The following is a 72,089-nucleotide window of genomic DNA, read 5'->3' on the forward strand; positions in this document are numbered from 1 at the left end:
GATGAAAAAGGAAAACAACCAGAAGATAGTACTTGGGTTTGCAAAGCCGCGGAAAAAGAGGCCAAGTTTGATTCCAAGCGTGCTCGAGAAACCTTCATGGAAACTAAGAAGAGATTCACTAATGCCTCCACTTCAGGAAGCAACGATAAACTAGAGCTGGAAATGGACCCATCTATGCTCACCACTTTCCTAGAAACCTGTATGAAGTTACTACGTGACAGTAAGGCTGTGAAAGGGTTACAGGAACTTATCAATAGATGTGTTGGGACCACACCAGGAGAACTGTGTGTAGTCCGGAATATCGAAAAACATAAGACAAGAACGGGACGAGAAATGAGACTTACTGTGTAGATCAAAGAATACGAAATGGATCAAGTCATCATGGATTTAGGATCAGATGCGAATGTTCTGCTGAAGCAGACATGGGAGCGAATGGGCAGGTTTGCACTGCAATGGTCTCCAATTCAGCTAAGGATGGTGAACCAATAGAAAATAATACCCATGGGGCGATTACAGTGAATAACTGTGGATATTGAGGAAGCGAGCGCGCTAGCAGATTTTGAAGTAATAGAGATTGTTGATGACAGTAATCCCTACCCTACGCTCTTGGGAATTGACTGGGCCACTGATATGAACAGGGTAATTAATCTGAAGAAGCGAAAAATGATCTTTGAAAATAAATCACTGCGCGTAATTATACCCCTGCACCCTGCTAAAGGATCACGCTATACGAAACCAGTCCGTGACTATGAGAGCGATGATGATTTGGACTGCATCTATAAGATAATCGCGCGAGACCAAGATTGGGTGAATCTCACCACGGATGGACAGATTACATGGGAGCACAAGAACTCCCGCACTTTGGATTCTGACGAAGAAAAAGAACGATGGCAAAATTGGTTACATGAAGTAACTACGTTAAATTGCAATATGATGACCAGGTCGTTGCGCTACGTGTCGAAAGAAGTAAGAGATCTGCCTACTTATGATGGTCTAAATGAGATAGATACCTTCTTTGATGCATTTGAAAGGGAGGTGCCAAAAAAGAAATGCTTGCAGGCCTTGGACTGGGTACTGCGCGCTACGCCCGTGAGATGGTGGGGTACACACAAAGGAAGATTTGATGACTAGTGCAAATGTAGGAAAATGATGCGAGTATGATTTGGGAAGCCTAAGATGTGACTGAAAGACAAGAATGATGGACAAGATGACCCACGCGGGCATCGAGCCAAGTGGACGCAAGCATATGGAGAAAAGCCACAACCTGAGTGGGTGCACCTGTTCTGTCATACCCTAGATGTTATATCGATGAACTGGTATATAGAAATAGAGCTCTGCCATGGGACATGTGAATGGGATATCCTACGTGAAGGGTTCATGATGACATTTAGTTTTGAATATGGGTTTGACGGTATTGAAGAAGTGCTACAAGAAGTAAAAGAAGCCATCTTTAGGATTCGGCAAGATCCCTTAGACCTGGCATAGCCTGAATGGGCTACTCAACTAAGGTGCACGCTGGAATGTTATAATGTAATTTTTGAAGAATAGGATGAAGATCCATAAAAAATTAACATTCCAGAGACGGAAGGCCACCGCGAGGTTCAAGGACCACAGATTGAGAACCCTGACATAAATGCGTCGGTGAAGCCTAAGCAGGTGAATATTGGTACGGAGGTAGAGCACAAATTCGCAAAGATCGGAAACTAATAGGATGACATGACAGTGGATAAGGTCGCTGAAATACTCAGCGAATATCAGGACTTATTCCCGACCAAGTTTACGGGTTTGAAAGGAATAATCGGAGATTTAGGGGTAATGAATATCATGTTAAAACCTTATGCGAAGCGAGTTAAGTAGAGGTCGTACCTCTTAAATCTGATATACAAGGAGAAGGTCTGCATAGAACTAGACAAAATGCTTGCAGTAGCCATCATTGAGCCTATGGAAGAATCCGATTGGGTAAGCCCAATGGTGGTGCAAGAGAAGAAGTAGAAGGACTGTTGGTACTATTTTATTGCCATTCTTTTCTTCTAAAAATCCATCATTCATCTATCATTTTCTCCCATAAACCCCTCATAGTCCATTGAAATTGATCAATTAAGAATTATAATTGTTATTTTACATTAAATTTAATTTGTGGATTTTTATGTTAAAAATTAGAAATTTTCAACAAAATTACGGGATGTCATGACTTCCTGTAGTTGGTTTATGTTGTGACACGTGGCATGGCAGGAAAATCAAAACAGAGGATAGGGACGTGATCACGGATGTACATACATGGTGAAAGATATATTTAGCATCGCATCTGGAGCTCCTGGATACATGGTCAATGCTGGTCAAACCCAGCCTTTTGGTCATAAAAGCAGCAAAAAGCCAAAGTTACCTAAACTGATTTCGTTTTGTTTTAGAAATCAATTAAGATTAGAAAAAACAAAAATCGCCTTTTTTACTGTAAAAGCATAAACATCTGCATGATAATGTATGTACATTCAATTGTAAACCTTAAGGAATGTTAGTGAATGAAGGATAAGAGACATTGAGCAGACTTAAGACTGTGTATTGTATTGTATTGTTACCAGAACTTTGTTCTTGCATGTAATTGATTTCCAGACTTTAATCAAAGGCAACGTTTCGTCATTCTAGAGTTTTATGTGTTAACGGTTTCAACATCTGAAGTTTTCTAAGTGTACCATCAACGCGTGGACGGGCCCTACGTGGGGACTGGTATACTTCCATTTCATTTTCATAGCATTTAGACTTCAGATCTGAATAGCGTTTGATGCCATTTCTTTGCTTGTGAATTAATTAATTCGATTAGAAGTTCTTGCATTATTGTATGATTCATGGTGATAGCTTGAAACTTTAATTGCTAAATTATTGAACAACATCTTGTAAAAGATTTAATTGAGCACTGAATTCAGAAGTATCTCTGTGGACTCTGTTTTCATGCATTTGAGTTTTAGTATGCTTAAAAGAGTTTTTGGTTTTCATGAATGCTTAGTGTGTTAGCTGGAAAGAGTTTTTGTGAACTATATCCTTGTAAGAGGATTGAAGACTCAAACTAGTAACACTCTGTTTTATAACAGTTAATTAAATTAGAAGATATAGGTGTTTAAATTGTGAAAGGAAACATATTCCAATCTCTTGTAAAAGAGTGTTGTAGCCTGTCACAGTAGACACTTATCTAGGTAGATGAGATCCTTTTAGGTCTATAGATTGTAGACACGTGCCTCTAAGTTTACCTACCTTGGTTGACATTAAATTTAGTCTAATCTAGACCCCTGGATTGGTCACTACATTTTGGCGTCGTTGCCGGGGAGGCGCAGCTAGAGGATTTCTAAAAACAAAATATAAAAAAAAAAAAAAACAAAAACAAACAAAAACATAGATTTAATTTTAATTCATCATTTTAGAAGTCATGTTTACTTATGTCTAGATCTAGAGATGATAAAGGTAGATTCATAAAAACCCCCCATCCAAAAACTAATTCACCACTAGGAGCAGACCCTTTAGGAAAAGTTGAACACACAACACCAGTTGGGAAAGTCACCATACAAACATTAGAGGATAAACAGAAATCAGGGCAAAGACTCACACTCATTGAGAGAAAAATTCTATTGGCACACGAATCACAGAAGAAACATATCCCTGAATCCTCTATAAAAAGAGAAAGTAGCACAATAACTCAACAATCTCTCCGTGAATCTACTGACTTTGAAAATTCTCAAGAAGGAGAAAAATCACTAGAACAACTTCTCTTTGAAACAAGTGACACTGAACAAGAAATTAAATCAACAGAGGAACCTATCAAAATGGCTGAGGAAGGAGATGGATCAGCAAGAGGACCACAAAATCAAGGTCGAAGAGAGGAGGAAGAGTCAACCTTTAAATTTCCTATTCCAAAACCAGGAGAAGATGACGAGATAAAAATGAAAAACATACCTCCATCTGTGCTACCAAACTTTTATGGCATGGCTTCAGAAGACCCAGATTCATTCTTGTTTGAGTTTGACATAGTATGTCGAACATATGGTTACACAAATGATGCCCATAGGCTTAGACTCTTCCCAGCAACATTAAAAGAATCAGCATTAAGATGGTTCATGGGACTTGGTGAACATGAAATAACTGATTGGGATGGCATGAGAAGAGTATTCCTAAAGAAATACCAACCTTATTGCAGATCGAAAGATTCTAAAGATGATATCTTTAGGATGAATCAACAAGAGGATGAAAATTTACAGGAGTATTTGGAACGATTTGTTTACAATTTGCAAAAATCAAAACATAGGACCATGTCTCTTGATCTGATTCGAACAATATTTTTGAAGGGCATTCGAGAGGAATACTTAGATGATCTTAATTTGATGGGAAAAGGTGATATTTCCACTTTACCTTTCGAAGAAATCGCTGATTTATGTGAAAAGTATTCAAGGAGCAAATCCAGATATGGAAAAAGAGCTCTATCATCTAAAGCCACAAAATCTGCTTCAGCAAGTGTCGCAAGGGCTGAAATAGGAAACCTATTAGAAGAATTCAAAACAGATCTATTAAGTACCTTAGGAACTCAAATTGACACTCTGAAAGCCAAGAAAAGACAAGAAGAGGAAGATCAAATAATGGTTGTCTTTTGTCCAAAATGCCGGAAGAAACATGCCTTGAAAGACTGCCCATTAGAAAACATTCAAGTTTGTGCCTTTTGTACTAAAAATCATGATGTATTTCATTGCTCTAAAGTCAAGATTTTGCAGAATTGTAATGTGGAAGCAGCTAACACAGATATGGAGAATGTGTATTTCATGGGCGCTAAGAGACCGTGGCAACCTAGACCTCCACCTTCAGGTATGTTTCCAAACCAAAATTTGCAATTTCCTGCACAAGATCAGATTTATGCTCAGAATTCTTGGGATGTGCCCATGCCATGGCAACACCAAAATTACCCACAGCAACAATGGAGACCATTTCAGCAGTACTCTCAACAATATCAACCATATCCTCAACCATACCAACAGTATTCTCATCCATATCAACATTATCATCAGCCACATTCACAATATCCTCAAACATATCAGCAATATCCTCAGCAACAAGTTGTTTATCAACCCCAAAACACTCAATAAGCATTGCCTGCTCCTCCACCAATAAATCCACCTCACTTACAACTCCCATCTAACCAACAACCTCCTAGACCCACTCAGATTCTTGCTCAGCCTGTACCAAATCCAAATAACAGAGTAGAGAGACCAGCCTACAATGTAGATGAGGACCATCATATCCCACATTACCTTTACAAAATATCAATTTGAGGTCTGGTAAGGTACTTCAAAAAGAACCTCCAATAGCTAAAAAACAAGAAGAAAACGAAGAAAATGAAAATGAAACTCCAACTCAAAAGAAACAAAATGATGACATCAAAAATAAACAAATGCAACCGTTGCATCCACCACCTTTTCCAAAACGATTGGTCCAAGCAAAACTTCCCATGTCTATACCACAGTTTGATGTTTTAGATGAGCTAAAGAATGTCTATATAAAAATTCCACTATTGCAAGCCATAAAAGACATTCCCATATATACTAAAGCAATCAAAGAACTGTGCCTCAAGAAGCCTACTAGGAAAAGAATTGATCCACAAACTATTCATGTTATTGGACATTTAGCTGGCCTTATGACAAACACCATTTCAATGGAAAAGTATGTTGATCCTGGTATTCCCAGAGTCACTACAATCATTAACAACATACATATTCCAAACACCTTAATTGAACTTGGGGCCGCAATAAATGTGATGACTCTTGAAACAACGAAAACACTGCAGCTCACAAACTTGCAACACACAACAATTGTTCTAGAACTAGCTGATAGGTCTAAAGTGATTCCTGAAGGGATTTTGGAGGACATAATTGTCTCACTGGACTCCTGGGAGTATCCAGTGGACTTTTTAGTTCTTCAGCCAAAGTCTAATTTAGGAGGACAACCCATCATCCTTGGTAGACCATGGTTAGCAACTGTTGATGCATTCATAGGATGTAGATCGGGTAATATGATTATTTCACGAGGAACTGAAAGAAAACAACTCACTCTTTACCCATCAGCACAATCACCAGTAGTAGAACACAATTTATGGCTTGACGATAAATACAATGACAAGGAAGAAGTTCAATATGTTTTCAGCATCAATCAAATCTATGATTTTCAAGAACATAATAATGATGATTTGGTAGAATTGTTCCTTTCTCAACCTGATATTTCTGAAGAATTAAGAAATGAACAATACCATGTTGCAGATGAACTTTTGGCACAGAATTTTCAAGAAACATGCACCATTCAATCTTTGCAAACAACATTTCAGAACATTTTTCCCATTCAATCTATCACAAACACACAGAGCAAGACCATAGAGATTAGTCCAGGAAAAAATTTGAATATTAGCACTCACCTAGACTCATCTCAGGAGGAAAAATTGATTCAATTATTGAGAAGATATCAGAAATCATTTGCTTGGTACTACACTGATATGCACAGAATTCACCCTGAAACATGCACTCACCATATTTACACGGATAGTAATATCAAACCAGTGAGGCAACCGCAGAGAAGAATGAATCCTATGCTTCACGATGTTGTTAGAGATGAATTACAAAAACTATTGAAAGTCAATTTTATCTATCCTATCTCTGACAGTCAGTGGGTATCCCCATTGGTAGTAGTGCCCAAGAAAAATGGCAAGTGGAGAATTTGTGTTGATTACAAACAATTGAACAAAGCAACCCTCAAAGATTATTTCCCACTACCATTTATTGACCAAGTACTAGACACATTAGCTAGGAAATCATCATTCTCTTTTCTTGATGGTTTCAGTGGCTATAATCAGATTAGGATAGCCTTAGAGGACCAGGACAAAACCACTTTTACTTGTCCCTGGGGCACTTATGCCTATAATGTTTTAACATTTGGACTTTGCAATGCTCGAGCTACATTTCAGAGAGCTGTATTAGCTATTTTTGCTGATTTAGTTCATGACTGTGTTGAAGTTTATATGGACGATTTTTCAGTGTATGGTAATTCATTTGAGCATGCATTAGAGAATCTTGAAAAAGTTTTGAAGAGATGTATTGAAGCTAATCTATCCCTGAGCAATGAAAAGTGTTTTATGATGTTAAATGAAGGGATAGTATTAGGACACTATATTTCTTCTCAAGGTATTAAAGTTGATCCATCAAAAATCCAGATCATTGTCAATTTGCCAATTCCGAAGACTCAAAAAGAGGTAAGAAGTTTTCTTGGGTATGCAAGCTATTACAGAAGGTTTATTGAACATTTTAGTAAAATAGCTTCACCTCTGATTAAGCTTTTAGAAAAACATACACCTTTCAACTGGAATGAGAATTGTTAGTAAGCTTTTGAAACACTCAAAGAAAAGTTATCAACCACACCAGTCTTAAAAGGACCTAACTGGACCCTACCATTTCACATCTTTACAGATGCATCTGATACTGCAGTAGGTGCCTCATTAGGCCAAAAATAAGAGTCTTTCAATTATGCCATCTATTTCATTAGAAAAAATCTAACACCTGCAGAATTAAACTACACAGTCAATGAAAAAGAAATGCTTGCAATCATACATGCTATGAATAAATTCCGACATTATATCACTGGTTATGAGGTTTTTGTACATAATGATCACTCTGCCATTAAGTATTTAATGAATAAACCAATCACTAATGGTAGAGTTACCAGATGGTTGTTATTATTACAGGAATTTAATATTATAGTGTTAGATAGACCAGGTAAGGAGAATCAAGTGGCAGATTTTCTTTCTAGACTGCAAAATTCAGGTGAGGTTGTTCCAGTTGAAGATTCTTTTCCAGATGAAAATTTATTTGCAATTTCAATAAGGAATCCTTGGTATGCTGACTTAGCCAATTATTTATCCACAGGAAGAACACCTCCATATTTTACTCCAAAGGAAAAGAAGAGGCTGATCAAACAAAGTGCTAGATACTCATGGATTAATGGAGATTTATTTTACACCGGTTATGATATGATTATTAGACAATGTGTAAGAAATGATGAAATAATTGATAATTTAAAATCTTGCCATGATGAACCGTGTGGTGGGAATTTTGTAGCCAAAAGAACAACATTCAAGATTCTCAGTCTTGGATACTATTGGCCATATATTTTTAAGGATTCCAAGAAGTATGTGAAAAGTTGTGATAGCTGTCAAAGAATGGGCAGACCAACAGCTACAGATGAAATGCCACTTCAGCCTCAAGTACATTTAGAGCCATTTAAAAAATGGGCTCTAGATTTTATAGGACCCATCAATCCAACTTCAAAAGGTAAAAAGTACATCCTAGTATGTACTGATTACGTGACAAAATGGGCTGAAGCCAAAGCACTAGTCCGGGAAACTGAACAAACAGTGGTAAACTTCCTTTTTTAGGAAATTTTTGTAAGGTATGGAGTACCAAGGGAGATAGTCACGGATCAAGGTACTCAGTTTACCTCAAAGCTGGTCAAAGACATCACATAAAATATAAAATCAAGCACAGGAAAAGTACACCTTACCATCCACAGGCCAATGGCCAGGTGGAATCTACCAATAAAACATTGGAAGGAATTATCACTAAGACAGTAGCAATGAACAGAAAGAATTGGGAAGAGAATCTCAAAGATGCACTCTGGGCTTACAGAATCACGTGGAAAAACACTACAGGATTTACAGCATATCAATTGGTGTATGGAAAAGAGGTAATGCTTCCTATTTAATTTCAAATACATACTTATAAGATGGCTGCAGATTTAGGAATTGATCTCAATGAAGCACAAAAAGAGAGAATTATGCAATTGAACCAGTTAGATGAAATGAGGCAGCAAGCAGAGGAGACAGTAATCCTAATGCAGAAACAAAGGAAGCAGTGGCATGATGCACACATCAAAAAGAAACAGTTCAAAGAAGGAGACTGGGCTTTACTTTTTGACTCTAAATTCAGAGATCATAAAGCCAAATTTACCACACATTGGATGGGCCCATATGAAATAGTTCAAGTATATGAAAATGGATCAATCAAGCTTACTACCATTGATGGAGAAGGCAACACCTTTCTTGTCAATGGCCATCGGTTGAAACTCTATCATAAGCCCATCAGCAAGGAGGATTTTATTCACACTGTATCTCAGCAAAGGGAGGTTGAGATATTGCAGCCTTCAGCTGTAATATCTCTTCCTTAGTTCATTCAACTTCATTTTTTTAACAAAAAAAAAACACATAAAAAAATATAAAATATAAAATATAAAATATAAATATAAAAATAAGAAAAAAAAAAAAATTAAATTAAATTAAAAAAAAAAAAAAAAAAAAAAAACAATAATGGTTTAGATGTGAAAACCAGACTCTGGCACACTCTAACCCAGAATTCTTACTAGAAAACCAATCATTTGGCTAGTAAGAATTCCTTGTTCTACTTGTTTCCTGTTTTTCATCACTTCAATAATGAATTCAGGACAAGTCACAGCTTTAGTGGGGGAGAAGAATCAGAAGAATCAACATTTTTTTTTCCCTATCTCATCTCCTCATTTGTAAATCTTCAAAGAATTTGTTTCAGTACTTCAGTATTTCAATAAAAGAGTTGTTTTTTTTTTTTGTTCTAATCAGAGGGACCTGTTCAAGCAATATGCAGTGGGACCTGTTCAAAAGACTATGTTACCAGTACCAATATTAGAGGGACCTGTTCAACAAATATTAGAGGGACCTATTAAAGACTGCATTCAAGATACATCAGGATACTTCAACAAAGTTTTCAAAGGTTGCTTATCATCAAGGCTACATCAACAACAAGGATAAAAGAAGCTGCACAAACATAGTTCTTCAGAGTTCTTCAGATTTTAAAGGGACCTGTTATATTCAATTTCATTTCAAAGGGACCTGTTTTGGACAGTGAAGACCAGTCATATTTGGACAGTGAAGATCAGTCTTACCTGTGCACGCCAAATCAGCCATTGTCAACCAACAAGTGTAATGTATTGGTGAAATTTTTATTTTTTTAACATTTAAAATTCTTGAATTATTTTAGTGTTAAAAATGATGATTATGATTGCTTGTTATCAATTTCAAAAACCCCTATACCCATCACCCTTGTAACATTCCTAACTACTCAACTCTGCTATCACTCTGCTATCATTTCCCATCACACTTTAGCCTATTGCCATATTCCTACTATGATTTTCAAACCTTTTCCTACACCACTCTTCAAACCCTATCATCAACTCCTCATTTTTAAATCGGCCATCAAACCTTGTCATCGATCCATCATTTTTCAATCGGCCAAGTACCAAGACGTAGTAGACAAGTGGTAAACCATTGGAAAGACAAGTGGTAAATCATTGGAAAGACAAGTGTTAAATGATTTCGTTCAATTTGAATGTGGGAGTTATAAAATAGTCTTTTGACCCAAGTCGGCTCATGAAACATATATCCGTTATCATCACTACAGCATTCTTTATATGTATATTGTGTTCTCATGATTGTACCTATGCAAATCAGTACCACTCCTCTGTCTTTATGATGTGAATGCGCCTTCAACTCTGCATTATCATTATAGCAATTGGGTGAAGGTCGGCTGTTAAGTTTTCACTTTATAAAACTCTCAGCTGATAAAGTTCGTTACCATGTGAGTGTTCAAACTTTGAGTTTTCAAAGAGGGCCGAGACAGCAGGCGCTACAAAGGGAGAGCATAGAAAATAGGCTTACCACAAGTTCTACCGCCGCCCAAGAAATTAAAGGAGGAAACCCTGAGAATCGAGGGTGTTACCAGGTTGGCTAAGTGGAACACAGGAAAAGAGGTAACACATTAAAAAAACCCTGATTGAATTGTTAAGCATAAACAAAAGGGTTAGAATAGAGATTTTTTTTTTAAATGACCAATAGAGCAGAGCCTGAAACATTTGATAGTTCACAATATCATGATGACTGTGTCACGATTTTAAGTGAAAAACACTGGTTAGCCTTTCTAGAGAAATTCAATGGAAACAATGAAGAAGTGACAAAGTAGTTTGCATTCACATTCAATGGAGAGAAAGCATTAATAGGAAACTTCTCTTTTAGAATTTCAGAGGATACCATAGCACACACATTGGGAATCAGTCTAGAAGGGGAAAAGTATTTCAAAACCAAACAATTTAAGGAAAAATCATGGACTCAGTTTATGTCTAGGTCAAGGGTTTCCTCTGTCAATTGGAAAAAAGGGTGTTCCCAGAAGTTGGCTAATTCACCCTTGGGACGAAATGGTATACATTATTCAAAAATTTGTTACATGTGAAGGACGTTATAGTATAGTATACCTATATCACATCAAAATTATGTTGCACTTAAAAGGTCAATGCACCATCATTTTGCCCTACTTCCTCTTACAGAGTTTGACTAAAATGTCTAAGACCATTCAGAAATGAAAAGGTAATGAAGATAAGAGTTTGTGTCATTTTGGGTTGATCAAAATTATAATTGAATTTGAGTTGCAGAGGAGGGGAAAAGCATGGAAAGAATTTTTAATTGCCAATCAAATTAAAGAAGATGAACAGGGACAACAGCAAGAATGCACAGAGTTTATGCTTGATATTGATGAAGAAATCCCTGAGCGTAAGTCAAGCAATGTTCCTCAACCCAGCAGTGGTGTAAAAACAAGAAGGATGAGGCAAGAAACTACCAAGAAAATTGAACAAGACAAAATCTTCACTACTTATACGAGAAGATCAAGGAGAATACAAAATAACCAAACACAAGATGATCAACCAGAGTCAAATGCAAATGCACAAATGGACATTGAAAGCAGTGCTCATTCACAGCCAGAACAGGAAGCAGAAATGGAAATCGAGAGTAACAAGGGAGAAAGGAAAGAGCCAGCACCTACAAACAAGAAACAGAGAAGGTTAGAGAAACAAATTGAAGAGCTAAAAGAGGAATTGATGGAAGAAAACATGTTGGAGAAGGTCATAAAGAAGGAAAATGAAATTTTGAGAGCTCAGAGCAAGAAGATTCAGCAGAAAAATGAGAAACTGAAGAAGCAAATCAAAGAACTTAAGATTGATCAAACTGAAACGTGCAAATGGGCGACAAAATGGTACACTCAGAAAAAAGCTCTCAAAGAAAAATATAAGAATCTGAAACATGAGTTCCAAGTTCAGAAGGATGCCCAAGTTCAGAAGAGTATAGATGTCTTGTTACAAGCGGCAGAGGCACAAGCAGGAACAGAATATAGAGAGAGCACATCAGGAGCACATCAGGATCAGCATGAGGACATGCTAAATCATTGAGCTTGGGGGAGATGTTGGTACTATTTTATTGCCATTCTTTTCTTCTAAAAATCCATCATTCATCTATCATTTTCTCCCATAAACCCCTCATAGTCCATTGAAATTGATCAATTAAGAATTATAATTGTTATTTTACATTAAATTTAATTTGTGGATTTTTATGTTAAAAAATAGAAATTTTCAACAAAATTATGGGATGTCATGACTTCTTGTAATTGGTTTATGTTGTGACACGTGGCATGGCAGGAAAATCAAAACAGAGGATAGGGACGTGATCACGGATGTACATACATGGTGAAAGATCTATTCAGCATCGCATCTGGAGCTCCTGGATACATGGTCAATGCTGGTCAAACCTAGCCTTTTGGTCATAAAAGCAGCAAAAATCCAAAGTTACCTAAACTGATTTCGTTTTGTTTTAGAAATCAGTTAAGATTAGAAAAAACAAAATTCGCCTTTTTGACTGTAAAAGCAAAAGCATCTGCGTGATAATGTATGTACATTCAATTGTAAACCTTAAGGAATGTTAGTGAATGAAGGATAAGAGACATTGAGCAGACTTAAGACTGCGTATTGTAATGTATTGTTACCAGAACTCTGTTCTTGCATGTAATTAATTTCCAAACTTTAATCACAGGTAGCGTTTCATCATTCTATTGTTTTATGTGTTAACAGTTTCAACATCTGAAGTTTTCTAAGTGTACCATCAACGCGTGGACAGGCCCTATGTGGGGACTGGTATACTTCCATTTCATTTTCATAGCATTTAGACTTCAGATTTGAATAGCGTTTGATGCCATTTCTTTGCTTGTGAATTAATTAATTCGATTAGAAGTTCTTGCATTATTGTATGATTCATGGTGATAGCTTGAAACTTCAACTGCTAAATTATTGAACAACATCTTGTAAAAGATTTAATTGAGCACTGAATTCCGAAGTATCTCTGTGGACTCTGTTTTCATGCATTTGAGTTTTAGTATGCTTAAAAGAGTTTTTGGTTTTCATGAATGCTTAGTGTGTTAGCTAGAAAGAGTTTTTGTGAACTATATCCTTGTAAGAGGATTGAAGACTCAGACTAGTAACACTCTGTTTTAGAACAATTAATTAAATTAGAAGATATAGGTGTTTAAATTGTAAAAGGAAACATATTCCAATCTCTTGTAAAAGAGTGTTGTAGCCTATCACAGTAGACACTTATCTAAGTAGATGAGATCCTTTTAGGTCTATAGATTGTAGACACGTGCCTCTAAGTTTACCTACCTTGGTTGACATTAAATTTAGTCTAATCTAGACCCCTGGATTGGTCACTACAAGGACGAGAAAAGGATATGTGTGGATCTCAGAAAATTGAATGATGTTTGTGTGAATGATCCATTTCCAACTCCCTTCACGGATGAAGTGTTGGACAATGTAGGTGGTTAGGAAGCATATTCTTTCACTGATGGGTTCTCAGGGTACCACCAGATCAAAATCGCGTTGGAGGATAGGAGCAAGACAACCTTCGTGACTAAGTGGGATTGCTTTCAATATACTATCATGCCGTTTGGATTGAAGAATGTATCGGCCATCTTTTCACACGTGGTTGTTGCAGCATTTAAGGAATATATTCATAAGTTCTTTGAGGTCTATTTTGATGATTGGACTATATTTGGGTTCATTAAGTGCCATGTAGCGAGCTTGTGCTTGATGCCGGATACCTGCCGAATATATAAAATCATGCTCAACCTCAAGAAGTGTGTGTTTCTCATTCCTTTTGGGAACCTATTGGGGCACGTGGTTTGCAGACAAGGGTTGATGGTAGACCTCGCGAAGATCACAGTGATTCTGAACTTGGAAGTGCCAAGAAGTGTGAAACAGTTGCATGCTACTCTGGGACATACAGGATATTACAGAAAATTTATCAAAGGCTATTCCCAGATCACTGCACCAATAGAAAAATTGTCGAAGAAGGATGTCACGTTTTGCTGGAAAGATGACTATAATAAAATCTTGGATATATTGAAAGAAAAGATGGTTACTGTGTCGATTCTTGTCTTCCCGAACTGGAAGAAAGAGTTTCATGTCCATGTTAATGCGTTGTGTATAGAGCTAGGGGTAGTATTAACATAGGATGGCAGAGAAGGTTTGGATCACCCTATTGCATTCACAAGTCGCAGATTATCTAAAGCAAAGAAAAACTATTCCACTACTGAGCGCGAGGGACTAACTATGGTATGTGCGCTCGAGAAGTATCGACACTACTTACTAGGAGGTCACCTTAAGATGTATACAGATCACTCCACGCTAAAGTACCTGGTCAATAAGCCCTTGTTGGGGGGACGCATCTATAAATGTCTTTTATTATTCCAATAATATGATTTTGAAGTTGTTGTGAAGCCTGGACGATTGAATGCAGGACCAGATCACCTGTCGCACACCGAGACCAGGGAAGAACCTACTAGTTTGGAGGAAGGATTACCTGACGCGCAGCTCTTTGCTGTGCACATATCGAATGGACATTTTGAAGATATAATTCACTTTCTAACAACTGGAACTGCGCCGGAAGGATACTCTGTCCAGCAAAAGAAGGAATTAGTGCTGCGCGCGACAGATTTCTCTGTCATTGTTGGGAATCTATACAAGATGGGGAATGATAAAATAATACGAAGGTATGTACCTAAATTTGAACGAAGCAGCATCCTCACAGATGCAAATGGGGTTGCCGCGAGAGGACATTATGCAGGGAGAGCAACCACGCAAAAGATTCTACGCTTAGGGTTGTGGTGGCCAACCCTTCATCAGGATTCAAAATCATATTGCAAAGTGTGCAACGTATGTTAGAGAACAAGAAGGCCATTGCAAAGGGATGAGATGCCTTTGAATCCACAAATGGCATTGTAACCTTTCAAAAAATGGGCAATAGATTTTGTAGGACCCATCAAACCTCAAGGAAAGACAGGTGCGAGGTATATTATCGTTGTGACAAAGCATCTGACTTGTTGGGAAAAATCACAACTGGTGAAGGATTTCACAAGCGCGACTATCGCGAAGTTTTTGTTTGAACATGTACTAACGCTATTTGGATGTCCAAAGATCTTGATAAGCGATTGTGGTACACACTTCCTGAACAAAACGATTAGCGCGTTGATGGAAGAGTTTCAGGTGTATCATAAAAAGAGCACACCGTATCACCCATAGGCTAACGGGACAGTAGAAGCATTCAACAAAGTACTGGAAACTACGTTGACCAAGGTATGCAATGTGTAGCGAAGTGATTGGGACCTATGCATACCTGCAGTGTTATGGGGTTATCAAACGTAATGCAAGAAATTGACGGGACAGACAACTTTTAGGCTTGTCTATGGAGTGGAATTTGTAATTGCTATGGAATACATCGTGCCTAGACTGCGCATAGTAGTGCTCACAAGTGTGATGGATCGCAGAGCCCTAGAGGAGAGGCTCGCATAGTTGGATGAGCTCGAAGAAGAACGATTCTTGGCTGGATTTCACCAGCAGGTCCAAAAGCAGCATGAAAAGGCATGGCACTACCAACACATCATGCTGCGCACATTCAAGGTAAACGATATGGTTTTATTATATGATAGGAAGTTTGATAAATTCCCTAGAAAGTTCAGAATGCATTGGTTTGGGCCATATGTTATTAAGGAGATTACCAACAGAGGTGCGGTGCAGTTGGTAAAGTTAAATGGAGAAACCTTCCCAGGAAAAGTGAATGGTAGTCATTTGAAGCCATACACAGGTGGCTCGACCATCTGACTAGCTGACAGAAGCATACTCTTAGCACTCCAAGAAGCTAAAAGGAGGCACGAGACTATAAACTACTATGCCCGAGAACTACGCAATGTCAGGACAGCGCGCAGTAGCGAAGTGTCACAAGGTCCGCAACATTGCGAGGACAGCTACGCTGCTGCGCAGGTCAGCCGGCAAGTGACCGTTAAAGTCACTATTCATGATGTGATGCTTGGTTTGAGGCCAAATGGAGTAGGTGGTAGGCATTTAAGGCGAACTTTATGGGCTAGATTCTTGAAAATTTGCTGCCAATCTAGCATTAATGGACCAAATGTGGGGGGAACGGTCAAATTCAAATTCGAAAGGCGCTATAAGTTACAAGTGGCTATCTAGAAAACAACACTTGGCAATTTGAGAACTGAGTTGTTGTGCACTCAGGTATTCATGAATCGAGACTTATTCAATATTCTGAAAGCGAATTCGTTGTTTGAGCAATTACCAAAGACACCGAGATAACTATGGAATAGCACTATGTCAACACCCGAAGAAACCATGGACACAGGAGTAGTGACAGTCGAGGCAGCCGCGCAAGAAATTGTGGAAGCATAAGCCCTAGAGAGCGTCAGAATAATCGTTGAGGTCCCTAAATCATCGCACATTCCGAGACCTAAGAAGGATAAGCAGGCCATGATACCGGTGCGCATCTCGCCCCGAAATCGACTGAGGACCAAGCTCACGTTGGAGGAAGAAGGGAAGACCATTAATCTGGAGGCCAATGAGGAGGAAGAGTTTGCCTAGTTGAGGAGGAGGATGTAGAGATGGAAGTCAAAACCCAGGGTGTAGACCCTCTCACCAGGCTGCCTACATATGTTCCTCCGCAGAAGGGTGAAGACAAGGTGCCCAAGGATATAGATGAGAGCAAGAGCTCTCTATAAACCCTACTGCTCCCAACTGATATTGTGTTTGAGGGAGCGTACTTGGGATGGATCCCTGTGTTAAAATTTGAATATTGGGACTTCGTAGACCATGAGAAATTACCGCATTTAGAGAATGCGAAGCTAAGGCGCCAGAAGATGGACGCGCCAGTCAGAATGATTGAATTAGAGCGACGCAAATGGCTTAGAGGTGTTGAGAAAGCAGGGTTGTTAAACCTACTCTGGGTGCTGCATTACCAACACACCCCAGTGACCGTTTTTGTCATCAAGCAGCTGCTCTTTGGTGCATGATGGTTGCTTGTGGCTGGAGGATCCCATCCCCATCATAGACCATCTGATTCATTGGATTAAATGGCTGCCTTGCGCAGGGGAGGACCCAGCAAACATTTCAGAGGGAAGAAGTGACGAGTTGGCCATCGCGGAGGTAATGAAAAACAAGTTTAAGTTGGAGAAGAAGAGGTGAGGGTATGCCATCTCTAGCATCACCAATCCTATAGTCAAGGTCGTGACACAAATATTGGCAAGGAAGGTGATGCAGAAGTGCCACAGGGATGAGGTGCCCGCGCCAGTGGTTGCACTAGCAGCACAATGTGCAGAAGGGGTCTAGTTCAACTGAGCAAACTATCTATGTTGTGAGTTCCTTGCAAATTCTCAGGAGGCACAGGAGCAGGGCAAAACATTTCATTACGCATGGCTCCTGTTATTGATAGTACTATTGGCATGGGAGTTTCCCAAAGATATCCAGTTCCCATCGGTCGTGTAGGACCTTCTAGAGGCAGCGAAGTAAGCTTCACTGTGGGAAACCAAGGAGGCACAGAAGATAAGGGAGAGCAAGATATTTTGGGTGCTCATGGAGATGAACAGTAGGATGGGGATCAATCGCAAGCTGCAGTTATCGTCCACTATCTACAACAGCTTTCAGAGATTTGTGGAGTTCAAAGTAGACTTCCACCATGTCTTCATCAGGGCGTGGAAAGACCCTATGATGACGTGGCATGAGTAACCATACTTGGTGACCGACGATGTAATCTTCGCAGTCCCTGAGGCTTAGCCGTCGGAGTGGCACGCTCCAGCTGAATCTACGTTGGAAGGAGAGAAGTTTGTTGTGCAATGAAATAAGGAAGAGAGAAAAATACCCATGGCACAGATGGTGGAAAAGCGCAGGAAAGAAGAAGCAGTGGTTAAGGCCTAGGCAGCACGCGATGCTGCAACATTGGCGGAGCAGCAGAAAATAGCAGATGAGGAGCGTGAAGGACAAAAGTCACCTTCGCCCGAACCAGAGACAGATATAGAACAAGGTAGCACAGACCTGTAGACAACATCCACCTAGCTCAAGGGTCCCTGACCATGAGATCAGGTAGGGCCGTGAAAGAAAATGAAGGCCTCGAAGACATTTTTCGACCCTATCACCCTTAATGAAGGATATTTGCATGATATCCATGAAACGGTGAAGGATGTCACTGCGGAGGCCCTCCAGAAGTTTGAGGAACAACACCAGTTGGTATTGGGGGCTCTCTAGACACAAATACAGGAGTTGCAGGTGCGCACTCCACAGGCTAGCACAGTGTCAACCAACCTCACAGTTGGCACTTCAACTGCTGAGGAAATGTTGTGTGCCAGGATAACCAACACAATAGTGCTACTAGATGGAGCACTCATTACAGAGAATGAGGCTGAGAGGCCTATGGTCAGCAGTTTGAAAGGGGTCAGATTAAACATGGTAGACTCCCTTAGGAGACGCTATATCTCTTGTAGGATGGAGTCATTGCAAAACTTCGGGCTAGGGAGAGTCACGCTATATAGGCAATGAGCGAGCAACGCATCAACATTGAGCAACTGAGCTTGCAGCGCAACAAGGCCATGGCGCAGAACAAACAAATTGTTCAGGTTATGGAGGAAGCCTACCAGATAGTCCTAGAGTTGGCCATCCAAGCAAAGGAACCGATGGATGTGCATGTACTTAAGTTAGCCACAAGGGTGCACGACACTATAGCAGAAATGGCTAGGGTTTAGCTGGAACTGAACCTACAGTTCATAGAACTCCAATTGAAGGCCCAACCTTCAACTCTGCTAGAGGTTAGAGAAAAACATACCACCACGGTCACAATAAAAATGGCGGTATTGCAGTGACAAATTGCATGAAGTTGTTCGAACAATCATTCGAGGTCCTCACTACCCGGCAGGAGGACCCAAACATAGAGTGCCTAGAGAGAGAGACGCATGAGTTGCAGCAGAAGTATGACAAGGTAAAAGGGACCGCGCAAATGGTTTCCCTTACACAGAGGCTTGTAAGGATGTAGCAAGCAAAGGCGCTCAAGGAACAGGTGGATGCCGCTTGGCATAAAGAGGCAGTTTTGAAAGCGCACCTACAACCATGGATCGACGAGGCTTATACCATTACAGCCTCCATTGAAGCAAATCTCGCACAGCTACAAGAAACTCAGGAGAGGATTCGAGGGAGTAATTCAACGACAGCGATCACCGAACAACGTGCAGAGGAAGTTCAGTAGGCAACCACTCTGTGTGCTGCCGAACTTGTAGTGATCCAAACAGAGTTGGGAGGTCTTCGCGCTAAGATATCCACACCTAGAGAGTGACTTAAGGGCGAGTCGCGAAGTTTTTGTTGGGGCCCTGTTGGGCGTGGGATCCCCCAAGGGCAGTTTTGGGGGTTAGAGCCCAAATTTTGGTCCAAGTTTGTAATTCCAACGTAAAGACTCTGCATTTTGTGGATGCATATCGTGTAGTTGTTAAAGAGTCATAAGGTTGTCCACCCTTATTTTGATATAGTAATGTCAGTTGTAGAAGATCTACCCATGGTTCGTGGACCATGGTATTGTCTAAATAGAGCGAAGCTCTAAGTAGTTGAGGCATATAATCAAAAAAAGGAATGAAGATGTATGCAAGATAGATCTAAAGTGTAAGTATAAGTTTTGCGTCATAGCGTAGGTAGAGGCTCTGTAGCTATGTGCGCAGAGGCCTAGTAGTCTGCAGCTCAGTGCACAGACCCCTGCAGCTGAGTGCGGAGGGCAAGTCGAGTCTGTAATCATCTGGAAGTAGTAATAAAGAGAAGTTTCCTATCATTTCTGCGTATTTATTTCCTGTTTATGCATCTATTATATTGGGTATGAATTTCACTTCTAATTCTTATATAATGCGCAAATGTGTATAATTGTATTGGCTAAGTGAACGCAAGTTAGAATATCTGTTTATGCGAAGATAATCAAGATCTGTTAATAAGATAAGTAAGATACTTAGTCTAGTTTGGGAAATGGCACAGATCGCTTCCCTAGCAGCGCGAAAGGACTTTAGCCCCTGGTTAGGGCTGTGTAAAACTCGACCGTAATAGATTGCGAAGGTACTGAAGGTTAGAATAGAGCGTGAAGAAACCTGCGCGAAGGCAGGCATAGTTGGAATAAACTGACATTACAGCCATCTGAAGGGTGCGGAAACTTGGTTCTAGCATCCCCCGATACTACTTCGGGTGAGACTTCAGTCTGCTCTCCACACGCTGATGCCGAAAGGGCTAGTAGTGTAGGGATTTGATTGGCTAAATAACTTTGAACCTGGGTCAGGGCCCCATAAGCCAACACTTTGTGTATGAGTGCGACAGATGTTTATATGGCTAGGACAACTCATATACACAAAGACCATCCTTTGAAACCACCCGAAAAGGTTCGCAATCATGACATAACAGTCAAACATGCCAAAATATGACAATTAATACAACAAGCGAAAGGGTTCAAAGAACTTTCGGAAAGCTCATGAAATGAGCTTAAGTGTTTGCAATAATCAAGGGAAATGCCAAGGAAGGCTCTGAAATTTGAGTGCAAGCCAAAATTTTGGAGGGTGTTGCAGCCGCTACAACACCTTAATAGCATAATTCAATTTAATTAACTAAGTTAATTACAAGAAATTAATATTTCATAAATAGCAAAGAAAATAAACAAATTAAATTAATTAATGAAATCCTAAACTATGGAAATTATAAACTATAATTAAAACAAAAGTTTAATAATTTAGTTATTTCTTTGTGATTTGGACATGGCTCTAAGAGTCCTCCCTATCGAATCAAAGAGTTACTCTTTTTATACATAATATTTGTTTATAAATAAAATGACAACTAATGAATAAGATCCACAAGCTTACCATATAGTTTGCTAATAATTAACAAACAATAAATATGCCTCCACAAGTCTTTCAAGTGATTTTCTAATAATTAGCAAACAATAAATGGCTTATACAAAGTCCCAAAATAGTTTTTAACAGCTCAATTATATTTAGTATTGATTCAAATCCAAATAATAGAATAAGACAAGGTGCCCAAGGACATAGATGAGAGCAAGAGCTCTCTACAAACCCCACTGCTCCCAACTGATATTGTGTTTGAGGGAGCGTACTTGGGACGGATCCCCGTGTTAAAATTTGAAGATTGGACCTCGTAGACCACAAGAAATTACCGCATTTAGAGACTGCGAAGCTAATGCGCCAGAAGATGGACGCACCGGTCGGAATGATTGAATTAGAGCCATGCAAATGGCTTAGAGGTGTTGAGAAAGCAGGGTTGCTAAACCTGCTCTAGGTGCCACATTACCAACGCGCCCCAGTGACCGTTTTTGTCATCAAGCAGCTGCTCTTTGGTGCATGATGGTTGCTTGTGGCTGGAGGATCCCATCACCATCACAGACCATCTGATTCATTGGATTAAATGGCTGCCTTACATAGGGGAGGACCCAGCAAACATTTCAGAGGGAAGGAGTGACGAGTTGGCCATCGCGGAGGCAATGAAAAAGAAGTTTAAGTTGGAAAAGAAGAGGTGAGGGTATGCCATCTCCAACATCACCAATCCTACAGTCAAGGTCGTGACACAAATATTGGCAGGGAAGGTGATGCAGAAGTGCCACACGGATGAAGTTCCCGCGCCAGTGGTTGCACTAGCAGCACAATTCACAGAAGGGGTCTAGTTCAACTGAGAAAACTATCTATGATATGAGTTCCTTGCAAATTGTCGCGAGGCACAGGAGCAGGGAAAAACATTTCGTTACGCATGGCTCCTGTTGTCGATAGTATTATTGGCATGGGAGTTTCCCGAAGATATCCAGTTCTCGTCGGTCGTGCAAGACCTTCTAGAGGCAGCGAAATACGCTTCACTATGGGAAACCAAGGATGCATAGAAGATAAGGGAGAGCAAGATATTTTGGGTGCTCATGGAGATGAACACCAGGATGGGGATCAATCGCAAGCTACAGTTATCGTCCACTGTCTACAACAGCTTTCAGAGATTTGTGGAGTTCAAAGCAGACTTCCACCATGTCTTCATCAGGGCGCGGAAAGACCCTATGAAGACGTGGCATGAGTAACCATACTTGGCGACCGACGATGTAATCTTCGCAGTCCCTGAGTCTTAGCCGCCGGAGTGGCACGCTCCAGCTGACTCTACGTTGGAAGGAGAGAAGTCTGTCGTGCAACAGAAGAAGGAAGAGACAAAAATATTTATGGCACAGATGGCGGAAAAGCGCAGGAAAGAAGAAGTAGCGGCTAAGGCCCAGGTGGCGCGTGATGCTGCAACATTGGTAGAGCAGCAAAAAACAACAGATGAGGAGCGCGAAGGACAAAAGTCACCTTCGCCCAAAGCAGAGACAGATACAGAACAAGGTAGTGCGGACCTGCAGACAACGTCCACCCAGCCCAAGGGTCCATGACCATGAGATCAGGTAGGGCCGCGAAAGAAAACGAAGGTCTCAAAGGCATTTTTCGACCCTATCACCCTTAATGAAGGATATTTGCATGATATCGGTGAAACGGTGAGGGATGTCACTGCGGAGGCCCTCCAAATGTTTGAGGAACAACACCAGTTGGTATTGGGGGTTCTCTGGACACAAATACAGGAGTTGCAGGTGTGCACTCTACAGGCAAGCACAATGTCAACCAGCCTCATAGTCGGCACTTCAGCTACTGAGGAAATGTTACGTGCCAGGATAACCAACACAATAATGCTACTAGATGGAGTACTCATTACATAGAATGAGGTTAAGAGGCCTATGGTCAGCAGTTTGAAAGGGGTCGGGTTAAACATGGTAGCACTCCCTTAGGAGACGTTATATCTCTTGCAAGATGGAGTCACTGCAGAACTTCGAACCAGGGAGAGTCACGCTATATAGGCAATGAGTGAGCAATGCATTAACATTGAGCAATTGAGCTTGCAGCGCAACGATGCCGTGGAGCAGAACAAACAGATAGTTCAGGTTATGGAGGAAGCCTACTAGATAGTCCCGGAGTTGGCCATCTAAGCAAAGGAACCGATGGAGGCGCATGTACTTAAGTTAGCCACAACGGTGCACGACACCATAGCAGAAATGGCCAGGGTTCAGCTGGAACTGAACTTGCAGATCACAGAACTCCAGTTGAAGGCCCAACCTTCAACTCTGCTAGAGGTTAGAGAATAGCATACCACCATGGTCACAACAGAAATGGCGGTGGTTAACATTGCAATGACAAATTGCATGAAGCTGTTCGAACAATCATTTGAGGTCCTCACTACCTTGCAGGAGGACCCGAACATAGAGTGCCTAGAGACAGAGGCACGAGAGCTGCAGCAGAAGTACGACAAGGTAAAAGGGACCACGCAAATGGTTTCCCTTACATAGAGGATTGCAAGGATACATCAAGCAAAGGCACTCAAGGAACCGGTGGATGTCGCTTGGCATAAAGAGGCAGTTTTGAAAGCACATCTACAACCATGGATCGACAAGGCTTATACCATTACAACCTCCATTGAAGCAAATCTCGTGCAGCTGCAAGCAACTCAGGAGAGGATTCAGGGGAGTAATTCAATGACAGCGGTCACCAAACAACGTGCAGAGGAAGTTCAGTAGGCAACCACTCAGTGCGCTGCCGAACTTTTAGTGATCCAAACAGAGTTGGGAGGTCTTCGCGCTACACACCTACAGAGTGATTTGAGGGTGAGTCATGAAGTTTTTTTTGGGGGCCTGTTGGGCGTGGGATCCCCCAAGGGTAGTTTTGGGCTTAGAGCCCATATTTTGGTCTAAGTTTGTAATTCCAATGTAAAGACTCCGCATTTTGTGGGCACAGAGCGTGTAGTTGTTAAAGAGTCATAAGGTTGTCCACCCTTATTTTGATATAGTAATGTCAATTGTAGAAGATCTACCCATGGTTCGTGGACCATGGTATTGTATAAATAGAGCGAAGCTCTAAGTAGTTAAGGCATATAATCAGAAAAAGGAATGAAGATGTATGCGAGATAGATCTAAAGTGTAAGTATAAGTTTTGCGTCATAGCATAGGAAGAGGCTCTGTAGCTATGTGCGCAGAGGCCTAGTAGTTTGCAGCTGAGTGCGTTGACCCCTGCAGCTGAGTGTGGAGGGCGAGTCAAGTCTGTAATCATATGGAAGTATTAATAAAGAGAAGTTTCCTATCATTTCTACGTATTTATTTCCTCTTTATGCATTTGTTATATTGGGTATGAATTTCACTTCTAATTCTTATATAATGCGCAAATGTGTATAATTGTATTAGCTAAGTGAACGCAAGTTAGAATATCTGTTTATGCGAAGATAATCAAGATCTGTTAATAAGATAAGTAAGATACTTAGTCTAGTTTGGGAAATGGCATAGATCGCTGCCCTAGCAGCGCAAAAGGACTTCAAACCTTTGTTAGGGCTGTGTAAAACTCGATCGTAACAGATTGCGAAGGTACTGAAGGTTAGAACGGAGCGTGAAGTGACCTACGCAAAGGCAGGCATAGTTGGAATAAACTGACATCACAGCCATCTGAAGGGTGCGGCAACTTGGTTCTAGCATCCCCCGATACTGATTCGGGTGAAACTTCAGTCTGCACTCCACGCGCTGATGTCGAAAGGGCTAGTAGTGTAGAGATTTGATTGGCTAAATAACTTTGAACCTGGGTTAGGGCCCCATAAGCCAACACTTTGTGTATTGTGCAACAGATGTTTACATGGCTAGGACAACTCGTATACGCAAAGACCATCCTTTGAAACCACCCGAAAAGGTTCGCAATCATGACATAACAGTCAAACATGCCAAAATATGACAATTAATACAACAAGCGAAAGGGTTCAAAGAACTTTCGGAAAGCTCATGAAATGAGCTTAAGTGTTTGCAATAATCAAGGGAAAGGCCAAAGAAGGCTCTGAAATTTGAGTGCAAACCAAAATTTTGGTGGGTGTTGTAGCCGCTACAACACCTTAATAGCATAATTCAATTTAAGTAACTAAGTTAATTACAAAAAATTAATATTTCATAAATAACAAAGAAAATAAATATGTAAAGAAAATAAACAAATTAAATTAATTAATCAAATCCTAAACTATGGAAATTATAAACTATAATTAAAACAAAAGTTTAATAATTTAGTTATTTCTTTGTGATTTGGACATGGCTCTAAGAGTCCTCCCTATCGAATCAAAGAGTTACTCTTTTTATACATAATATTTGTTTATAAATAAAATGACAACTAATAAATAAGATCCACAAGTTTACCATATAGTTTGCTAATAATTAACAAACAATAAATATGCCTCCACAAGTCTTTCAAGTGATTTTCTAATAATTAGCAAACAATAAATGGCTTATACAAAGTCCCAAAATAATTTTTAACAACTCAATTAATCATATTTAATATTGATTCAAATCGAAATAATAGAATAACAACTACATAATAGCATCAACCCAAATTTCTAATATGCTCATTGTTCCCGTGTCGGATCTGTGAGCTACAACACAGGCATTTAAACATTAAAATTTCCATAGTGGATTGTAGTGAAATTCCTTAGTTGGAGGAATGGTGTAAACTAGAGTTGCAACAATTACATGAAGTAGATTTACAATGGTGGAAGTTGCAGTAACAACGTGAACTGGAATTGCAACAACAAAGTTTATAGTTGCAACAAAGGGAGGCACAATAACAATGTGAACTAGAGTTGCAACAATTGTAACCAAAACATCCCTATGGAAACACCATAACTTGCACAACAACTTGTGTGCAAATTAACTCAAAGTTAAATGCAAATATGATATTTTCCCAATATTTAATCATAAATTCATGTAAAATAGTAAGAAATGTAATACTAAAAAATTTATCTCTAAATCACACATATAAGCATTAGAATGAACTAATACCAAGTCATTAGAAAATAAAAAGGATTTGATAATAGGGAAAAGGTGTAAAAATATGTCTGTCACCAAGATCGTCAAATTGACCACTCTCTTGTGAAAGAAAGGGAGGACAAAGTTGGAGTTGATAGTGATCTCCTCTATATTTTTACTATTTTTAAAACTTCACATTGGAAGAAAAATTGTCGATCTTGTTGAGATTAATGTTGGAATGTCTTAATGGAGTGACAGTTCAAACCGAACCTTAGATTAGGATTTTGTTCCTATTTTCTAGGGTGTTGTTTCAACTTCCCTAAATGTGTGTTTCATGTATATATTTCTCATGTAATCAATTGTAAGGCAGAGCGTGTTCTGTAGAGGCAGTCTTACAGGTGGTGTTCCACACCTGTGAGCTGCTCAAGTTGTTTAATAAAGTTGATTCTTATTTTTGACATGGTATCAAAGCCTGTGAGGGCCTAGCCCCTCCTGGGCTTGGCCTGTCCTGGGCTGAGGGAAATAAAGAATTTGATTAGTGTTTTGTTTGTTTTTTTTCCCTTCGCTGGTTTGTCCATTAGATTTTGACAGTGGTTGTTCGACTGGTGCAACAAATGCGACGATGACTGGATGTATGCGTGGAAGGCAGGAATGCCGATCGAATTGCCAGCCATGCCCCCGGGATGGAAGCCTAGTGATCCTGTTCCGTTGCCTCTGTCCATGGAAGTCCCCACTGGCTGGAAGCCTGGAGATGTTGTGGTGATTCCAAAGCCGAAGAGGAGAGTTCCAATTCGATGCAGCAATAGGTGAAGTTCCTATGCAGCTTCGGCGATAGCATTTTGCCTTGGCCTTTTGATGGGAAGCTTCGGTACGCTGGGGGAAAAACCCGTATTGTCTGCATGTGGTTGGATTTCTTCCACTCTATTAGAGAAGAGGAAGCCTTTGCTATGATTCGCTCTATTAATTCAGATGATTCTTGTCCCATAAGCATCAACCAAACCTTTTTCGTCCATTGTGATGGCCATAATCTGCCGGATGACCTTTGGTAGAAATTATTCGGCCCAAGACTCGAAAGCTTTCAATTCAATGGTGGGAGAAAGTTTTCTGTTACTCGGGTCCTTTAATATTGGAGATTACATACCTTATTTGGACTGGATGGATTTCCAAGGTCTCAATCGTCGGTTGAAGAAGCTACGTACAATACAAGAGCAGTTGTTAGAGAAAGTAATGGACAATCACGTTGCCCGATATGATTCTAACATCACACATGATCTTGTGGATGTCTTACTTGCAGCCTCTGCAGATAAAGATAGCGAGTTCCAGATTTCACGAGATACTATAATCAGAGAAATAGCCAGATGATGTGCCAAGAAGCATGCCGTTAGCATCTTTCTCTATTATTTTATCAGGTCCTCTTCGACGCAATATAGAATTTCATCGTCACAAGGAGATCACATTTTGATTCTAGCAACCTAGTTAGCTATTCGGACAACACGAGTTCTCATCTATTTGTTGACAGAAACTATCGTTGTTCAGGCCCTTTTAGAATCTTCAATATTCAAGAGAAGCAGAGCCAGAGAAGGAAAGCGGAGGATTCCTTTCTATCACTCTCTCTTTTGTCATGACGGGATCCGACTCTTTGGGACTATATGCCGGATACCCAGATGGCAATTGGGTCGTTGATCACATGACCTTATTTTGAGACCCACTTGTCTGTTTCTCCCTCAACTTTCTGTTCTATGCGTGGAGTCTGACTGAACACCCAAGCGCTCTGCGTTGGCCATGTGACCTGGATCGGCTGACGGCGGAGCGCTGACTTTGGTGCGGTGAGCATGGAGTTTCATCTAAGTGGAGAGCTAACTGTGTTGTGACTGTTCTTCAAATAGTGATCTAAAGTCATGTTGGGAAAAGATAGAGAAATTTGATCAATTATTAATCTGAAAGTTTATTTCTTATTTCTTGGAGTCATCAATTATTAATCTTAAATTTTATTTCTTATTTCTTGGAGTCATGATAAAATTATTGTGCCTTATTGAGCCTAGCTAACTCAATTTAGGTAAAGTTATTTTGTTAGAATTCACGACTCTAACAAATGACGACAGGTTAAGCATGGAGTTCCAAGATTTAATTGACAAAGAAAAAGATGCCCAAGATGTGAAACGAGCAGCAACAATGATTAAACGATGATGGACAACTAGGTGAAAGTTAGTGTGAGTTTGTTTGTGTTTGTGGAATAGACTCTATTATGTTGTAAAGTGAATCACATGTGTAAGCAAGTCTAGGATGTTTGTACTTGTCATTGTAAAGTATGTACCTGGTAACTCCAAGAAATGGAGTGTGAAATGTAAGCCTTGTAAGGCATGTGTATCCCCATATAGTTCGTGGTAATCTAAAAACCACTTTGTATTTGCAGTGTCGGTTTGTGGTAAGCTAGAAACCACATGTAAGAGTGAAGTGGGACAGAGATTCATGTTGGCATGGTTTAGGGTTATCTGAGAAAACCCTCGGCTTAGTTGAGTCAGGTCTTTGGTGAGCCTTAGTGGCTGGAGTGCCCTAGTGGCAGGATTGTAGCCCAGATTGGCGGGAGTGCCCTAGTGGCAGGTTTGTGGCCCAAAATGGCTGAAGTGCCTTAGTGGCATATTTGTGGCCAAGAGTGGCTTTGGTGAGCTTTCGTTGTTGTGTTGATCCTTGAGCTTTCATGGTTGAGTTGAGCCTTAGTGGTTGTGTTTAGCCTTGGTGGCTAAGAGCCCTTTGAGGCATGGTTGAGGGTGATCCGATAAAACCTAGAGCATGGTTACGAGTAATCTGATAAAACCCATGATGATATTGGAGGGGGATTTACAGGTATAGGTACATGTGTGCAGTTATAATGGTTGAAAGAACCACGTATATGAAGAACATCCTACAAGACTGATGGTTGCAGCGGTTAGTGCCCATGCATTTTGGTGGATCGTTGCTCCTTTATATGGACATCAATATATTATTTTATGTTTGACCACAACTAGGCTTTGCAGATTGATATCGAGATAAGTACTCGTTAAGGGAGTGTGTTGGAATATTAATTAATACTTGTTTCAGTTATAACTTTCTATGTAAAGAGTCTGCTCCTGTTCTATAGGAGTGGTTTCCCTAGTTTGGTGTGTGGTTGAGATATTCTTTCACCCAACATAGTGTGTGTCCAAGATAGTTTCCATATCTTCAAACAACACTTCTTATATATATGTAATCTCATATTTTATTAATATAATACAAATTCCTTTATAGAATTTTAACAAATTCCCTAAATGTGTGTTTCATGGGATCTACCCATAACGTTTTGCACACTTCCTTCAAACTCTTCAAACTCATCAAACCTATTGACGACATTCAAACCCGAGCACCAGAATACCACTTTACCGATGGAGGAATGATCTCCCATAGGAGAACCATGAATGAGAGACTCCCCATAAGATTTGACGAATGGGGACATATTGGGATAGGGGTGCGAGAGCTATAACTCTCCTTTTAAGACCCATCTGCCTGAACATGACACTGGATTTCACCTATATCTGCTATGGTTTGTTTAAAAATAAATTATATGTTTTTTTTTTAAGAAAAAGAGAGATCTATAAATTTAGGAATTCTTAGAAAAGAAAGCTGTAATCCTTCCATTGGCATAACAATTCACAGCACTCAAAGCCACTCCTAGGATTGGGACAGAATTGGTGAGTTACTCTCACCCTCTTCTACTTGCTTCAAATTGTCATGAGTCAAATTAAGAGTGTGGTTAGCAAAAACTTCAAAGTTAGAGTACGCACGAGGCTCCTTGGTCCTCCAAAGTTTCCGAGTAAAAGACTTACGAGAGTCCCAAACCAAACAGTCATAGAGATGACATCGTACACAATGGAATATATTTTCATAATCCAAGATTCCAAAGAATTGAAGTGGGCCAACTTCTATCTGCTATAGAGAGAGAAATGGCAGTTTTATAAGAGTTGTCTACAAGAATAAACTTACCCAAAGTATCACCATTTTTTCCTTCATTAGTCTATTACCCTGAAACGTATTAACATCTTAGTCTATTTACTGTAAATCGTGATAAGATATTGACTGCAATTAAAAACTTTATGATGAATGGTAGCTTAAATGTCTGCGTCTAAAAGTTTAATAATGAATGGGAGTTGTGGATAATGTTCTTGATCAATGGTTGCTTGTACAGTTCTCTTTGTTCTGTATATACTCCATGATGGCCAAGCCATAGAATCCAATTTTTCTCATACCACCGATCTGCCTGAGGAAGTGTGCGATCATACGATGGACCATCGCAATGCCAAAACGAAGCTTCACTTTGTGATGTTTCCATTGTTAGCTCAGGGTCACATAAATCCTTTCTTGGAGCTCTCAAAGGCTCTCGCTACTCATGGCCACAAAGTCTCCTTCGTCTCCACGCCTGTCAACATTTCCAGAATCAGGCCTTCCTTACGCCTTCAGAAGTGGCCAGGCCAGATCGATCTGGTGGCACTGGCGTTACCGCCCACGGAGGGCCTCACTCCCGGAGCGGAATGCATGGCAGACATCCCTCCAGAAATGTGCGCTGCTCTCTGCAACGCGATGGATGGAATGGAGAAGCCGTTTGAAAGCCTTCTCGGACAGCTCTCGCCGGATTATCTCATCCAGGACCACCACCAGTATTGGACGCGGACTATTGCTGCGGAGATGCACATTCCGGTGATATATTTTGCAGTCCTTTCGCCCGTGTTCTGTTGTCACGCATTCCACCCTTGTAAATTGGGGAACCAGGAAATAACCGCCGAGGAGCTCGCGGCTGCTCCCCCGGGGTTTCCGTCGTCGGTGATCACGTTGAGGCCATACGAAGCGCGGGATTTGTTTGTTATGTACAGAGCAAGAACCGGACATGTCAGTCCAGTCTCTCGATTGGGTATATGCCTGGAAGGATGTGTGGCGACAATCGTGAGATCCTGCTTTGAAGGTGAAGATAAATACATTCGTTATCTTCATGACGCCATTGGAGTTCCTGTGTTTTCCGTTGGCCCGCTCATGCCCACTGTCCAGTCGGGCGCCGACGGCAGCGAGGAATCCGAGCTGCTGAAATGGCTGGACCGACAGAGGGCGGCTTCGGTCGTTTTTGTTTCATTCGGTAGCCAGGTATTTTTGTCCAGAGACCAAATCCACGAGTTGGCGCTGGGATTGGAGGCGAGTGGATTCCCTCGGGTCAGGGGTTAAATTTGACGCCCGTATGCCCGTTTTTAGGTTTTTTACATACATTCTAATTTCAAATATCCACGTCAGGGATAACTTGCTATTAATTTTTATACGGTTATTAATTTAACGTTTAATTTAATAATGCACGGTTATTACTAATAGGGATAATCCACCTGGCACCCGTAACCTCCCGTGTAACGGACTATCTGCATTGACTGCTTTAATATCAAATTGTGTATATATGCATACCTCACACGCACCACCCGCCTGAGGTCGGATATATGCAGTGATACGCATATTGGGAATGGCTTTTTAGTATGAATGCGACTCCTACGCATGGAGGATGTCCAAATGGAACGCTACCGCAACACTTATTTGTGGAATAGGAATATACACATTGTGTAAATGTTTGTCAATTTCTCATGTTTCGATAGTTTGTTACGGAAAAAATTAAAAGTTTTATAAATTTGATCAGTGTCTTTAATATTTTTATTACCATTCCAAATTTGATGTTAGTATTGATTTTATTTTTTTAATTGAAATCAAAAAGATCATTTTCCCTATAGCTGTGACATGGAATTCTAACTTTCTACAAAAATATAAGAAAAATTTGACAACTCGTCAGCATTGATAGGCACATCCAAACACCAAGTGAGTTAAAACGTAAAGATTATAGGATGAAAGTAGCCGAGGAACTCGAGGTAGGCTACAACATATACACATCATGTATATACATGCTAGCATAAAGTCGGATATTTTATTCACTGAATCGCATACACATGCTTATACACATCATATATATACATGCTAGCATAAAGTCGGATATTTTATTCACTGAATCGCATACACATGCGCCACGCAGCAGCAGAAATAAAGTGCCAAGGCCGTATTAGTTTCTAAGTTATATTTATAAATATCACCTATATTATATCAGTTTTTAATTTTCAACAGGTAAAACTGTAAATGCTATGGTACTAACAGTAATTAATTCCCAGCTACCCATTGCAGCAACCTAATTTATTCTTATTTTTGCAAGTCGGTGACTTTGGTGAGGATTTAGGAGCAGGGGATAAGAAAAACCTGTTGAAACTTCGAATTCAACCGAGTTTGTGCACCTCCTAATTTGTCAGGTATACTGCGAGGAATGGCATGGATTGGTGGGGAATACCGTTCCGGCACAATATGAGGCGGGGTGGACATCGGATTAGCAGGTATATAATTGTCGGGATGCCCCAAGACATTAGGAGCATAAAAAATCCAAATGGAAGGGAAGATAGCGGAAAATAGACATTTGAGAGGAATATCAAAACCAGCATATCCACAATCATGGGTTTCATTCAGAGTAGCAGGAGGACAATCATGGGTTTCAGTCAGAGCAGCAGGAGGACGACACTGGATAAATGACTTCTTCAATCCCCGTGAATCCTGATGATCTCATTGTGCAAAAAGCTATCAGGTTAGATGCCAAACCATAATCAGCTATACCCAATTTATTTATATATATACACACTTCAACTTGGCTATATATTCATTAAACATACATTCGGATGTTGTTGTGTATACTTGGCTATGTATTATAAGTTTGCTACGGCTCTTTCTATAGAATTCTGGGTATAATAACAAACCGTTGCCATTGTAGAAATGACCGACATTTACGTCCTATTCATACAATATGACTAGAAACATTCATTTGCTCCTTTTTCGTTTGCCGTGTGGATTGCATGTTGCAAAGATTCAACTTCAAATCTTCAAATCTATAGCCGCCTTAAACTAGAAGGCGGGTTTGTTATAATTTACAATCTAATTAGTCAATCGTTGGAGTATGACTAGATACTTCCTCTGATTTTCAAAACAGAAATGCCTCCATTGGTTGGTGGGTTTGTTATAATTTACAATCTAATTAGTCAATCGTTGGAGTATGACTAGATACTTCCTCTGATTTTCAAAACAGAAATGCCTCCATTGGTTGGAGTTGTTGGGAGGTTGTTTGTTTTTAATTGAGAAAGTTCTGGACGTTACAGGTAGTTTGAGTCCATCTTTTATGTGTGCACAAGTAAAACACATAAATTGATATGAAGTGGTAAACATTATTTTAAACCTAGATTCAATTTATATTACAGAATTAAACTTGAAGACTATGCAAAACATTTTCTACTAGTACTGCCCATTTCATGATAAAAGGAAAAGTATCAAAAACATGACAAAAGGAAAAGTCCGTCAGCCAATTGGCTGCCTGAGGACACCAGTGTCCAAAGTCACAATGACGTATATATGTTTTGATTATGGTTAAAATCCAATAGATATGATAAGTTTGATGGAATTAATGGACTCTGCAGACAAAGTTGAGTTACATTCATTTTTTTTTTCAGCACGAAAAGATGGGAGTGTATTTTTATTATATTCAAATATAGACATACATATTCGGAGATATTGCCATTTGTTTAGGCTGATGTGTGGGTCAAGCCACTTTTAGAGTTACATTCATAGTTTAAAGAAGATAAATGAAGGTAAGTGGCACATTAGTGATGAAGACTGTTCAATGTAGGGTGCTTTTGGCATCTTTCATTCCATCTAATACTTATAACTTGAAAGCTAAAGCTTAAAATAGATTATGCGTCCAGAGTCCGTGAGCTGCTGAAATCCTGGTCTGCTTTTTAGAACATCTGCCCTCAACTTTTGATCTTTCAAGCCATGAAAAAATTTGGCGGTCATATTCACTCCATGAAAAAATTTGGCGGTCATATTCACTTCTCTTGAAAAAATGGCTAATATTCTTCTAATTTAGTATCTGATTGTTTTACTGACTTTTGATATAGCCAGCTAACAATTGAAGAACCAATATTTACAGTTTAGCTATTTTTTTCCAATTTTCCCCAAAGTTTGTTTAATATGTTTCTAGTTTACTATCAAATCTTTAATTTACTATGGAATTGTATTAGATATATTCGCCATTTTGGTAATTTTCTTCCATTTTTCCATAAAGATTAGCTAATATTTTTTTAAATTTACCATCAAAAATTGGAAAAATTTAAATGTTGTTCACCTTTTTGCTAATTTTTGCTCTTTTGGAAAAAAGTTCTTCTATTCTTCAAATTTACAAACAAAAGCTATTTTTTCTTCTTATGAGTGAGTGAATTATTTTTATCAAATTTGTTGCAACAATATTAATATTCATTATTTTCATGTGAAAATAATTATGAATATATATTTTTTCACTTCATAATATTATTTTTTGTTGTTTCTATAAATATTTCCATCTATTTTATCACTATTTCCATTTTAAACAACAAAAAAAAAACATTTTCTAAATTTGCATTACAAAAAACAAACAATCGGAACATTTGAATCAATCTTGTAGAAAATTTGTCCTCCAAGTGAAATCTAACCCCTGCCTCTCGTCTCTTCGTTTTTCGGGGTATTTTGACGGTGGGCCAGACGATCTGCTGAGATGGAAAGAGATAACCAGTCATATATTGGGTATTTAATGTCCTTAGAACAGCATGTGACTTAACGCGATAACACGGGAGCGGGCAAATTCGGCATTAAATAATATTTGCCCGCTCCCGTGTTATCGGGCTAAGTTGTGTGCTGCTCTGAGGGCATTAAATACCCATTATATGGCTGGTTAGCTCCAGATAACCAGCCATATATTGGGTATTTAATGCCCTCAGAGCAACACGCGACTTAACGCAATAACATAGGAGAGGACAAACATTTTGTACACAGTTGTATAAATGTTAATGTACTCCGTTACAGGAATTCGCCTTTTAAATCTGTTTTGAGAATATTTATCAACTTTAGGATGCCATTCTGAATAATATCCCATCCTTCATTGAATTCTATAGTTGTATCTGTTGACATCATCATCTTTTTCCAAGTGGTAACTGCCCGCCTTTCTTAGCCGTCACCTTCTGTCAAGCGACGTTTGCCAACGTTACAGAGAAGTCTTGCCGAACGCACAGACTGTCAGGTAATGTAATCGGACTGTGTCGACTGCGCCTATTTGTGTTGGTCGCTTCCCATAAAACAAAAGAAATTGTGTCACATGGTGAGGAAGAAGAGAAGAACCATTTTGATATATTTATACGGAGATCGCCACTCCATATGGGATACCCAAATTTCTGGGCCGACAATTTCTGGGACCATATAAACTTCCATCTCAAACTACCGTACACACCACCGGAGTGTAAGTCCACTAACTGGAGGTTGAGGCATCACATGGTTGGAGGTTGAGGCATAAATAAGAGGAAGGACAAATGGGGAAGAGTCAAGTGCTTTTGGGTTAAGGTATCAGTCTGACCATGTTCATGAGAATACAGACATAGGTATGAGAGGCTATGATGTGAAAAGCTAATTATGTGTTGACAAGACAAGCCCTCAACGGTAGTGCTAGTTTTTTAGTGCAAGCCAATTATGGTAATCATCATTTTTAGTGTTAGAGTTTTTACCATAGCTAATAAAGTAATTCATTATTTTCTATTTTAAAATTATTTCTCAATTTTTGACAAATATCAAAATTAAATTATTCTATAGTAAAATATTATGTCATATTAATATTTATTTTGCTAATAGAAAATTAGAAATAAGATTTTAAAAATTAAAAATATATTTTTTAATTTATAGAAAAATGAAATTAATAAACATGTTCTAAAAACTTAGATTAAAATTACTAGAATTCCACGAACTAATACATGGTCAAAGAATTTTGACCACAAAGCAAAATCTATAGTCCTAAACAAAAACAAAGACTAATAACACACAGATAGAGAAAATTCCCACCACTTTGCTAACGAAATTTTTAATAGCTATATTAGCTATAGCTTTACATTAAATTACAATGTCACATATAGCTTCATAGGTTTCTGTCAACATTGTGACTTAAAAATTTAGCCATGACATGCATCACTACTTACAAAATTGTAGTCTCCCATTACTAAATATCATATTCAAAACTATACTCGGTGATTTTCAAAAAGCTGCAAACTGTGTGCAAATGAAAACCTGAAAAGATGTCGTTATGAAGAAATCCGTGAAAGCCCTTATTAGCATTTGAAAGTTTGAAGAGTTAGAGAGTTATTCCACAGTTATTCAAAGTTTTTTTTTTGTAATATCTTGATTTCCATTACGTTGACTTCATGTTAGCGATTTTCTAGGTTAAGGTTTTTGCTTTAATGCTACTTTCAATCATATATCTGTAGTGCAAGTCATGAATGTTAAAAAGATAATTAAATTTCTAATGAGGCGCAAAAAATTAAGCTAAAAGACTAACAATGTTATATTTCAATCCATGAAAAGTTACAGTTTAACTCCTAAATTTGTGGGACTCTCCCTCATAGATTATGTCAATTTCCAGTGGATGCATTCTTCGCCTTTGTCACACATTTACACTACACATTATCATACTCTTTGAATGCAGATGAAGATAGGCCATGCAAAATATTATTAATGACCATTGTGAGTGGGGTTTCATAATTGAATCTATGAGAATATGGGATTATATGTGAAGAGTGTAGCATAGTCGATGTTAGGAAGCATACCTTTGCTTGCAAAATTTGCATATTCATAATTTTTTTATGTTTTATTTAAACTATTTTTACAAATACTTATGGTTGATTGTTGCATTTGTTTTTTAGTAAAAATAATGTTTTCAGACAAATTTTTCGGCACTTTTGCTTTTAGTCAACATTCAAGCCATTAAACCTAGTGGAAAAAATTTCAATGCCATAGAGACATCTCTTGGAAATTTGAGAAGCAATGCAATCCTTACAGGTGTGACCCTTCTCATTATTTGAATTTACACCTATCTAGACAACCATTCATATTGAGTTTACACCACTCAATCTCTTATAGTAGATGCTTCAATAAAAACAGAACTACTAGTCATTCTATGGACGGGCTCCCATCTACCGAGATACATGGGTGCCAACCGCTATATTTGCTAGTTACATAGAAGAGTCATCTAGATACAGAATGTATCTAGAGCTAGTTATTACAACATGACCTTTATATCTAATTTTGTAAGTTCATCATCATCAGTATTACAAACAAATTACAATATTAATAATTTAACTACTACATCACACCTAATCTAACACATGCCCTAGATTTCCATTATAAACAATCCCTACATGATTTCCAATACACCTCTACAATTCTCCAAATCTCAACTCTTCGTACAATGTTTAAGAAAACCAAGGGGAATTGTGCCTATATCTTACTTCCCATAATGCATCGAACCAAAGCAACGATGGTGATTTACCATGCTATTAACAATTTCCGACATCATCATCAAACATGGCGAAGATCCCTTAGCGTCTGTTCTACAATTTAACTACAGTTATCCACCTGTATCCTCATCCTCCGATGTTTTGCTACAAATGATTCCCATCGTTGTCTAGCCATCAATAGTTCATTGACTATAGCAAGTTGCACGATGACAAAGGCAATGAAAGAGCTTGAAATTTCTGCAAGCATCATGGGACTACCGATGAAGCAATATGAGTGCTTCGAATCACATGATCATAGATTTCTAGATGAGTCTCATCCAAAATCTTCAAGATGAAACTAAAGTCAACTTCCCTCAAAAACGCCATGAAGATACTTTCACACTTTAGCTACACTCTACAGTGATCTGCAAGCTTCATAACTCGCCACAGTGTTTCCCATATTGAATTCCAATAGGCTTACAGTCATGTATGACGCATTGCAATTTCGTTGCGAGGATTTGTATGTGAGGCCAGGTCTGTCTAGACCATCCAATGCACTGATATTGATCCCGAGAATTGACTATATCAATCACAATAGATCTCACCTAGCGTGACTCTCATCCATTGGTTGACGCGGATCTATAGATTTTCATCAGAAAAAACCTTCAATCCATAGGATGCTTGAATCTTGACTCAAATAGACCCTACATCAATGACATCCGCTTGTTGAAAGTGCACTATCAATAGTATTTGCAAGCCTGCAATAAACCCTCTTGTCTCTATAGGTTTGACTGACAAACAATATACACTTCCATATACAAACTAACACACTACTATGCAACAACAAATTACACTCTCTCTATGCCCCTGGGCCCTCCTAGAAGGGAGTTAGCCTAGATAGGTGTGTGGTTGAGATATTCGCTCAACTAATTGATTGTGTGTCCATGACAATTTCTCTATCTCGAGACAACACTTCATGTATATATGTAATATTATTTGATCAATGTAATAGAGTGTGCATTTAGAAAATATTTGTTGGTATCAGAGCCTGTGTGGGTTGGGCCTTGGCCCCTCATGGGCCAAGGAACATAGGAGAGTATGTATTTGTTTTCAGAGTATTATGTTTATGTTTGCAACATGTAATTTTTTTTGTTTTTGGTGTTGGGGGGGGGGGGGGGTGTGGGGGGTTGCGGGGCGCGGTTCCCATCATATTTGGAAGACGAGAAGGGCTCTGCCTGAAAAGTTTGTAGTCTATTGATAAGCATTCCTCTATGCTCTAGTTTGATGCATACCATTGACGATAAATGAGTTGGCTCAGTGAGTCGTTGCAGTGGTAGGCACATCAAGGTATGAGGTGAGGTGACAGTTACATTCTCAGTGCTTGTGGATTTGTCTAGTCATTTTTCATTTATATTGATTGTTAAGTGACCGTGGGGTTGCGTATGAGAAATACAACTGTCATAGATGTGACGTTTCATACCTTGTATATGCATTGAGCGTGTGGGTGTTTTGGCCCAGTAAGTGTCTTTCTGTGTTGTGCTTGAGCCATCAGACATGAATGTTGATGGCATTGCAGGTTGATGTGTAGCCAACGAGTGAATCGACAAATTTTACATGGTATGAAATGAAGAGTTGTGAAGAATTCCAGTTGTAGTCGTCATTAGGGGAATTTTGAGGTCTAAAATGGGCCTCTTATGAAAAATGTACAAACAAAATAAACATTATAAGAACCAGTAGGATTCAAAATGATGATGTCAACCATGGGGGGTGATTCACCATTTTTGGAGTAAAAAGGTAAAAATATTAAAAAATAATAAAATAATAAAACAATAAAACTACTTTTTCAACTAGTATTTTCAACTTATCTCCCTAAGGTTTTACTCACATTACGAGTGGGAGTATTCATTGGACGCAAAATTTAATTCCTCATCGAAGGAGTACCCATGTTGCATACTTTTGATAGACCATGCTACAAGAAAAATGAGAAATACATGAAAAAACGTGATTGCAATCACGTTTTTCATATATTTTCCATTTTCGTGTAGAATGGTCCATTAAAAGTATGTAACATGGGTACTCCTTGGATGAGGAACAAAATTATGCATCCAACGAGTGTTTCCATTCGAAATTTGAGTAAACCCATAGGGAGATAAGCTGAAAATATGAGTTGAAAATATAGTTTTTTTTTCCCTCTAAAATTTGATCATGTAATCTAATCTTATTTTATTATTTCCACTATTATTTTATAATTTCCTTAAGAGGCCCATTTTAGACCTCAAAAGTCCCATAATGCAAATTCTCGTTGAATAGTCATCGATCTATGTGTGGTTCCAATGGAATGGGCGCTATTAGTTGCATCAAATTTGTTGGTTTCCAATCTGTGTGTAGAGCCGACCTGCATGTGGCATTGACGAAGGCTAGAGAGTCCACCTGAGAGACAAATTGCATGTAATATATCCGGGCGGTGGTGTGATCTATTTCATGTAGATCTCCTTGTATCTGTTCAACAATCCATTGAAATCAATGAGACTGAAAAGGTGGTGTTGTAGAGAGAATAGTCGCTTTGGATCAAATGCGATGTTCCATGAACGCTGTAAGCAAAAGGAGCAATGTCCAAAAAATGGATGAGGTTCCTATTTCACTGAGAAATTGGTGATGATCAAGATGGAGGGTCGAAGCATTGAAGTGTTGATTGAGGAAGGATCAAAGTTAATGAGCTACATTGAGGAACAACTTGCAGTCCTGCTAAGGAGTTGCGTTGAGGAGCAATAATGTGCCACATCAAATCCCATAAGACAAGCTATGATGTTAGCAATTCTTTTTGTTTTATGATAGGTAAAGAAACACGAGGAATAATCATTCAACATGGATGAATATGGAACCAAAACTTCCACTATGTCGCAAATTAGTATATGCTTTGCAGAAATGAATTGTCTTCTTGAATTCTTTGGGTTCTGCAACTGAAACATGTTGAGCGTGATCAACTTAATATGTAAATGCAATTTGTTAGAATTGACCACTCTAACATATGAAAATTGGAGTCATAAATATTCAAGATGAAGACACTAAGTTTGTATATGTTTTTAGAAGAATTTTGCCAAAGTGTGATGGTGGTAGTGGATATTAGTTGGTTGAAGCAACAATAGATGGACAAACAAGATAAAGGATTGTGTGTTGAATAATAAAGAAGACTCAGCATTATGTTGAAATGTGAATTACACATGTATTAGTAAGCAAGTATGATATTATGTAGCAGTCATTCGAAAGTATGTACCTGGTAACTCCATGAACTGGAGTGTGTAATGTAAGCATGATGAGGCATGTATACCCCTATAAAGTTCATGGTAATCATAAAACCATTTTGGAAGTGCAGGTTTGTGGTAAGCCAAAACCCACTTTGTAGTGTAGGTTTGTGGTAAATCAGAAACCACATGTGAGAGTGAAGTGGATAGGGACTCTTGTAGGCATGGTTTAGGGTTAGCCAATAAAACCCTGGGCGTTGTTTAGGGTAAGCCGATAAAACCTAGAGCATGGTTATGGGTAATCCGAGAAAACCCATGATGAAAATGATGGCAAGGAATTTACAAGTACATGTAAAAGTATGCAAATAATGGTTGACTGAACCATGTACACGAACTTGAACATCTTAGTAGGCTGGCGGTTGCAGTCGTTGGTACTCATGCATTTCGGTAGATAGTTATTCCTTTATATGGACATCAACAATTTGATGATGTTTGGATGAATAAGGTACAATGTGCAATTTCCATATTGGACCAGATGTAGATCTTGCTAATTGAAATTGAGACAAATAGTCATATAATTCCTACTTGTCTTGTGATGAAGTGATTAGCTTTCTTTAGGAGTTTGTTAGATCTATGAGATCTTAGGTCCTATTTAGGTGTGTGGTTGAGATATTCTCTCAACAAATTGGATTGTATGGTTAAGATAATATCTCTATCTTAAACCAATAATTAATGTATTTATATGTGTTTAATGTAATGCAAGATTTAAAAGTTTTGTTGTGTTTCCGAGATTGGTGTGTGGTTGAGATATTCTCTCAACCCATTGATTGCGTATCCAAGACAATTTCCCTATCTTGAGTCAACACTTCATGTATATATGCAATATTATTTGATCAATGTAATGAGTGTCCATTTAGAATATATTTATTAGTATCAGAGCCCGTATGGGTTGGGCCTTGGCCCCTCGTGGGCCAAGGGAGATAAGAGAGCATGTATTTGTTTTGAGATTATTCTTTTTGTGTTTACAACATGTATTTTTTTTGGGGGGGGGGAGGGGTGTTTTCCATCATATTTGGAAGCAAAGAAGTGCTCTACCTGAAAATTTTCGAGTCTGCCAACAATCATTGCAATCTGATATAGTTTGGTGCGTACCATCAACGAGAAATGAGTTGGGTCAACGATTCGTTACAGTGGCAGGGCTCATCAAAGTATGAAGTGAGGTGATAGTTACAGTCCTAGCGCTCGTGGATCTGTCCAATAATTTTTCATTTATATTGATTGTTAAGTGACTATGGGGTTGTGTAGAGCAATACAACTGTCATATATGTGATGTTTCATACACTGTATATGCATTGAGCCTTATTGGGAAAACTTATCATAATTTAGTTTCCAAAGCAACAATGGGGACAACCATCATTGGCTACTTCTACAAATGCAGGCTGACTTATCATTGTCATTCAAGGAAAACCACGCCACCTAGAATTTCCCACTGGTGATCTGTAAGGAGGCAAGCTTTCACTCATGCCAAATGCCTCTTGGTCTTGTGCCATTGACCTGTTTCCTTAAGTCCGAGGAAAAAGAGCACTTAGCCAAGCAGAAGCAGTGATCCCTTCTCACAAACCACCCAAGATAACTCTAATTGACTTTAAATACTCTTTATATTCTGTATGGGTAATATACATGTTTCAATCCATTATATCATGGAATTAAAGCTATTACATCAAAGCTCATCATGTCACTTGTGGAAATTGAACCTGAATGAGGAGGGTCTCAAACATTCCTCCCAACCAACCCAATTGACATAGGTAATTATTTACCAATGTAAATATTGATGTCAAATAATTCTAAAGAGTCTCCATTTTTTAGAAATTGTATTTAGTAGTTACTTTTATCCCATTTTAAAAAGTAGTGTGACTTATAACATATATTTTTGGTGGTTAAAATTATGTTTTTTTTTTAAATTGACATTATAAGTTTGCATTCCTAGTAACTCTTTTTTTTTTAATCAAATTGTCACTTCTTACTAGTAACTCCTTATTTTTTTATTTAATTGTCACTTCTTACTATCAAACTTTTAAAACCAATCCCTAAACAACAAAAAAAAAATATATATCATTTCTCATAGCCTTGTTTTTCCCAATCTCAAAATTACAATATTTTTAAAATCATAATTAATATCCATTATTATTATTAAAAAAAAAACATAATATGAAAAATACATTTTTTAATAAAAAAATAATATTTAAACCTATATTTTCAATAAAAAAAATAAAAAAAAAATCTTAATATATATATATATATATATATATATATATATAATTTAAAAAAATATATATAATTTTAAATAAATAATAATATATTTAATATTTTTTTAGTGTAATGTAATTCAATCTCCGCTCTCCTTCTTGAGTATCACTCTCTCTTCCATCCCGAGTCACTTCGTTCCCCTTACACTCACCCTTTCCCCCGCTCTCCAGATATGTTATTTAAACAATGCGTTGATATGCTATCTACATGTGTTACTCATAATAACAAAAATTGTTAGATCATGATCTCAAAGAAGTAATAATTGAGTCAAGAGGCGATTTAAAATCACGGGGGCTTCACTCAATGAACCCTTGACATATCATGTGCATTTATATTATACTAAAAAATACCCCTAATTTGGCTACATATTGGAAAATACCTCTAAAAATCACATTATTTAACCCCCTACCAATAACCCAATACACCTTCCCAATTTAAAAAACCGCTACTTTCACTAGATATTGTAGGTATTCATTTTTCATTAGCATTTTTTATAACCTTTTATATTTTTTTTATTAACTTCAAGCTCCATTTTTTATACCTACCAATATAAAAACCCTTTACCCCATATATATCTCCCAATATATTATGTCATTTTTTCCTCAATATATTTCCCCCAATATGAACCCACGTGGTATGGTATTGCTCCCCCAGTGAAGCCCCCTGTTTCTACAACCCAATATAGTGGAGAAGTGTAGGTGCAATGTATGTAAGTAAATAAGTAAGCATGTAAATATATTTTAAATGTCGGGAAATATTTTAAAAGTCATCTCCATATGTTTTAATTAATATTCAAATTAAAACATACAAATGTAAATTGTAAAGCCATGTAATGTAATGTAAAATGTAAGGCACTGAGCTATCAATTTGATAAAAAGAAATTGGTATATCTATAATGGAAAATTAACATACAATTGTTTTTGTAAGAAGCTATTTCTTTATATATTATTATTGGTATAATAATAGATAATATTTATTATTATTATTCCAATATATTATAATAACAATAATCTCCATTATAAGTATTATATTATACCTTACATATATTATTGATTACACAAAGTGACAATTCTCAATCATATGGATGGATGGAGAGAGAGAGAGAGGAAGGAAGAAAGAGAAGAAGAGAGGGAGGGAAGAACAAAGACATAGGGAGATATAGGTGGAGATAGAGAGGGAGTGACAAGGGGGGAGAGAGAGAGAAGGGGAAAAGAGAGATATGAAGACACAAAGATGGAGGGGAGAGGGAGGGAGGGAAGAACAAATACACAAGGAGATATAGGTGGAGATAGAGAGGGAGTGACAAGGGAGAGATGGAGAGAGAAAGAGAGAGAACAAGAGAGAGAGAAGGGGAAGAGAGAGATATGAAGACACAAAGATGGAGGGGAGAGAGATGGGAAGAGAGATAAGGAAAGATGAAGGGAGATAGTGGCAGAGATGGAGGGCGGAGAGAGAGATAGAGAGAGGGAGAGAGAGAGCGATTGTGGGAGTTGGGGGGGGAGAGATAGAGGGAGTTTGGAGATAAAGGGAGAGAGAGGAATTGACAAAGAGAATGGTGGAGAGAGGGGGGGGGTGAAAAGGGAGAGATGGAGACAGAGTGAGGGAGAGAGGATAGCAGGAGGGAAGATAGACAGAAGGAGACAGATAGAGAGGAAGAGGGAGGGAGAGAGTGATAGATAGCTACAAAGAGAGAGAGTGTGTGTATGTTTGGGGGTGATATAGAGAGACAAAGAAGGGGATAGATTGATAGATATGTAGAGAGAAAGAGAAATAACATGTGTGTTTGGGGGGGTGAGATAGAGAGACAAAGAAGGAGATTTGGAGGGAGACAGAGATATAAATGGTGAGAGAGAGAGAGAGATGGTGTAGAGAGAGATGGGGGAGAGAGAGAAGTAGTGAGGGAGGGATATAGACACACATATGGAGGGGGGAGAGGGAAGAACAAAGAGACATACAAAGACAAATACATATATTATATAGTATTATATAATACTGAACATTATTAACTATAGAGAAAGAGAAGTAAGAATTTTACAAAAGGTAAAATAAGTTGGATTTAGAAGATATAAATATTTTGGTTTTTCATCTAAATAGATGCATTTATTTCAGTGTACATGTTGATTCATAATCATATTTGATCGATTGCACTTGATGCATTGATTTCAATGTAGTTGTTGATTTCTAATCTTATTTGATTGCTTGCACTAGATGCTTTGATTTCATTGTATATGTTGATTTCTAATCATATTCAATTGCTTGCACTAGATGCATTATTTCAGTCTAGATGTTGATTTATAAACTTATTTGATTGTTTGCATTAGATGCATTGATTTTAGTGTAGATGTTGATTTCTAATTTTATTTGAATGCTTGCAGTAGATGCATTGATTTCATTGTAGTTGTTGATTTCTAATTTGATGTAACTAGATGTAAGATGTGCATTAATTTCAAAGTAATTAGATTAATAGTGTGCATTTATTTCAGTGTAAGCACAAAATAATTATTGACGATGTGCATTGATTCTTGTGTTACAGTAATTCAACCATAAATAAAATACTTGAATTCTCATCTTAAATAAAATGTTCACTTACCTAAAATGTTTTGTTTTTGAAACTATAAACTATTTCTAATTGCCTACATTTTTATTATTCTCATTTTCCATCATTCAACATTGTTAGTCACTTTGCATTCAAATGACGTAATGGAAAACAACTACTATTGAAACTTACTTGGGGTTTAACACTCCATAAGTCACAATGATTGACTTTGGAGAAAAATACTATTAATATTGGAGTGCAAGAGAGACAAGATATGATGTTTACTACAAAATCTCGAGTTAAAGAATTTGAATGGTCTACGATTTCAACCGCCCTTTTCATATGATCCATATGAAAATATGGCATAACTAATAGGTGTGACACTAAGAACGGTAGAAGAAAATAGCTTCAGATTGATCACAATGAATACATTTTTATTATTCCCATTTTCTATCATTCAACATTGTTACATTTTCACTTTTCATTCAAAACTTTTGTTTCAACATTTTTCATCATTCAACTTATTAACAATATCTATTATCTCGGCAAACTAAGGTAACTAAGCAAATTTAAAATTAAAATGACTAGATTAATTTTAGAAATATTTAATATATTTAAAATGATCAGAGTAATTAGATGTTCAACAAATTTTCCATGGTTGCACATGACTAAATCTAGCCTAGATCCATCTTATCCTCGAATCTATCAAGCGCTAAGTGGGATGAAATCTCTCGAGATGCAAACCTTTCCACAAGTTTTGCACTAAAAAAAGAGGTTTTCACCTCGAGATATTTGATCCCTCTCGATTCTTAATATATATGGGGTTAATATTGATATAGGATGGTTTAAGTAATAAAAGTTATTAAAAAAATAAAGTTAAGAAGATATTGTTTTTAATACAAATTTTCCTTTTTAAATGTGTGAGTTAGGGATTTCTATTATATTTCCACTATAAAAAAAAAGTACATAGTCTTATCTACTGACATGCCACTTGGGTAATGACACTAACAACACAACTGAATTTCCTTTTTCCATATAATTATATTTTCAAAACTAATGCAATAATGCAAAATAACAATTCTGAGAATGTTAGAATTACTACTTCCTAGCATATATTTATAATAAAACTAATTAGCAAGTTCATTGTTGATGGAAAGTAAAGAAAAAAACTAAATTCTTAACATGTTACCTTGGAGGTGAGTCAACTCATACAACCATTGGATTCTCTTCTTCTTCTTAAGAATCAGATAATTCCAACATTGTTATCCTTTTTTCCAATTAGGAGACATTGTTGTCCATTTATTTTCACCTATATTTGGAAAGAATCTATGCAGAGCAAGTTTTCTTGTCGGACCTCACTTCTATCCACTGATACTTTTCCATGATAATTTTCACTAGTAAAGATCCATTGTTTGGAGATACCTGTTGTATCGACCTCTATCAATGCCAATGTTAGGGATCCACTAACCCGCCTTTCTTTTAATTTCTACATTCTGAATAAGTTTCCTTTCCATTCCAATTTTAACTTTTGCAATATTGATTTCATTTCTTTCCTCTTGAGACATCTACTCCAAGTATGTAACAAATGAGTTCTCAACATTTAGTTGTGTGTGGGTAAGAGGGTTACCCTTGCATCCATGGTGGCCCCTACAAGTCTGGCTTGCACCAATGTGAGGCATGGTACTTGGTTTGCATGCCTTAACAAAAGGAGGCATCGTAGGAAGGGAGCAAGAGACCAAAGAGATTTCATAGGGGGATTTGGCGTCAATAGAGGATGGATGGAGGTGAGTAAGAGAATACACTAAGTATAGTCGACCCTGAGGTGACTTTAAAGGGAGGAAACAAAGAATGCAGGGTCATTCACTAAGAGGGAAGGTGACAATAGAGAATTTACCAATGAGTTTGAGCTCCACTAAACCATAAGCAAACAAACACAAAAAGGAAATCGAGATCAATAGTTCTCAAGGAGAACAAAGAGGGGGTAACCAGGGTGGTTAGATGGCTCTTCCAACCAAGAGATGATGTAATTGTTGAGAGAAAAACGAGAGTGAAAATGTTAAATAGATAAGGCCTGTGAAATCTCTTAGCCTAAGGAAAGACACCAATGAATGGTATGCTAGAGAAACTCTATGTTTTATGTAGTCTCATCCAACCTCCATGTCATGGACCATTGTGGATGGGTATGGTGGTGAGGGTGAGCTATAATCATAGTTGAATTGAGGAGGAAACAACTAGGATGAAGGTAATGAGCCTTGTACTAACTCCATTAAACCCATGTCATGTTGCATGTGTGAATGATTGTATTGAGTCGCCAATTCTCTAGGTTATATAGGGCGATGTGAATGGTGACAAGTATAGCAAATCATTTTCTCATGGGTGGTTGAGGTGGCACTCCATCCAAGGTTTTTAACAATAATTTTCATTTTTAAGATTAAGTTTCTTAACAATATTAAGATTATATTTATAAAAGTAGTAATATTAATTAAAAAAATATTAATATATTATTTTCTAATTTGAAAATTAATTTTAATGTTTTAAAATAATTTCTAATATTAAAAAAAAATTAAAAAATTAGAAAAGATGAGTGTCATACCAATAACTAGATTATAAAAAATAAAATTAATAATATATACTAATTTGCACAAAATGTTAAACTTAGGTGTTGTATAACTATTTTAGATTTTGGAGTTTTTGGCAAGAATTTAGCAAAATAATATTTGGTTAAAGAGTGATCTTTTGTCATTTAAAATGCATTTTTCACCACATTTATAGATTCAACACTTTAAAAAACCCACAAATCACTTAAATTGTGGAAAATTTACAACTCAAACATGTGATTCTACGAAAGCTTTATCAAATTATAAATAAATTTTAAATAAGCCAAAAAAACTGCAAAATATGATAAATAAACTAAAACTTGCCAAAGAGATAAACTAAATCTAAAACTTAAATTAATTAAAAATAAGCATCCACCTACAATAAATAAGAACGAACAGGTCGACCATACAATAAATTCCAAACAATGTAACACTCTTTGAAGAACGAACATGTCCACGAAAAGATTTACCATGTCCAACAGGTATCACTTTACTCATCGTGAATAACTTGGAAAGTTGAAAAAAAAAAAAACAAAACAAAACAAATTTACCCACAATTACAAAATGCGAAACATGGTAGTACAAATTAGCAAAAATACCCAAAATTAGAAAATGCCGAACATGGTAGTATGAATTGTGATGCGTTATGGCTATGCGGAATAGTTATAATTTATGTTTTGATATATTGAAGTATAAATTAATTGGTTTGGGTAGGTCCCCATTCTTGTTTTTTGATTTAGGAGAAATTTTACCAAAAAAGTATGACTTATTTTATATAATTGTTTTGTAGACACATCATGTAACAAGTTGATTGTCGAGATGTTTTGAACCATCTAATGTAGTTTATCATTAGGACAATTAGATTAAAAAAATAAATAAATTGATTCAACAAAGTTTAAAAACAAAGAGTCTAGATATACAACTATAGTAAAAGGTAAAATAAACAATAAAAAATTAAAAACTCCACAATAATTAATTAATAGATTATATGTAAATTTACAACACTCATTCATTTGTGATCATTCAATTCTCAGGTCCTTGATGATGGGTGGAGTGTCCACTCGAAAGGTTGGACAAGATTAAAAATCATTCACACAATTTCACTTGCAAAATTTCTCTCAATATGAATAATTGCGGAAATATGCACTCTCTTATTCATGGCCTCTACAGGGAGGCTTATCTCAAGGAGATCAAGTTATTTGAGAAGTTGCGCTCAAAGCTATACAAATGAGTTGTTGAAGCATTCGTAGCACTCGTTTATGATCATTCAATTCTCAGGTTCCTGACATTCGTAGCACTCGTTTATGATTATTCAATTCTCAAGTTCTTGACAATGGGTGAAGTGTCCACGCAAAACATTGGACAAAATTAAAAATCCTTCACATAGTTTCACCCACAAAATTTCTCTCAATAAATATAAATCATTTAAAAGAGAAGAGATAGATAAAATATTAATATTCAAACCATATAAATAATAGATTATATAAAAATATAAAGGTAACAGAACTAGGATTGAATAAAATAATTAAATAAAATTAAGGGTCAAATAAATATATAAAGTTTAAAAATTATTATAAATAAATAAAATAAAATTACATGTAAATATTAATAAAAATATTATTATAAATAAATTATATTATTAATAGAAAATAAAGTAATAGCTATATTACTAAAGAGTAAAACAAATTAATAAAAGGTAAAAGGAAAAAGACGGGAATACAAATAAATAAGTAATAAAGAGAAAACCTTTAGAAAAGGTTGGTTGGCGATACATTTGTCATTTGGCCCCAAGGTGGGGAAAAACTTGAATTCATTATGCATCATATTAATATCCTTTTTGAATTCATTAAATTCACGATGGAGATTGAAGTTAATGCCATCATTCTCTTTCTTGATGTCCTCATCACCAAGAAGGAGGATTGCTCCATCTCCCATAAGGTTTCCACAAGAAGACTCACACCGATCAATATCTCCATGCCGATTCCCACCATCACCCAACCCAAAAAATTTATTGTTTTGAACATTCTTGCTACCATAGCCCTGAGGATTTTTGGTGATCTTCATATCAATGATGAGAAAGCTCATCTTTTGGAGGTTTTCATGAATAATGGTTATAGAAAGCATCAAGGCTTGAAAGCCTTCCAAAAAGAGGAAAAATGACTGAGGGCTACGGCTGATCCCAACAATCCTATTTCCAATGTTCATCCTCTTTTTATTCAAGGAACTATTGACACGTTAGATCGTATTTTTAAGAAGAATAATATCTCTGACACTTCAAGTCGATTAACACTATTCGGTATTCCCTTAGGTATGTCAAAGATCAGATTGACCTCTTTAACTTTAAAGGTGTTTACATGATCCCTTATTCATGTGCAAAGCCTTATATAGGTGCGATGGGTCATTCTATCAAGTGTAGAATTTAGGAGCATGGTGTAGACATTAAGCATAATCGATCTCACTTTATGGCTCTTGCTAAGCATTCTCCAAAGACTAAACATCACATTTGTATCGAAGATATTCATATCATTACTAAGATCTCTCATTATCATTACAAAAGCTCCGAGAGGTCATTAAGACAAAGAAGCAATCTGCCAATAGTCTTAATAGGGATGATGGTCAAAGAATCAATATAAATTGGATCCTTTCCCTCTCTTAAAGTCATTCTTCTTCTTCATTTTAATCTATCTTTTATTTTTCTAATTTTATTAGTACTTACTTATTTTTATTCCCCTCTTTTTCTTTTTACCTTTGATTATTTTATTTTACTCTTTACTAATATGGCTATTCATTTTTTTATTAATAAGATAATGTTTTTATAACATTAATATTATTAATATATCTATATTATTTAATTTATTTATCTATAATAATTTTTAAATTATTATATATTTATTTTACCTTTAATTTTATTTAATATATATTTAATTCTAGTTTTACTACTACCCTTTTCAATACCATTAGAAAATTCTCTAAGACTTCATATAAGGAGATTAATAGAACTTCCAATTCTTGGTATGATAATGACTGTAAAATTTCTATGAAAATGATCAGATACGCTCCTAATGAAATCATTAAGCTCTAGAATATAAGTATATACAAAGTTGTCATCAAAAGGAAGAAGAGGACATATATTAATAAGAGACAAGAGCATCTTCTCCATCTTTCCAAATTTGCACCCAAAAAGTTTTGGCGAAATCTACTTGTTCGTAAAACTAAAGATAATCATTCTATTCCCTTAGAAAATTGGGACAACTATATTAAGAAATTGTATGACTCTTCAAACACCATGGGCACCATCTTAAACACTCATATTAAGGAAGATATATTTTCTCTGGAAGACGTTGACTCTGGGATTAATAAGCTCGCTAATGGGAAAGCTAAAGATATTTAAGGATACTAAGCCGAGGTCTTTAAAATGGGAATATCTATCCTCATTCCTCATCTCCATAAGCTTCTTAATTTGGTTGTAAAGCATGGCTTCCCTAAGCTTTGGACGCAAAGCCTTATTGTGCCTATCCTTAAAAATGGGGACAAAAGCATTCCCTCTAACTAAAGGACCATTATGATAAACCACATCCTAGCCAAGCTATATGGGCTCATTTTGGAAATGAATCTTAGCCTTTGGCTCAAAAACCATGGTAAAAGAGCTAAAAGGCAAGCTGGTTTTAAGAGACATCACTCGACTATCAACCATCTTGTCACTCTCAGGATCATTGTAGAGTAATGTCGCAATAGTAAAGCCGATCTCTTCGACTTTTTGTGGAATTTAGAAAATATTCCGACATTGTTCCTCAAGATAAGATCTAGGGGAGACTTGAAGATATCATGGTTCCTCCTAAACTGAGGATCGTTGTGATCCACTCCTACGAGACTGTCATTGCCAAGCTTAAGACCAAAAAATGGTGGCCTAAGGATATTAAAATACAATATCGAGGTTAAGCAAGGGTGTCCCCTATCCCCTACCCTTTTTGGTATTTACATCGATAAGTTAGAGGAGTGTCTGGAAACTGCATGATGCAAGGGCATCGAGCTTGCTGGTATGATCATTACTCTTCTCCTTTATGCTGATGATATCATTCTTCTTGCAAAAATCCATGATGACCTAGACAAGCAGCTTAAGACTCCCCATGTCTACTGCTCCAAGATGGGTATGACAGTTAATACCGACAAAACTAAAGTCATGATCATTAAATCCAAAAATATCTCCCATGGTAGTTTCATCTATGATAACCATTTCTTAGAGCATGTTTCTTCTTATAAATATTTGGGTATTGACTTTCCTCATCAGCTCAACTGGAATTACAACATCATGAAAAGGATTATTGGAGGTTGGAAAGCTTATTATGAGCTTGAAAACAATTGTAAGTCAGTCGATCTTTGCATTTGGAGTAAAAAAAAGTTCCTCTTTGAGACTCTCATCACAGTGAGGATGAAAGGGGATTTACTTCAATCCTATCTATGCCTTCCATGATTGGCTTCACGTAGTTGTTGTCCCCCATTTCTTAAAACTAGAACCACTTTTGGTAGTGATTGATGATCCTGGTGGGAAATAGAAATTGAGATTTGGTGACCTCCAAAATTTTGTTGTACCAGGTATTGAATTCCATGTGATCAATTTCTTTCCTTGCCCTCCATGGCTTGAATGCTGTCGAGATCACACCCCTTCCTGGCTGAAGGAGCTCACAGCCTTTCAACGCTTCCCAGTTGAACATGGCAAATGCAAGTAGAAAATAGCATTAGTTGGAAAGAAATCCTATTTGGCAAAGACCCGAGCATAGGTCAAGATGCTAACATCGGGGATCTTGAAAGGGTCCTTGAAGGGATTTCCGTCTAGCTAAGGTCAGCCACTTGGTCTTTTTCCCTTCCATTTTCTATATAAAGTAGTGACATATGGAGTTTAGCTCTGCTCAAAGGGCTCACTAACCAAGCGCGGTCGGCTCCGCATCCTACAGCCGGATTCGCTTTACTATCCGAAGCGAATCAGACTTCTCTTTCCTGGGATATTGTAGTGGGGATAGTCGGGGAAAGTCCGCTAAGCCCCAAGGTGTCAAGGTCTAGCCCATAGCGAGGGTCATTCTTGTCCTGGGAGAGTAAGTCCAGTGGGGAGGGATCGCAAGATGGCTCGACTAAAAGGAGAGGGATATTTTTTGATGATTGCAGATAATATTACCCTTTGAGTGAGATTCTCATGCTTGGGATAGGGAGTTTGGTTTTCGAGAGTGATATTCTAGTGTTCAAGAGAAAGACCCAGCAAGCCACCAGCTAATACTAGAGATATCCCACCAAAGTCTTAAGGTCCTAAGCCAAGCCATCCCAACATCCATCAACAGCATGAAAGGAAGCATCAGTAGCAGAGGTAGCTAAGGCATAGACAATAGCATATCCATACGCGAAGGCAAAACCTATAGAAGCACCAGTAACAGAGCTAGTTGTTCCAGATCCATAGCCCGTAGCTTACCTTGCAGAGCTAGGTACTTACCTTCTAGTTCCAGGTGCAGGTTAACTAGTCGAACTAGTCTATCAGTAGCACCTATACTAGGCTTAGCACCACCATTATTACATATAGAATATCCAGCAGTAGAGCTGTTTATAGCACTAGCATAAGTAAATCCAGTAGATGCTCCAGTAGCAGCCATTGATCCGGATGATCTAGATTTGAACCTTTACCTTGAGTCAGTTAATCCAGTTGATGAAGTCATTGGTTAAGCAGCAGTTTAAGCACCACCTATAGAAGCACCTATAGCTCGTGAGTCAGATGCTTGTGATCAGGATGAAGAACCGGGTGTTCCAGATCGATAGTCAGATGCACTAGAAGCAAAGGTAGCGATACTTGACGCAGTACCAAAGCTAGTTGTAGCAGCTTATCCAGATTCAGTCCCTTTCACCTGGTATATGGAAGGGAAGTAGTGGTCCCCGCGGAATTCCTGATACCCAGCCTATTAGCAGCGCAAACTACAAGGATGCCCGAAGAAGAGTCGATATAGAACCACCTATATGAGTTAATGGAATTAGAGGAGCACAGATTTCGGGCGAGGCATCACCAAGAAGTTGAGAAGTCAGGATAGAAGGTGTGGCATGATCGCCACATTAGGATCAAATAGTTTGAAAAAGGTGACTCAAATAAATTATTATTCAGGCGACTTTCTTGGGGCATTTAAGGACCTTTCTGGCCACCCTAGGTTTACTTTCCTTCCCTATCCCTATTATTATATACGTAATTATGTGGTATATAAGAGGGTAACTTATTGAGTGGTTCATGAAGAATCATTTCATAATCAATCATATTGTGTAATTGTCAAACTTATGATATGCTTCCCTTGTTCTTCTTCCCTTGCTTGCTGAGGAAACTGTTTGTTTGCATTCTTGCTAGCCTACCGGATTACCATCATTCAAGCTAGCTTAGAGCTTCCCTACTAGACTACCTTACCAATCGAATTCATTCGCATAAGAACAAGATGCATTTTGAACTCCCTTTTCTTGATGGAATATAGGATAATCACCACTAGCTATAAGTGATTCTTGATTTTATTCCCTTTCTTCCATACCAGACTACTCTAATGAATTAGCTTCTTAATACCCCCTTTTGTCCCCCTTTAGGGTAACGAGAAAAAGAAGAGAGAGAGAGAGAGAAAAAAGATACCCCCCACCCCTCGAAGAGGGGGAAGGGACCTGGGCATCTCCCCAGAGTGAGAGTTATTTTTATGGTTTGATTTTTGAGGTCGATTGAGTCTTTTCATTTTTTAGGTCGAGTGAGTCTTTTCATTTTTGAGGTCGAGTGAGTCTTTTAATTTTTTAGGTCGAGTGAGTCTTTTAATTTTAGGTTGGTGGAGTCTTAGCTAGCCGGTGCACACAAGTAGGGATTTCCTTAGAGGTTGGGCTTTGAAACTCCAAGAGGGGAGCAAGTGTATCTATACGTCATTCGGTAGGTGTCCACTATGCATGTATCTTGTTTCCCAGAGTGCTTGGCTTTAGACCTATATCACATTCCTCGAGATCCAGGTCTGCCAGTATTTCCTATTAGGGCACTGTAAGCAGAGCCAATATCCCATATTCATTTTCCTGTTTTCTTAGCTAGTTTTTGTTTGCACGCTCCAGGTCTCTATGAAGCCTCGTGATGTGGTCTTAGCCAGAATGTCGTACTCGGCATCCTGTTTGACTAGCCATCTCCTCTAGGATGCTAAATTCCTCACCTCATCCTGATGTTACCTCACACAGTTGTGAATTGGCCTTGGGGCTCAACGAGACCCAACCCACCCTGGAAATCCCAATGGTGGTTAGACCACTGCAAGGCTGGATCCCAAAGGATGGTAAGATCGTATATATCTTTGGAGTGATGGCTCACCCCCGGAAAATCCAAAAGCCTGAGGCCCTGACACCATTTGGTGGTTGAGGATGAATCTTGCACTCTATGAAGCCTATTGAGTTCGACTCCCCTCATATGAAGCTGAATTTGTGGTTGATTTCTACTCCCACTCATGTGAAGCTGAATTTGTGCTTGAGACAAAATCATTCCACTCTTGTTAAGAATGGGTTGGGTTTTCACCCAATCTAGGTATAGGAGTACTTTGTTAAGGCTATTGGCATACCATCCACGAGTAAGGCAAGGGGTGGTGGCCTCATCTCCATGATAGAATGCTTACTATACTCTGACTCCTCATACCCAATAGTAGGACGTGGCATCTCCATCTCCATCTGGTCATGCTACTCCTTCAAAAGCACATAGGCATAGGAACCTCGATCACCCTTGTTGGAGTGGTGCTGCTTCCCATCTTATACTAGAATTATACTTTTCTTATATAGATTACTTATGGTATCAATATCAAGTAAGTATCTTATACTCCATTATGCTCCCTTTCATACTCTAAGCATTATATGATACTCTCAACAAAATATTCTACTTCCTTCATTTGGGTTGCTTATTTGGTGAGGGGTTGGTCGAGCTTTCAAACCCTCTCCTTGACAGTCGAGCATGCTTATGCACCCTCACCCATATGAATGAGTGAGCAACTCCATCCCTCTCCTTTTAGTCCTGCCGGGGGCATCCTCTCCTTAACAATCGCGCCATGCTTACGTACCCTCTCTTTATCAGTGGAGTCATGCTTATGCATCCTTGCTCGATGCGAACAAGCTACTTCATTCCTTACCCTTGGACTTTATTTACTTATTCATCATAGGACATGGAATTATGCCCAACCCATTACCTTAGATTAGAAGTACCAGATTGGATGGGGTAGAATACCCTAGGAAGGACTTTTAGTTGCATGCTCTTGCAAGGAAAGGATTATGGTACCGAGGAGGGAAGGATGGCTTTACCTTTAGCTTAGTTCGTGTAAGAACTACCAGAACCTTTAGTTTATGGGATGGATGGGAGGGGAGATCCTGGGAACTGAAGCTGATATCCTTGGAACTGCCGGATGGATAGATTTATTGATTGATTACAGCCAGAACGAAACACGGATTAAATGGGTGGACTAGATAGATGGGATGCATGGGCCATTAGCCCAGAGGGAGAACTTTTGTAGCTCACCATGCTCCTACAAAATAGGATAGAAGCCAATAACATAAGGTTTACTTTAGCATATGGAGTGGAAGAACTGTTGGATTGATTAGACACATCCTAAACTGATTAGAACATGGATGGTATGGCTAGATGGACGGATGGATAAGTTGAATGGATGGGCAAAAGGATGGGATTGTTGGGATGGATTTTTTAGTAGCCCATAGCATAAGACAATTTACTTTTAGCTGATATCGTCTTACTCCTAGCCGGATTCAATTAAAGAAGGCGCGGTTCTGAAGATCCCACACCAATTGGTCCAACCTGTCTAACTGACATAGCTAAAGTAGGCACATGATAAGTTGAAGAAGTGAACGTTCCTTTGGCATATTCAACTGAATATTAGGTGACTTTCCCAAGAAGTGAAGTGGTTCTGGTTGATATAAAAAACCTGATCACAGATGTTGTTTATTCTATAGAAAACCCTTGTTTATTTGAGGTCCAAGGCATAGGAAAGAAAATCATATATAAAGGGTCGATCCAAGATAACATAAATTGGTGGCTTTATTGGAAGAACCCCATCATTTTCAAAAGGCATGAAACAAGGAGTGGTCTGGTCGACCTCAAAAATCTTTTGACGTAGCCAGTGAAAGAATGAAGCTTGGAATGAATGAATTTCCAAAAAGAATGAAATTCCGACAATACGACAGAGCAAGATCTAGCTACCTTTTCAAGTGTCTTGCCAAGTGGCTTCATTCGGGTTCCTCTAGTTAGGGGAAAAAGTAGCATCTACTAGCGCAGGAAGTCACTATCCAACCTTCGGTTTGGTTTCAACGCACTTAGTCGTCTCGTAAGAAGCTGCTGCTTGGCTAACCCACTCGCTGCTATAGCACTCAGTGTTAGTCATGTATCCCATGTGGGCTCAGAGTTCACCTTCCTTTTGAGGAGATTTGATAGACATCTTTTGGGGGGTTGATCTGCAACTTGTCCTTTGAATTGGAAATGAAAGGAAGGAAGTGGAACTATTGGTGAGCCCAACGCCTACCGAGAACTAGTCGTTCCTACTCCACTAACAAAGTTTTCCTCGCTCCACGAGCCCCCATAGGCTCTTAAATGCTACTCTATGGTTAGTTAGCTCTATCCTTAGTTGTACTTTTGGGGGTGTTATCGTTGCTTACTACCGCTAGGAAAGAAACAAATAAACACAATGCATGCCCTACCATTACTACTGCATCGATTTAAGTGTGCTACTACTACTGCATTTATTTAAGTGCAGTACTTTTGTTACTGTTGTGATGCCTACTCCTTAGATGGGGTTAGCTTTATCCTTAGGTCCTACTCTTTAGTCACTCTATATTGTTAGAAAGTGCCCTACTCGTTCTATGCATTAGAGAAGCTACTGCTATTATATACTACCTATTGAACTGCATGCACTGCTTTGCCTACTGTGCACTGTGTTACCTCTTGCTTTTGGTTAGCTCTATGTAGGTCTATCTTTGTAGCTCTACTTCCCTATTGAAGTGAGAACAACTACTGCTACTACCTATAACTATGCAAGTGAGAATCCGGCCTACAAAATCCCTTTGCTCGCTCTTCTTGTCCCTATTGGGTGAGATGAGATGCTACTCCTGAGATAGGATAGATAGTTATCTCTTTGCTAGCTCCTCGTTATCTATTTCGTAGCTACTTAGATGTTACTCTTGATAAGAGGGTTGGCTACCTTTTAAGAGGTTCTTTCTCCTTTGTAGCTTGTAGCTCTTGATAAAAAAATAGATGGTTAGCTTTGAAGATGCTTTTTTTTTTTTTTCACTTTCTTCTTATAGCTCTTTCTTTTGCAGCTCCTATGCAAGTCAGAACATATACTGGTAGCTACTACCTATCGATAGGAGAGGTAGCTACTTTCAGGAAGAAAGAACTCACAAGGAAACATCTGCGGAACAACGACTGTCTAGTTAGAACAACTCATTGCTAATTCTTGCTCAACAACGAGAATACAAAGCACTACTTAGAGGAACAACTACTTCCTTGTAGCTACACCTACTCATTTCATTCATGCAAGACAACAACTACTAGATAAAGTGAAGAACTCCAAGAATCAGTGCTATTCACTACTATAGCTAGGAACTAAGTAGCTATGAAAGTGATACACCTGCTATGAAAGTGATACAAAAGCCATAACAACTATCAAAGTGATATATACACCTACACCTATTCCTTATAGCTATCAAACTGAAACACCTACTCCTGCTACGTTTAGCTATCAAAGCGAAAAAATTGTTGTACTGTGCTACTGCTACTGATACAATTATCGATGAAATGACTCTCCCTTAGACCTACTATCTTACATACCTGATTGATAGGTGTGTCAGGTGTCAGTGATCAACAAGGGTCAAAGAGAGCCCTCATAGGCTACTCTATGCATCTTGTTGCTTATCGAAAATCCTACAAAAAAACTATAATAAGGCACCTACTATGCTCCTATCCATAAGCCAACAAAGAACTTATTTCCCAACTAAGGGAAAGAAGGAAAGGTACCTATTTCCCAACTAAGGGAAGGAGGAACCTATGTCCCAACTAAAAGCACTCCTTGTGTAGCTCAATGCTTTGAAGTGAAGCACCTTCTCTTGAGTGAGGAAGAACTCCTAGCTATACTTGTAGATTTACTTATAGGGAATCAACAAGCTCTAGGAGGAAACCTATTTAAAGGTATTTCAAATCCTAACTAGGTGTAGCTAATTGACAATAAAACTAGAAAAAAGAACTCCTAACTTTGTGTACTACTTATTCTGCTCTTCTGGAAAGTTGGGTGATAGGTTGGGATAGTAGGTTCCCACGCTATGATGTGGCCTCTAGGGACAGGACTGGAACCCAACCCACGAATGGGGTATCTCCAACCAAAAATGACTACTGACTCATCGTTGATCGAGAGGCCAGATGAGAAATCTATCGACTGACCTAATTAAGAGGCTCTGGAATGTCGCTAAAGCCCATTTCAAGAAGGTTAGGGCTGATGGAAGCTGACTTACACTCTACTTTCAGTACCACACGATCGTGGCTTAGAGGGGCCTGCTCATCAACCCAACTCAATGCCTACGGTATGAGTGGTCCCAACCTAAAATTAGATCAACTCGTTCTGACTAAGAAGTTAGGAACCCAGAACTGGCTTGCCTCGCTCGATGACCTCCACCAACCCGTAGTATCTGAGGCCAGTGGGTCAAAGGGGCCGGCGCGTGGATCCCAATCCACAAAGTGGACTGTCGATCTTAAATTTAAGATGGGCAGTTAGGGAAGATGGAAGCTGAATTGCCTAGGCTAAGTAGGTTCCACTATTCAGGTGGGCCCCTCGGGGAGGCAGGCTTCTCACTTGCATAGCTATAGGTAGTAGCAGTAACTCATTTCAATAGGGCAGTAGAGCTACAAAGATAGAGCTACATAGAGCTAACCAAAAGCAAGAGGTAACATATTGCACAGTAGGAAAAGTAGTGCATGCAGTTCAATAGGTAGTATATAATAGCAGTAGCTTTTCTCATGCATAGAACGAGTAGGGCACTTTCTAACAATATAGAGCTGACTAAAGAGTAGGACCTAAGGATAAAGATAACCCCATCTAAGGAGTAGGCATCACAAGAGTAACAAAACAAATGCACTTAAATAAATGCAATAGCATTAGAACACTTAAATCGACGCAGTAGCAATGGTAGGGCATGCATTGTGTTTCTTTGTTTCTTTCCTAGCGATAGTGGGCAACAGTAGCACCTCCAAGAGTACACCTAAGGATAGAGCTAACTAAGCATAGAGTAGCATCTAAGAGCCTATGGGGTCTCGTGGAGTGAGGAAAACTTTGTTAGTGGAGTAGGAACGGTTAGTTCTCGGTAGGCGTTGGGCTCACCAATAGTTCCACTTCATTCCTTTCATCTTCTAGTTCAAAGGATAGGTTGCAGATCAACCCCCCAAAAGAGGTCTGTCAAATCTCCTCAAAAGGAAGGTGAACTCTGAGCCCACATGGGATACATGACTGATACTAAGCGCTATAGCAGTGAGCGGGTTAGCCAAGCAACAACTTCTTACGGGATGATTAAGTGCGCTGAAACCAAACCGAAGGTTGGATAGCGAGTTCGTGTGCTAGTAGACACTACTTTTCCCCTGACTCGAGGATCCCGAATGAAGCCGCTTGGCAAGACACATGAAAAAGTAGCTAGATCTTGCTCTGTCGTATTGTCTGAATTTCATTCTTTTTGGAAATTCATTCATTCCAAGCTTCATTCTTTCACTAGAACAAGTTCTCCTCTAAGATCTTTGAGAGTTCTTCTTTCTCTTCCAAGAGATGAGAGGATCACCCAGAAACAGAAAATAGCCCGGTAAGCAGCCCTACTAGGTATTGCCTTTGTCAGTCTAGGTTGGCTCCCCCTCAGGGGCGCTACTACGTGGTGAAATTGCTAAGGTTCAAATCCTTTCGTGGTATAGCTTGGAGGTATGAAGGTGTTTGCCCGACGACGAAATTCAACTTAGTCACGAGGTGTCTAAATCATGCACTAAGGCTATATAACGAGTGTCAAGCATGAAGCCATGGCAATTCAAAAAACAGAGAAAGACTCGGTTGGACTGTGATTTAATGATGGGATTAGTCCTATCCTAGTGTCCTAAGGCCCGCTTCACGCTGCCTTTGATTTGAATTATGGATCTAATTGATATGGTCGATCCCAGCTTCGTTCAATGCCAGGCATAATGAGTATTATAGGGGACCTCAAAATAGATTATTTTCGCTCTATGAACTTTTAGGTGTATGAAGTGTCATATTTTACTTTTGGAGCGATAGAAGAGACTCTATTTGAGTCAATCTATGCCCAAGAAAGGAAAACCTACGTCAAAGGAACCTTTTGAATAACTTTGGGATTGTTTCCGAAGGGTAAAAATTTGGAGCACATGGAGCCATATTAGGTTCCTAACGGAAAGAGGAGAATGGCATACTAACCGATCTTTCCATCAGTTAATGAAAGAGCCCAATGTGAGAAAATGAATGTTGGGTTCTTGGAACAGTTCAAATTATTTTGATAATAAGAACTTTGATCTGTTCTACCGAGAAGGTCTACGATTCAAGCCCGTATAGCCTTATACATTCCACTAAGTGATACTACTTATATATATATCCCCTCATAGTCCATCCCTATGACTTGGCCTTGAAAAGTCTTTCAGATCATATCAATCTCATGTCCTTATCAAGATCGATGGATGGGAGTGTTGGACCAGAGCAGGAATATTAGTATTTTGGATCGATCGAGATTGATCTGATACCAGATGATCAAACCTATAAACTCTTTTTATTTTATTTTTTATTGCTAGTTCTTTGAAAAATTCGAGAGTTCTCTTGAATATCATATGTTCCAAACAATCCATAGAGCAGTCAAAGTATCAATCAGACATGTGACTTTTAGCTCCATGCAAAAGCAACGCATTCCGATGGGGTGAGGTGGTGAGCGATGGAAGATCTATTTCTATTGCTTTTATGTATTTCATGCTTGGCACGGTGAATCATTTCAGTGGATATCTATATCTTATTGACCTTTCAGTTATTATTCATTTCATGGGGAGGAATAGATTACCTTGAATCAAGTTATTATTCCTTGGATAGCTATTCGCCTCTCCTTATCTTATTCATTGAGGGGGGGAGGATATCACCTTGAAGGAATTGATTCTTATTCCTGGAAGGGATATCACCTGGAAGTTCTTATTCTATGGATGTGGGTAAAAGCCTTTCACCTTGATCTATGTCTTTTCCTTGAGATAGCTACACCTTGATCTTGCTCCGCTTGTTCGTGTGCCATAGATCGGGTTAGACCCTGTTGATTGGACACTATTGATCGGTGGTACGAGACGATAGAAGCAGTCCCGGTTATTCATTCATTCATTCCCAGAGCTATTGATGGTGGGTTAGACCATTTCATGGTTCACACAGCTTGGTTCGTTCAATTGCTTGGGGGTTCTGGTTCACACAACATGGTTCCTACTATTTCGACCTTACTTATTCCTCTAGTGATGGGGATACTATTTGATTTGACTCTCCAATGGATTAATAAAAAACAGGCATGGGGTCAACTGAGTTAACTGGGCATGGATCTGCTTTTGTTTCATTGGTTGATGCCCGTGGTTGCCCGTGACTTATTTCATATTGTTCATTGAGCCTGCGCCCTACAACTGAATCTACACTTGGCACTGGAACTCATGCCTTTGCTTCTCGATCATAAAAAATTGCTAAATCTACACCCGTAACCAGATCTACAGCATCTGCCTTTGTTGTTGATGCTTACCTTGTTACTGTAGGTGTCATAGCTTTTGTTGTTGGTATTTTTTTCCCCTCCACCACTTTACCCTCTGCCTATGACTCTGCCTTTGCTGGTCAATCTGATTCCAATGGGTGTACATCTATGGATCCTGCCTATGCATTTGATCACTGGATAAGACTAGTAGGTGGTAGGTAAGGCTGGTGGATTTCTAGCTACGGTAGTAGTAGTGGCTTGAGGGATTAGGGATTCCAGGGTTTGTCTTGCCAGTAGTGTTAGGTCCCACACAATGAAGTGGTCGTCTGGGGACAGGACTAGAACCTAGCCCACAAATGGGGTGCCTCCAACCAAAAATGACTATTGACTCGTCGTTGATCGAGAGGCCAGATAAGAAATATATCGACTGACCTAATTAAGAGGCTCTGGAACGTCGCTAAAGCCCATTTCAGGAAGGTTAGGGCTGATGGAAGCAGACTTTCTCTCGACTTTGAGAAAACCACACGATCATGAATTCGAGGGGCCTGCTCATCTATCCAGCTCAATGCCTACAGTATGAGTGGTCCCAACCTAAAATCAGACCTGCTTGTTCTGACTAAGATGTTAGGGACCCAAAACTAGCTTGCCTCGGTCCACGATTACCACTAGCCCATACCAAAGGCTAGTGGGTCAGAGGGGCCAGCACGTGGATCCCAATCCACAAAGTGGATTGTCAATCTTAAATTTGAGATGGGTGGTTAGGGAAGATGGAAGCTGACTTGCCTAGCTAAGGATGGATCCACTTTTCAGGTGGGCCACTAGGGGAAAGCTCATCAACCCAGCCACTGGTGGTCCCAATCTCATCCAAGACTCTATAAATAAATCAAACCAGAAAAATTAAACTCGCTCTAGGGAGATGCACATGTCCCTTTTCCCTCTTCAGGGGTGGGGGGTATCTCTTTTCTCTCTCTCTCTCTCTCTTTTTTTCTCATTACCCTAAAGGGCGACAAAAGGGGTTATTGACTTTGGGGATTCATGGGATATAGCACCAAAATGGTGAAAATAAATCTTACGACTCACATTTTTTTAAATTTAACACTATTCTGGTGTTATTGAGTAGTATATGCACTAGTGCTCCAGAGTTACTTTTTATTTAAAAAAATAACCCTCGAACAGTGCAGCATTGTTAAGCACCGAGATGTACTATTATATTAATGGCACCGATGCTTATTATATGAGTAACACACCAATGTTTTTTAAATTAAAAACCTTTCCACAGTACACCCTATTTTTTACAAATCGGGGCTTTCGTAAAAAGGGAACGCTGGTGTTTTATGTGACTATAACACCAAAATGGTAAAAATGAATTTTACGACCAACATTTTTTTTTATTTAGCCCTTGTTTGGTGCTATCGATTAATATATGCACCGGATCTTGCTACTTACTCAGTGCATCATTGTTTTTATTTTTATAAAAAATAACCTTGCCATAGTGCACTATTGTTTGTTAAGCATCGGGCATATAGTTCTATTAACTAAACTGGTGCTTATTTTATACAAAGTATACTACCATTTGTAAATTAAAAACTATTCCATGTGCACCATGTTTTTTTTATGCACTAGGGCTATCATAAATAGGGATAACATCGGTGCTTCATTACAATATAGCATCAATATGGTAAAAATCAATTTTACGACTAATATTTTTTTAAATTTAACCCTTTTCTAGTGCTATCGAGTAGTGTGCGCACAATGCACATATTCTACTCAGAGCATTGTTGGTTTTTTTATTTTATAAAAATTAACCCTTCCATGGTGCACAATTGCATATAAGCACCAGGTTGTACAATTCTATTAACAACACCAATGCATATTATCTAAGAAGCGCACCGACATTTTTAAAATAAAAAATCCTACCACTGTGCACTATGTTGTTTACGCACTAGGGCTTTTGTAAACAATTATTAGATCGGTGCTTCGTAAGAGTATAACACCAAAATGGTGAAAATGAATTTTACAACTAACATCTTTTTTTAATTTAACCCTTGTTTGGTGCTATTGAATAGTATATGCACATGTGCACCTTATATATGCAGCAGACTGTTGTTTTTCTCTGTATAAAAAAAAAACCTTGTAATGGTGCACCATTTTATATTAAGCATTGGGGCCTTTAGTTCAATTAATGACACTAGTGCATTTAATATAAGAAGCACACCACTATTTTTAAATTAAAAACCCCACAAAGGTAAACCATATTTTTTATGCGCCAAGGCATTTGTATATGGATATATCATTGTGGTGTGACGAGAGTATAGCACTAGACTGGAAAAAAATGAATCTTACGATCGATATTTTTTTAAACTTAACGTTTTCCAATGTTCTCAAGTAGTATATGTATCGGTGTGCCTTATGCACCATATGTTATTAAGCACTAGTGCATCTAGTTATAGTAACACACCGATGCGTTAATGTATTATTGACTCACCGTTAAAAACATCCACCCGCCCAACTGCACTAGTGACCTCCGCTATAAATATATTTTTGGGCTATTTTCATATGGGATTCCTCAAAACCATCACTAGAGTGTATTTTCCTTGTTGTGGAGGAAAAATAATTTATGGCCTTGAGCATCAAGGAAGGAAGTGCAAAGAGTAAAGACCTTAGGGTTGAGGAAAGTAGGGCTATGAGGGAGTTCTTAGAAGAAGAACATGTTAGAGCTTCCAAGAAGGACCCTCAGCCAATATCATAGTTTGAGTCTTGGTTAGTTCGCAAGTGGGTCAATAAGTAGGATGATGAGGAGAAGAGACTAAGGTAAGTGGAGGCAGCCACTCAATGAGAGACTCCCAATATAGGGAGAGTTCGAGCCAGGTGAGTAGACAAATTGTTTAAGGATGATTAGGAAAGAGTTGGACCTCCCAATACCACATTTAGCCAAAGTAAGAAGCCACAAAGATACACGAGGTACATGACAGTTATGACTAAGGTGATAAATTCCGATCATAAGAGCATGTAGCAAGCAAGGTCATGTGGCTTGTGCAACAGCATGAATAATAATTTACATAAAATCTAATTCTACAAAACAATCTAATTTACATAAAATCTAATTCTATATGTCGTGCAATAAATAATTAAAAACCATAGCTTTTCAACCAAGTCCACATATCGAGGTAAAGTAAAACGATTTGTTCAAATAAAATAAAATTGGTTCAAATTTTGGCACAAGAGACATGTCTAGTAGTAAAATAATAAAAACATGGCCTTTCAATATAAGAAGCACACCGCTATTTTTAAATTAAAAACCCCACAAAGGTAAACCATATTGTTTATGCACTAGGGCATTTGTATATGGGTTTATCATTGTGGTGTCATGGGAGTATAGCTCTGGACTGGGAAAAATTAATTTTATGACCGATATTTTTTTAAACTTAACCTTTTCCAATGTTCTCGATTAGTATATGTATCGGGGCGCCTTATGTACTTAACACACAATTATATATATAATAATAACTTTTCCATGATACACCATATGTTATTAAACACTAGTGCATCTAGTTATAGTAACACACCGATGCGTTAGTGTATTATAGACACATCATTAAAAACATCCACCCACCCAACTCCACTAGTGACCTTCGCTATAAATATATTTTTGGGCTATTTTCATATGGGATTCCTCAAAACCCTCACTACAGTGTATTTTCCTTGTTGTGGAGGAAAAATAATTTATAGCCTTGAGCATCAAGAAAGGAAGTGTGAAGAGTAAAGACCATAGGGTTGAGGAAAGCATGGCTATGAGGGAGTTCTTAGAAGAAGAACATGTTAGAGCTTCCAAGAAGGACCCTGAGCCAATATCATAGTTTGAGCCTTGGTTAGTTCGCAAGTGGGTCAATAAGTAGGATGATGAGGAGAAGAGACTAGGGTAAGTGGAGGCAGCCACTCAATCAGAGACACCCAATATAGTTAGAGCCACGTGAGTAGACAAATTGTTTAAGGATGATCAGGAGAGAGTTGGACCACTAGCCAAGTAAGCCACAAAGATACACAGTAGCACTTAAGTGATATAGTTAGAGCCACGTGAGTAGAAGAAGGATCAGGAGAGAGTTGGACCTCCCAAAACCACGTTTAGCCAAAGTAAGAAGCCACAAAGATACACAAGGTACATGGCACTTATGAGTGAGGTGATAAATTCAGATCATAAGAACATGGTTGGAAAAAAAAGTCTTCAAATCAGATTCCACAGTAAGAAACCAAGAAGTATTCTAATTCATAGGGAGCAACTACAAAAACAGATAAAAAGGAGTACTGAAAATGTAGCAAGCAAGGTCATGTGGCTTGTGCAACTGCATGAATAATAATTTACATAAAATCTAATTCTACAAAACAATCTAATTCTATATGTCGTGCAGTAAATAATTAAAAACCATAGCTTTTCAACCAAGTCCACATATCAAGGTAAAGTAAAACGATTTGTTCAAATAAAATAAAATTGGTTCAAATTTTGGCACAAGAGACATGTCTAGCAGTAAATAATTAAAAACTATGGCCTTTCAACCAATTCCACATATCAAGGTAAAGTAAAACGATTTGTTTCAAATAAAATTGGTTCAATTTTTGGCAAAAGAGACGGGACAATCCATTGTTTAACTTCTGTTTCCAGCCAAATATAAGCTTATAATGATGACTCAAGAAGATGAGAGCCTAGGCAACCAATAACACCATAAAAAATTAGATATAAAATAATCTAGAAAATAATAGTCAATGCACATACCAAACTCGTATATCATGGCTACATAAAATCTAATTCTACAACGGCAGGAATAATAATTTAGATAAAATCAAATTCTACAAAACAATATGTTCAAAGTGAATTGAAAAGTTTCGTATCCTGCAAATGAATGACTGAGAATGTAGGGCTAAAACAATACCCGAAAATGATACCATGTATATTGAGCAATTTGTTTTATGCTATATATCGAATGATATTAAAATTTTCTTTGTCCCGTTCTATGAACTCCCTTGAAATCAGATCTTCAATCTGCTTCTGCATTAATTTAACTTTTGGTTTGAACGTGGCTTGCAGTTGCTCAACGCATTCAACGAATAATTCCTGACTGCTCAAGACTTTTCTAGCCTTCATTGTCCGAACTATTGCAGCATCGATGGCATGGCATCTATCGCCATCTACAACCTCGCTGACTCTCTTCTTCTCATCCATTTGTGGAAGTGAAATCTTAATCCTCGCAGATTTGCAGGTGAAGCTAGCATTGAATTCAAAACTATCAGTTTTTGTTATTGTTTGAGTCACCGGCTGCTTCAAAATAATCTTGTACTTTCCACATACAAATGAATGAAGCAGTCATAATTTCCCCAACATTTCTCAACTTCTTTCAACAGGAACTGATCATGCACTTCCCCTAAAGCTGGCAATATTGTGACAGCAACGTATTCTTCCAATGAAATCCTGTACTTGTCATAGAGTTGTTGTGAGTACAGATAAGGAGGCCTTTGGGTGCGCATTTTGTACACAGTTGTATAAATGTTAATGTACTCAGTTACAGGAAACTTGCCTTTTAAATCTGTTTTGAGAATCTTTATCAACTTTAGGATGCCATTCTGAATAATACCCATCCTTCATTGAATTCTATAGTACCTGTATCTGTTGACATCATCATCTTTTTACAATGGTAACTGCCCGCCTTTCTTAGCCGTCACCTTCTGTCAAGCGACGTCTGCCAACGTTACAGAGAAGTCTTGCCGAACGCATAGAATATCAGGTAATGTAACGGATTGTGTCGACTGTGCCTCTTTGTGTTGGTCGCTTCCCATAAAACAAAAGAAATTGTGTCACATGGTGAGGAAGAAGAGAAGAACCATTTTGATATATTTATACGGAGATCGCCACTCCATATGGGACACCCAAATTTCTGGGCCGACAATTCGTGAAATAAATAAATTATGAACCATATAAACTTCCATCTCAAACTACCGTACAAAATTAAGCTAAAAGACTAACAATGTTATATTTCAATCCATGAAAAGTTAATTTGTGGGACTCTCCCTCATAGATTATGTCAATTTCCAGTGTATGCATTTTTCACGTTTGTCACACATTTACACTACACATTATCATACTCCTTTGAATGCAGATGAAGATAGGCCATGCAAAATATTATTAATGACCATTGTGAGTGGGGTTTGATCTATGAGAATATGGGATTATATGTGAAGAGTGTAGCATAATGGATGTTAGGAAGCATACCTTTGCTTGCAAAATTTGCATATTCATAATTTTTTTATTTTTTATTTAAACTATTTTTTCAAATACTTATGGTTGATGGTTGCACTTGTTTTTCAGTAAAAATAATGTTTTCAGACAAATTTTTCGGCACTTTTGCTTTTAGTCAACATTCAAGCCATTAAACGTAGTGGAAAAAATTTCAATGCCATAAAGACATCTCTTGAGAATTTGAGAAGCAATGCAATCCTTATAGGTGTGACCCTTCTCATTATTTGAATTCAGTGTTGTATATCTATTATAGAATATTAATACAAAATAAAATATGTCATGGTTTAAAGACATGCCATGATACATTTTGGACTCTATTGGGTATTGGATGCTACTCATCATTGTGAAGGTCAATGAAAACAAAATGGTGAGCACAAAAGAGATAACATAATCATCGTGGCACAACTCCAATCTTGCAGCTTGTCACAAAAAAGGAAAAGAATTAGAAACAAAAAAAATTGATGCATAGGGCAATGTCTGCTCAGTGGGACCTGTGCATTGTTATGGCAAAAAAATCTACATGATTACTGCTGCCAAAACTTGTTAGCCCAAATGTAAATTGCATAGCGACTATAATTGTTGAAATGGTTAAAAAAGTTATTCCACTGCCATCACCTACACATAATTCTCTATGCTGAGGGACAATTTCCCTTCCTCTAGACGCATGTGGTTGACTATTCCTTATGGATTTGAGTTCGGCAACCTGCCCTTGATTCAGACTTGATTGCCACACTTTCATCATAAAGTTCTGCTAGTAGAATTCAATGTGATTAGAATATTAATTTAATCTAATGCATTATAATTGTGAATTTGGAAAAAAAAAATTGGGATATATATTATATTATATATATATATATATATGAAACTTGGAAAATATAATTCTTACTTGTCTTGTGATGGGGTGATTAGCTTTCTTTAAGCATCTTAGAAATCGTACAGAGCGAACTCCATCAAGTTGTCTCACAACCCTCGTAAAGGTGTAATCAACAAGCTATATTCCAAGTTCCACTCTAGAACTCCCGAATCACGGATCTCCCAAAGTCAATTACTGAACAACGTTCCAAGCTATTGCATAACCTCATGAGAATGTTGGAAATAATACTGAGAGGGGGGGGGTGAATCAATATTATTAAATTCTTTTCAATATGCCTTCCAGATTTATACTTTAATTTATTCTTCAGATATTGATCATTAATTTGTATGTCAGTGCCATATAATAATGAACAAGAACAAGAAAAATAGATAAGCACACCAAAGAACACCAGATATAAGGTGGAAACCTAATGTGGGTGAAAACCACCTGTTACAATATGTCTCTATCTTCTTTCAATTAGAAACTTCTTTTACAGGGATTTTGTACTGGTGCAGTCCTTTACCAGTACGCAGGCTGCAACCTGCAGAGAGCTACAACTCTCTCTCGTTTTCCAGTCTCTCCTGGAAGGGAGCTACAACCCCCTTTGCTCTTTTACTTCTTTAGGGACCACGTTTCATAAATTTTCAAACTGGATCCAAGAAGATCAAATAATCATCAAGTACATGCAAATCACCCAATCTCCTTATACAATCAACCAATGAATCACCCAACTTCTCAGAATGCTGTAAACAAAAAAGTAATACCAGAAAACTAAACCCAGAACTCTAGAGCAATGGATAAAAGACAGCCAACAAATGTTTCAAGATAGGTCCACAACTTCACCAATAGTGGCCTGCGGATACCCGCAGCTCTTCTGTGTCTAAACTGTGCAGATCCGCACCAGGTCGGTCTACTGCTCTGCGTATCTCCGCACCACGCATTTTGCTTCCCTACGTACCTCTGCTCAGATCCGCACCTGCACTACTCACCTGACAGCGTTCCTCAGCGACTTGTTCTTCTGTTACCCTGCGTACCTCCGCACTGTGCCTTCTCCTGCGCTGCGTACCTCGCACTGCGCCTTCTGCTACGCTACATACCCCCGCACTGCGCCTTCTCCTGAACTGCGTACCCCTGCACTCACGCCGTGGATCGCCTGCGAACCTCTGATTAGAGCCAAATTAACAGTCCTCCAATGTGCCACAGTCAGTCAGATCCACAGATCTGATCATGCGCTCGAGAGATCATGACTTATCAATAGATTCGCCTTAAATTTTCTCCTTGATTTAGATCTAGCTTTTAAAACCAATCACCCAAACTTTCAGATCTTAAGATATTCAAATATCACAAGTGTCACGCCAAGTGATCTCTTTTCCTTTTTATAGGCAAGCCCTTATTCAAACCATGGGACAAAACCATCGAAAACCAATACAAGGGATTCAAACTGGTTCAAATAATTTATATCCTAAACACAGGCCAAAACCATAGGATCATGAAAGACGGGCTAAATACCAAGGGCCAAACATAAGAAACCCCACGTGAGTGCGCTTCTCTACATTGGAGTGAGTGAACTGGGGGACCGCACCTTATGAACAGATAACATGTGGGTATGTCCGCACTTCCTGGACGGCGAACCTGCGGGTTCGCACCTTTTGAACGATGCACCTGCGAACCTCTTATTTTCCATCATTTTGAGAGCCTGAACAGAATTTTGCCACTTGAGTGAGTTTCCATCAAGTACAACACCTGTACCATAGAGCCAAACCAGAATCATAATGCCAACAATCTCCCCCTTTGGACTTGATGGCAACCTCAAGATCCAACAAGATCCTCAAAATCATTCTCCCCTTTGACATCAAGGGCAAAGGGTTATGCTCCCCCTGAGAACATGCTCCCCTTGACTATAAACCAGATCTGAAAAGGAAAGAAATTTCTTCAAGAAGAACCATAATCCACCAAACACCATAATTGACCAGAAAGAGATAGAGACATATTGCAACATTATTCAGAT

At 38.3% G+C, this 72,089-nt stretch overlaps 3 protein-coding genes across 3 annotated transcripts; 2 read left to right on the forward strand and 1 right to left on the reverse strand.

Moving 5' to 3' along the window:
- The first annotated feature begins 27,118 nt into the window (after positions 1–27,118).
- LOC149190108 (putative cytochrome P450 71A28) lies at positions 27,119–27,463 on the forward strand. Its single transcript, XM_089410432.1, has one exon. The coding sequence runs from the start codon at positions 27,119–27,121 to the stop codon at positions 27,461–27,463; it is 345 nt and encodes a 114-aa protein (XP_089266558.1).
- Positions 27,464–30,394: 2,931 nt separating this feature from the next.
- Positions 30,395–31,324, forward strand: LOC149190109 (anthocyanidin-3-O-glucoside rhamnosyltransferase-like). The gene has a single exon (XM_089410433.1). The coding sequence runs from the start codon at positions 30,395–30,397 to the stop codon at positions 31,322–31,324; it is 930 nt and encodes a 309-aa protein (XP_089266559.1).
- Positions 31,325–67,902: 36,578 nt separating this feature from the next.
- LOC149190110 (cullin-1-like) lies at positions 67,903–68,570 on the reverse strand. The gene is made up of 2 exons (XM_089410434.1): positions 68,284–68,570; positions 67,903–68,200 (listed from the first exon to the last, which is right to left on the reverse strand). Exons 1-2 carry the CDS (start codon positions 68,568–68,570, stop codon positions 67,903–67,905), a joined length of 585 nt encoding a protein of 194 aa, XP_089266560.1.
- Between the last annotated feature and the right edge of the window lie 3,519 nt (positions 68,571–72,089).

This window comes from Pinus tabuliformis, chromosome 3_1 (genome assembly GCF_031772625.1).
Source record: "Pinus tabuliformis cultivar Carrire ecotype Pingquan chromosome 3_1, CPIR1, whole genome shotgun sequence".
Taxonomy (NCBI): domain Eukaryota; kingdom Viridiplantae; phylum Streptophyta; class Pinopsida; order Pinales; family Pinaceae; genus Pinus; species Pinus tabuliformis.

What these genes read in the sequence shown, in the direction of transcription:
- LOC149190110 (XM_089410434.1), bottom strand. Translation starts at nt 68,570, where the DNA reads ATGGGTATTATTCAGAATGGCATCCTAAAGTTGATAAAGATTCTCAAA. An exon ending in TATGACTGCTTCATTCATTT is followed by an intron (nt 68,201 to 68,283) that starts GTATGTGGAAAG and finishes ATTCAATGCTAG; the next exon opens with CTTCACCTGCAAATCTGCGA.
- LOC149190108 (XM_089410432.1), top strand. Translation starts at nt 27,119, where the DNA reads ATGGCCATAATCTGCCGGATGACCTTTGGTAGAAATTATTCGGCCCAA.
- LOC149190109 (XM_089410433.1), top strand. Translation starts at nt 30,395, where the DNA reads ATGGACCATCGCAATGCCAAAACGAAGCTTCACTTTGTGATGTTTCCA.